Below are 60,948 nucleotides of genomic sequence, written 5' to 3' on the forward strand. Positions count from 1 at the left end.
AAGGTTGCCGTAAATAAAACAACAGAACTTTTCACTTTGTGGTGTGTTATATCAGCAACTCACACATTTTTGTAAGCATTCCCCAAAAGTCTCCTTGGCATAGACCATCCAAATGCAGAGAGCAGCAGACGGCACCCAGCAGGTGTCTGCATGAAATGCTGCTCCTGAAGAGATTTCCAAAAGCAATCGCGCTGCCTTTACCTTTGATCTTTTCCCTAACCAAACACATGTTATGTTTTGGTTTTATTTTATTCCATCTCTTACTGTCTCCTCCTCAGCCACAAATGCGTTTTACAGAATTTCTGCTCTTCGTGTTTTTCAGTTACCATGAGGTATTTGAAATCTGACTGGCAAGGTTAAATATCTTATTTCATTGCCTATGCACCAATTATTTACAGGAATCTTTCGTTCTTCAAGTCTTGTTGCATGGCTCTGAATATTAATACGAGACCACAAACACCTTGTCAACCTCCTGTTACTGAGTAGCATAGGTAATTTTAATTTAAGCCTTGAAAAATTAGGTAGCCACTTGGAATTTAGAAATTTTATCTCATGAATTGTTTTTTATGGATGCTGTGTCAGATCATCAGCTGACCAATATTCACGTAAATTATTACTAACAGAAATAAATACACATTCCCATGTACTGAAAATGTTCAAATACTTACATAAAAACATATGTCTTATGGTATGCTTTAGGTGTGCCATCTGTCCTGCTACCTTGTTAGCAAATACAAAGATGCAATATCTGCTGCAAAACATTTACCATCTGAAGTAAACAAAGAAATAATGGTAGTAATGTGGAAGGAAAGCTTGTCCACACAGAAGGAAAATCAAGTTGTGAGTACTGCAGAATGACAAAGTTTCTCCATCCCTTCCTTCCCACAGCAAGGGTGAACTGCCTGCCCGTGTTTCTATCATGAAGACTGAGAGAGAATAACAGGTAGGTAGAGCCAGGTCAGGGATCAGGCCTAGTATTTAGGTTTGTGTTTAAAATGAGGTGGTACAGAGGTTCTCAAAGTCTTGTTCTTGTTGATGGTGTTACTTAACTTTGGTTCTGTGTATTCATATTCATCATGGCAATGAAGAACCCATCTTTTTATTGAAACAACTGGATTGGGAGGTACCATTTTGGCTGCTTTTAAGCAGACGCTGTAATTGCCAGAGGGATTTCAATAGTATCTTCCCAAGAGAAAGCAAAAATGTAGTCCATGCAGGGATAAATAAAGAAATAAGCAGTCCATTAGAAGGTTTTCTAGTAAGAACTGAGCCATGGTATGAAAGATGTGGCAGCATCCAGGGTGGAAAGGATGGTAAAATGTTTCAGATGACAAGGCATGCAAATATGTCTCTCATGCTTTTAGGTACCCCAGTAATTCTCATTTTTTAATCCAAAAAGTAGTCATTCATATCATTTCCTTCCATGGCAAAGACTTGCTAGCACAAGCTTGCGCTACCGCTCAGGGTTACAAATCCACAGAGGCATTGCCACGCTCTCTGGTTCAGCCCTCATGCTTTGCCCTTTCCCCATCGGCAGGGAGTCCAGGTCACTTTCCAGGTCCCTCCACGTCTCCTGGAGCCTGCCCGGCCGGCTGCGGTCTGCTGCTCCTGCTTCACCCAATTAGTGCCTCTCCATGCAGCATCTCCTGTCAATCATTGTCATGCCAGTGGTGTTGCTCCCAGCAATGCCAGTTCAACAAAGAAAAGACAAACAGTCTAATGGTTGCCAGCAGGTGAAGTGAGGCTGAGGCAGAATAGCTGTTTCAAGTATTTTAGGCATTTCTGAAATATTCGCAGACACAAGAACAAATCGCTATACTTGCATACAAATGGCAAAGTGACATCTGAGTTTAGCTCCTCGGTACCAGCTGTAGTTTGTTCCTGTTGCCAGCAGCAGGGCTGTTCGCTAATTGAATGGGAAGCTTCAGGATTTGCCTGCCCATCCTCTCCTCCTTGGCAGCCAGAGTCGGTCAAACACAACGCTGCCATTGCACCGACTTTCAGTCGAGTGCTACATACCAGGAGGAGTCATACTGCTGCTCTGGCCCACAGAGACTGCAGACTCTGATATCTGCCATCACTCCATTAGAAAAGAGGAGCAACAGCTGTTTTACACTGAAGAGACAGAAATTAATCACAATTCTTGGAAGGAAAGAAAAATAAATGAGTCTCTGAACCCACCTGCAAACACTACTAAGTGCTTTGCACAGGTTCTTATTCCAAGCAGCCTCTGGGCTGCGTGATGTACCCTCCAAGATGTTCCTCTCCAGTCCTGCCTTTCTGCAGCTCTGCTGCACTACTCAACTTGTCAATTTACAGCTGCAGCACAAACTTTTGATTTCATTTTCTTAGAGTTGTCTGATGAGAAAAAAAGTGGTTTCTACCTTACGAAGGCTGATTTCGACTCACTACTTGATATTTAAGGGCTGGCACCTTCAGTTCTTCCTGCATTCTTTGGAATTTCCTGATCATAGACTCCCTAAATAGAACATAAATTCTGAAGATAGGGTGGTGGAGTCATATGTTACATGGTGTTTAACACTTACATGAAATCCTTCATCTTCAGGCAGTCTAATTTCCTGCAGATACGTAATGCAGTTTATGTGCGTGCACACTAAAAACACTGAAAATAATTGAGTCACTGTTTGCAAAAATCCATTCAAAGAGTTAAAAAAAAAAAAAAAAAAAATCCCCACTGCCAGTTTCCTGTTCTAACAATAATTTCTAATTCCTAACATTATTTAACCTGTGTTATAGTCCTGGCAGTATGAAGTACACTACCAATGAAAAAAAATATTTGCACTAAAGGACATCAAAAAGTTATCTTCGCTGTGGAATTCCACTTTTCCTGTAACGCATTTTCGGTGGCCTTGCAGACTGCAGGCAACTAACAGTGTGAGAATCTGTGCTCTAGTCCTTTCTCCTCTTCTGATGATCAGATATATTTTGACCATTCTTACCAGATGTGTTTTAAATTATTCAAGGATTATTATTCCACTGTATCCTTAAGCAATCTGTTCACATACTAACATTAGAAAACGGACCCATTTCATTTTCCTTTAATGAAAGTGAAATTATATACTTCTCATCCTCAGCTCCGCAGACAGTGAGAACAACTCAGTGGTAACATATCTGAAAAATGTTGCTGTCCAAGCTTGCTAAGGGGAGAAAATGGGTGTTTCTCTGCTGCACCTAACATCAAAGACTTTGAATTTGCATTCCAGACCTCTTAATAATTTCCTATTAGAATAATACTTAAAGAAAAAAAAAACTATTAAATGCTAATACGAAGTGTTACAACTGATTTGGTGGAATGTGACTCATTGACCTGGTTAGTTTTATATCAGTGTCAATACATGTGGCATTTTTAAGCATCATTATGTACTATACTCCTGTTGATGCTTCTCCATTTATTGTTGTGGTAATACATTTGGCACAAGGGACACATATAATGCTAACATTTCTATGATATACATATCAAATAAAAGCTTTTTCAATTTCATTATTTTGACAGGCAGATGCCATTAATACATCCGCAACAATGATGTTCCTTTTCTTCAGAATCTAAGAGAAGAGGGTTATTAAAAGTTACAGACACTACCCTTATACACTTAATCTCTCCAAATTCACTTTACAATTGCTGTCAGCATCAACAATATCAGACAGTATAATCAGGTTTGTATGAAATGTCAGAACTTGGATATTCTCCAAAGGGGATTTCTTTCCCCACATAACAAGGCAACCGTTGTTGGTCGTTGTTTGTTTGGGGTTTTTTTCAGTCAGAAAAAGATGCTCCCAAATGCCTGTGGAGAAGGTATGTGCTGTGTGACAGTCAGGCTGCAGCTCCTTCATCTCATCCCATTCTCCACACTGTACTTTTGGTCCACCTTTCCATTTCAAAACCCTTGTCATAAATAATGAGAGGAACAGGTCTTCCAAACCACAGCAGCTTTTCTTTAGGAGAGGCAAGAGCTCAGAGAATCCATCTCACTTCTTCTGTTTTTCCAACAACTACGTGAGTTGTCAGGCAAAGATTACTAATACACAGAGGTATTCATATCTTAAAAGTTGCTCAAACTGGGAAGGGACTTACAGATTGCTAAAAGTTTTCTGTGCAGGTTTCCGACAGTGTTTTGTTAAGGGATGATTGTTTAACAGCACCCACTCTATATTGAACAAAGGGCTTTTATCCTTTTATATTCTGGTGTTGCCTAAATTTATTGCAAGTATCTCTGATAGGAGAGACATATAACAGAGAAAGACTCTAATGTTTGAGCAATAATATAGCATCAAAAGCATATATGTTTAATAAGTTTAGCATGAATGATGACCCGTAATGACAGCACAGTCAGAGCTTCAGTCGAATAATCTGATTCCTCTTTTCTTAATGCCCAGTTTGTAAACTGTAAGACAGATACGTCAGATACATGCATATGGATATAGATCAAAAGGGTGACTGCACACGTTGACAGGACACTAATTAAATTGATCCACAGTTAGTGATTACCTATTCTGAGCTGTTAATTTTGCAAGTGATAAAATAGGCTGCCTTCTTTTTTCTAATTAAGAGACGCTGATACTGTCTATCTCCTCAATACAGTGAGTGCCACCTACTGCACACTCACTGCCTTGGAACGGCCGAGAATTCATAACATGAGTACACCTGAACAAAGAGAATACTCAGCATAATAAAAAAGTGCTTCACCAAGAGTGTCAATGGCTTAGTTCTGACTTGCATTACGTAAACATCTCATAGAATAAATAGAAAATAGACTGAAATTTCTGTGCAAGTGTATGGAAATGTGACAAGTAATGTTTCTTCCATCAGCTATCCCAGAGGGTCACGCAAGTGTTTTAATAAACAGAGGTGAAGAGCTTCAGGGAATCTAAAAGGTGTGACCATCACACCTCCCAGTACAAAGGCACTGATTTGTTTGGGGTTTTTTTTGCTAAAGGCTCCATAGATATCCTGTGGTCAAACCTTGATTAAGATCAGAAAGTAAAAGTACTGAAGCAATTGACAGTGTTGATATTTAGAAAAATAAAACATGGCTATATTTCTGATACTCGTGCCAGTGAACCAAAGCAGGAAAAAGAGATTATAAGGCACCTGTCAAAAATTCCTTAACAAGAGAAACTTCATGGGTAATTCTCAGAAAATGTGCTTTGTGAGGGTTCAGCAAGCCCTTAAATGACTCTGCAAAGACAAATACTAAAAGAATACTGTTAGGAGAAGCTGGATTTAGTAACTTATTTAAAATTCTATAATATGCCAGGCAGAGCTATCATTTCACATCCTTAGAAACAGCACTGTTGTCTCAGGAAACAATTCTGAGAGGGTTTCTTGACAAACTGTTACCAAAGAGGTTACGCAAATGCACGGTGGTTTGTGCGCAGGTTTTTTTTTTTCACAGCAAAATGGCATCTCCTCACCTAAAGGAGATAGCCATGACTTCTCTGACAGATGGGGCAGGGCAAACTGATTGTAATGAAAAGGTAAAAATGCTGAAGTTTGACTAAAATAAAAACAAATTCAAGAAAGGAATTTCTAGTCAGTGCATTGTCCTTTGAATTTCACTCCAGTGGGAGATTAGAAGCTGAAAATGTACTTGAAATGACTACACAGAAAACTTTGCAACTGTTCTACAAGAAGGATTTGCCTGTAAGCAAAAAGATACAGGTTTACCTACTTTGCTTAGATTCTGAGCCAATGACCATAAAACTAACAATATTATTTTTCTTATTTCAGAGAACTTTGATTCCAATATTTGGCAATAAAAAATCAAAAAAACTGAAATTAAGAAGTAAAAACACTTCAAGGTCAAAAGATTTTACAAGTGATGAGCTAATACAGTAGAGCTCTGTATATTTAATACATATTGATCAGCATCTCATGAACAAAGGATTTAGGATGGATCCATACTTTATTGCAAACCTTTCTTTCAATCTAATAGATTTTTGTGTTTATAGGCCAGATTTGTAATTTAAGGGAAGGATTTACAAGAGGAGCCTAAAGGATGTAAGCATTCAGCTGCTTATGAAGTTCAATGGCATTTGAGTGTCTGACTCCCCCAGGCTCTATTATGAATTCTAACCGTAACTTATTGACAATAGTCTTTCAGTTCAGAAAGCACAAAATGGTTACCCTTTACAACAACAGAATATTTGTTTTGTAGCTATAACAATAATCTAGTCTGCCTTCCAGGGACTATTTTGTGGTCGAATTCAGGATAATTGACACAGTTTACCTCAGTGGAAAATTCAGCTTTGTGTATGAGGAAGAGCTGTCTTTACTATAGATTTACAATCACAAGTTCGTGCCTAAAAGATGTTATCGCCTGCTCCAGCTTCTCCATCCAGAAGACGTTTCCCTCTCGTCTGCCCCCTGCTCATGTCTGTTCAGCAGACCTTCAGCCCAGCCCAGAAATGCTTCCTCAGTATCTCTAACCTGGGCCTGATCCAAGGCCTCACAGACTTTATTCCCAGCTCCCTTTCCCCAGGAATTAGTCTGATTCCAGAAAACACCCCAGTCCATCATCTCACTGCTGCTGTCCGGCTCTAAGAGTCTAAAAGACACGCTAGGATATAAACCCAAGTGATGAACATGGATCTGGAGTGTTGGGTAAAGCTCCAGTTTGTCTTGTGGTCTCTATAGTTCGATTTTGCAGGAGCAAATTCTAATAAATATCTGCACGTGCACGAAAGGGACTCTCCCTCTGCAGCTGAGCTACACTCGGCATGAGGTCTGAAGGAAGGAGCAAACAGGGCTTAGAGACACATTCTGCTGTCCAGATAGTTGGGCTGGCCAAAGGCAGGGACAAATGCCTGCTTTACAATTCTTCATGTGAGATAAAGGGTATTCAATATAGCAGTCATTGCATACCATTCCTTGACTACTCAAATATCTGCTAATAAGTGCAAAGAGACAGAGAGGAAACTGAATGGCTTTGCAATGGGGCCAAAATCAGGATGGTGGTTCCTATTATGGGAATACTTAGTAAGGTCTCCAAGTTGCTCTTGCAGCTCAGTGTATCCTGACACAAGGCTTATAAACAGTCATTACTGCTTGACTGCGGGTATGAGGAGGGAAATTCTAAGACAAAGTTAATTTACATCTTAAAAGAGTTTCCTCTTAAAAAACACACCATGGTAACAAAATTTCAGTATTGTAATGATTAATGTCACCACACTGTACTGACTCTACTGCCTCATAATTAAATAGGAGACATTCAGTTGTACAGCACTTGAATATGATAATGGTTTCTGTATTAACTCATTCACCTTGCAATTTCTTGACCTATTTTTCATTTTTAGAGGCACATAATGATGGAATGTATACAATAGCATCGACTCTGAGAGCAGTCTCTGAGTAGTCATGGGGAAATGAGAGACACTGTTGCTACTGGCTTTACATAAGGCTTTCTGATAAACTGAAATAAAAAGCTGGAAGTACATTTTCTGAGGACTTTCTAAGTATTCTACTCTAAGTAAGGGACTATATACTTAATTCCCAGCACATGGTTCTAAAAATTTTCCATGAACCAAATGACAGCTGAAGAGGAAAACTGGGAACTCTGCTGGTCCTTTTGTTGTGAATCACCACTCGTTGATTGTAGGGATTGCCTTCATCTAGTAAAACAGAGGAAACACTTAAACTCCTGTTCAAAGATACCCTCCCTTCTCCCAGTAATCCACAAAGTGCAAAGAAAGTAGTCTACACTTTAAGCATTAGACAAATTCCCAATAATGATGTTTCTCTGCCATGTTAAAACCACCTACATTGAAAGATGTTGGGATTTTAAATCAGCAGATCTGTTTGTTTGAGATTTTTTGCCTGTTTCTGTCAATGTCTCACTCTGCGATGTTTGCCAAGTATCTTACATGAACTATTTGAATGCCTAAAGTTAGCCATTGAAGTTCAACAAGACAGTGAAATAAAGCTCAGTTTTTCAGAGGTGTTGAACTCCCACACTTTCCATTCAAGTCAAGCACGTGATTGTTTCACCCTCATCATGGTCTTGTTAGTAAATATTCAGCAACTTCATAGCAGGGTGTCAGTTTTCCTCCTCATTTCTGATATAACTAGCTTCTCTACATGAAAGCGCAGACTATAAATAATATTGGATCTTTAGCTTAAAAAATGCATATCCTGATGAATATTTATTCAGCACATTAAAATATCATCCATGCTTTGCTTTCATTTGGCTCATAAACCTGAATATTGCAAAAAACCTAAAGACAATATTTATTCAGCACATCAGCACAGCATCAGTTTAGGAAAACTTCATATTTCTGTTTAGGATACTTATGCGCTTCCTATTGCTGTCCTGTCAAAACACTTCATAACCTTTGGAAGTATTTGAGACAGGAAGGACCGTTCCCATTTCACAGCTGGAGAGATGAAGTAGACAGATTTATGATGTCTCATTTCCACTAATTCCAGTGGAGGTAGATGCTGAATAATTCGTTAAAATCTGACAGCAAGTAACTGACCCAAGGTCACAGAGGAATCTCATGAAGCATGATTTTCAGAGTTGCAGATCAGCACTCAGCCTGTTGGGACACCTGGTTTCCCAATTTTCCTCTCATACTGAGGGTCCTTTATTTAGAATATTGTGACTAGGTGCATACAGCAGTATTAGCTTAGGTTTTCAGCTCAAACTTGAGCCAAAACTTGCCATTGTCTACCCATAGTGGTATCTTGCTCTCTGGCTCTGTTTTGGACTAAGCCACCTGGATTTTCAAGCAAGAAAACTTGGATTATGTCTCAATTGTTGGCCTTGGCAGTGCTTCCCAGCTCCTATGATGGATGCATGCTCCACTTGCTTTTTACTGTTCTGCTGGAACAAGATGCAAACACAAACTGTCTCCTCCACCGGAGGTCCTGATTTTCTTGGGCAGAGGCACTGCTATGTCTGGAGAGGGATTTTGCAGTTTGAGTACTCTTCCATGTATGCAGTTGCTCCAGACACAGCACCTCTCTAGCATAATTATGTCCAGGTTTGCATTACACTCTTCCCAGCACAGTGTTTTGCCAACAGACAATATTAAGCCTTTTTAGCTTCAGTGTCGAGTCACTCCAGAATCCTTTATTCTTGTTCATTCCAGTTTGGATTTGAAGAGATCCCGTTTTATACTGCGATTTCTAGGAATGTCGGAATAAGAAGGTGCCCAGATTCCACAGTCCAACATTTCTCAGCTTCTGACATCATTGGGAAAGGTTAGCTTGTTTTTCCAGTTTCCATAAGTGTATCTCCTTTTGAATATATACTCTCCAAAACGCCCTCTCTTCAACAAGGCAGGTGGTTCCTCTGTGTAATGCTGGCATGTGTAAGCAGAATGTCCCGGTCACAGTCATGGACACTCTGACCAAGACATGCACAGGGCTCCATCTTCTCCATTTGCTTCATTTGATCGCACCAGTTTTACTAGAATCATTCTGGATTTGCCCTGGCATAATGGAAAGAAAGAACAGGCACTGAAGTGAGAAATTGTTTCTGCCATAGGTAGAAATAGGAACTCACATGTCACTGCTGCTTTCAAATGTATTTCTAAATGAAAATACCTTTTATACTGTCAGTAATATAACACGGAGATGACAGGTTCTGTTGGTTTTCCATCAGTTACAGCCTGTGTCAGCAGCTTTTCAGGATCCAGAACACACTCCAGTTTCCACACTAAAAGCCATTTCTTTATTTTGCCTTTTTGCTAGGAACAACGGTGAGTGCTAGTGCCTTGTAGTGCATTTGTTATTCTTTTTTTCATAGAAGAATCTGTAACGTATTCTTTGGAAGATTTGTTGCCACAGCTTCCACAATCATCTCCTATTTTTTCCATATCCTTTCTAAATACAATTCAGTTAAACAGGTTGATGGTGTTTGCATTAATCTAAGCAGCATTCTTGGCAACATGACAAGCTGAACTGGGCTGAGTTTTTGTGGTTTTATGATAGTCCTGGCCGTAGCTGATGTTTCTTAAATTAAATGTCTGAAAACAAAAACATGGGTTTTCTTAAATGTGAGGTTCCTATCTCTGGTTATGTAGAAGCTATTTTGGGCAGGAAGCAAATATTGCAGAAAGAAAAATACCCTTTCACAGATATCCTGCAAAATACGTGGAAAAAATTTCCAAAGCACAAATAATAGTTCTGTGTCTGACTGTTAGTACTTTATTGCGGAAGAATCTTGCAGCCCTAATTAGGGACTAAAATCTCTTATTTCAGGCTCTGCCAAGGAATAAAAGATGATGCCTGCCCATACAGTATGTAGACTGAGATTCATCGATGTTTGATGGAGATCAGGAAGGATGGTGAAGCGATAGTCTACCCTTCTGAAAGAAGCAGGTAAGTTTAATATTTTTTCTTCTCTTTTATATTAGTATATTCATGTCTTCTAATCCTAGACATTTTACCTTTATCAGTTCCTGGGAATTCATTCAGAACTTAACAATGTGACACTTGCCTTGCCAGCTGTTTACAAATCTCCCTACATAACCCAACTATTGCATCTCAGAGCTGATTTGCAACAATTCCACTAACTCAGCTCTTGGTCTTACATAAGGAGAGGATTCAACTATGACATTCTGTGGCACTTTGCAAATGCCTAGAAAAAAAATATATGAATGCAGAGTCTATCAAGATCACTTTCAGCAGCTGTGTAATCAGGGTTTGCCCCAAGGTCCAAGAAGTGTTGCTTGTTTAATTGCATTTCTCTGTGGTTTCACTTCTGGACAATAACCTTAGTGTGACAGACAACAGATTTCAAGTTAAGAAATTTAATACTCATCCCAAATACACTTTTATCATCAAGAACTACAGTTTGACGCTATCAGATGTCTCCCTGAGCCATGATTTAGGCATTTAAAAACACTGAATGAAGAGAGGGAAATTGATCTCCCCTAATTTTTGTTTCTTCTTTGAAGATCAATCACCATTGTGTGCAGAACATCTTTTCTGTTTATGGGATTGATAAGTTTGAATGATGAAAATGTATATTGGAATATGTAAATTGCTCATGTGGAAAGTTACATATTAAAGGCCAGTTTCAAGCGTAAGTCCCCTTTTTGTGTCGGAAGTGTTCATTTGCTGGTGTAAATGGATTCTCCCATATGCCTCATACTTTTAGAAATTAATTGAATCAAACCCTTTAGAAAAGTAAAGAGAAAGAAATGAACTAGACAGAGTACACTACAGATACAAAAATACACAGATATCTTTCTTGTCAGTCATTATTGCTGTCTCTTCATTGAAAGAAATAGAGGGCAAATAAAGATTTCTATATAATGGACATAGTCTAATAAAAAAAAAAAATCATGTATTTCTGCTGAAGATTTTCACATCAGCCTCCTCACATTCCTTTTTCTCAGTACGGTTGTATAGCTATGAAGTGGTACTTTCCTTGCATGGTGCTGATGAGGAAAGGGCTATGTCGTAAGAAAAAAAAACCTCTCCACTGACCATATCAAAAATGCATTTTTATAAGCAGATTTATTTTGAAATAGGGTATTAGGAAGCCTGCCTTAGTTTTCCTTCTTGGTACTGGAGGGTTGATAACTGGCCTACTTATGCCATCTTCTGGATACTTACAGAACTGTCTTTTATCACAGGAAAAGCCTCCATCAAGAAGCATTAATAATTATCATTGCCTTGAAATAATTTGCTAATTGAATCCCTGAAGTAATTTTCTTTCTTATTTCACAGAATTTCGAGCAAGCCAAAAATTACGGAATTATTAATAACGTATCATATTCAGCTATTATGAATAATCAGAAGATTGTACAAAAAAGGCCTTTGTAAGCGTGGTCCCAACAATAATGATATATTTAGTGAAGTTATGTTTTATAAAAAACTGCTTTTTATGCTGGTACTTTACTAATGAGAGCCTCATTTTCTCAAAGACTGGGTTTTCGTCTCTTGGGGATAATCGGGAAGAAGGAACAGATGTTAATCATGTTGCATAATATGTGTGCTGTGTGACACTCCGTTACCATTCTGATGCAAGTGGTAGAAGAACCTGCAAAGAGCAGATGATGTTGCATGAGCTTCCGGAAATTTTAGCTTTGCTATTCTGTTTATTCATTTAATGACTCTCGACAAATCTCACATCAGGTAATTACATTTGTCTAGAGGACAGAAAAAGGCCGAAGGGCCTCCGCTGTCTTCTGTAGCCTCATTATGTTTCATTTTCCATAGTATAGAATGGTTATCTTGCAAACTGGGTTTTACTGCAGCTTTCAAAGCAGTAGAGATGTGGCACAGGCAGAGCAGAAGAAATGTAGAGATTTATCCTTCTGAGTGAAAAATGTTTTGTGAGTTTGAGTTTCGGTTCACACCTCATAGTACAACTGGAAATAGTAGACTCCTACCACAAGTGTTAAGCGAAACGAAGTGGGCATCTGAAATATTAAATATTCAGGTTTTTGAAGTGCCTTCTGTTTCTTGAGAAATATATCAGTTCGTAAGAAATGTGCATGCCGGATTGAATTGATTAATTAAAGTAGACATGGCGAATTATGTTATTGTAGACATCAGGAAAGTGTCCTAGTCAGATCCAGGTCGATGTGCTGTGTTTCACTAACAGGGTTAGCACAGGAGAGTAGAGGTTTCCATTTTGAAAACTTCTCATCACTTTTGAAGAGCGCGAAGAGCAGGGACGGCACAGAGAAGCGCTGGCCCAAGGAAGCGCTGGCCCAAGGAAGCGCTGGCCCAAGGAAATGCTGGCCCAAGGAAACGCTGGCCCAAGGAAACCCTGGCCCAGGGAAGCACTGGCCCAAGGAAGCGCTGGCCCAAGGAAACACTGGCCCAGGGAAACACTGGCCCAAGGAAACGCTGGCCCAGGGAAGCGCTGGCCCAGGGAAATGCTGGCCCAAGGAAACACTGGCCCAGGGAAGTGCTGGCCCAAGGAAACGCTGGCCCAGGGAAACACTGGCCCAAGGAAACGCTGGCCCAGGGAAGCGCTGGCCCAGGGAAGCGCTGGCCCAAGGAAACGCTGGCCCAAGGAAACGCTGGCCCAAGGAAACGCTGGCCCAGGGAAGCGCTGGCCCAGGGAAGCGCTGGCTTTGCGTGTCTCTTCCCTCGCTTTTCCCCAATCGCCAGCTTTCCCATCCAAGTGCAATGACAGGCTAAAATGGAAAGCCACATTGGAACAACCTGATTCTCTCATTATTCTCAGTCTTCAGTATCAGCATGTGTTAAGAAAAAAAAGCCCATTTTCAGTTTCTTTGAGGGTGATGGTGGCTTTTGAACTGAGTTGAGAAACTTTGCCACCACCACAAGGGCTACAACATCTGTTCCCTACTCTCAGAAAATTCGAGAGAAGTCCCCAGCTTGGCCAATGGGATTTTTTAAAACACTAATCCAACACTTTGTTACTAAGTGTTTAATTATTAGGACTGTGAAATACAACACCTAAAGCATTAACAGAAGGAACTAATTATAGCACACTCAGCACATGCTTTACCCTTCACTTATAGAATCTCTTGTCATTTATTTGTCCTTTAAATGACTTCTTGTAATACCTTAATCAGGACAAATGGATCCTTCAGAAGAGAGAAAACAACCCCAAACTGGCACAGAAAGATCTGATTAAAACTTATCCTCCTTCTGTGGCAGCCTGAAGATCCCGGGGGATCTGCCATTTCTCAACAGAGTAGAGGGAAGAGCAGACAGGGAAAATGCTTTCTGTCTGAGACCAAAAGATTTTATTGCTAACATGCTGACATCCCCTCTCTGTAGGACCATCCTGTGATCAGCCTCTTTTGTACGCTTTAAAACTCAGTGTCAGAAGTTTGGTTCCACTGTGATTAATTTCCCCTGTACTGATTGTGTGCCATTTACTTTTACATAAGATTTTTACAAACGAGGCAAAACAAAGACAGAGATGAAGCTTGTGCGGAGATAAACATTTGTGCTGCTGGGACTCCCACTGACTTGGGCACAGCGGGGGCCAGAAGTAATGGGGATTCACAGGCATCGTGATTAGACCTCTCACTGTGAACAGGTAATTGAAACACTACAGCCCATCACCAGCATTTACCGGTGTCACCCCAAGACCCCCTCGATGTCCCCCTGGGGTACCCCCGGAATCATCGATAAAGGTAATTAGTTTAAAGCAGACCCTGAACAAACCAGAGGCTTCACACGCTCCCTCTGCCATTATGCACAAGCAAAGCAGAAGCTGAGGCCATCGATCATCCACGCTTGTATCTGCACAGACAGCACTCCTGACACCAGCCCTGGCGTTGTCCCCTCAGCAATGGCTATTTCTGTGTAGTGTTTTGGTGATTGTCAGCATGATGTGTTGTAGACCCAACACAAGCTTACACAAACAATAAACACACAGAATACTTTCATTACTATTTTTAATCTTGCATAGTTTTCAGAAAAGATGGCAAAACACAGCATAATTCTAATCTGACCATTATGGTTATAGCTGGCAATAAAAAAGTCATCTTGGTTATTAGGAGTGCTGCTAAATCACTGACCTGATTTGAAATCTTCCATCTGGAATTATAAATAAAGGACAGATTATCAGAGTAGTGATTTATTGTGTAAATAGATCCTGCTGATGGCATTCAGGAAAACTTATCTGCCTGCCACTCAGCCAAATTCTTTTATCACAATTGAATGAGGTTTCCAGCCTTGAATTATTAGTTAATAACATCAGAGCAAAAGCAAAATTTATAGTTTAAGTAAACTTCGAAACAGAAGAACAGTGCCTTAGATACCGGACTTAGTGCTTGCCTTAGGCAAAGCATTTTTCTTTTAGCACAGAATTGTAATAAAACAGGAGTAAGATTTGTGACTAATTCCACATTTTATTGCCTGTATAACTTACTTGATGGCAGAATACTATCTTCTGAGCTATTCTTTCCTCATTTGTGTATTTTAACACCAATAGCCATCGTGCTATAACTGAGCATGGGCCAACTGCACGCATTCAGATATGTACAAACTACAAAATTTGAAAGTAACACATCTGTGGTTTCCATATAGGGAAATTTCATACAATTCCTGCTTTATCATTTCACCTGGTTTATCAATTGTGCTTGAGGAAAACCATGGATTTCTTCATCACAGTCACTGGTAGCTAATTTAGAGAAGGTAGTTACTTGAATGAAAAGAATAACCACACCTTGTCCTCTGTCAACAATTTCTTAGCATTTACAGTATCATTTACAATTGTGTAATAATACGAACAGCCACCAGATGCCAGCATGAGCACACAGGCACTAAATAAGTGCCTGTTTTATGCTAAAAGGCAGGGATGGTGCAGACCTCTCAGGTCATTATGCAGTCAGAGTCATGCTAAGAGTAGAAGTGCACTTTCTCTTAGATGTTTCAATGTCATATAGAAATAAAAAATCTGATCATCAAGTCAGATCCACATGGCGCTGTACTGAAGTTAATCTTGGATTTAAAGAGGCCACTTACTGGAGAAAGGGCTGTATCACTCGCCCAGCTGGTAACCACCTTCTCTGTTCAAAACTGGCTTTTTTCCATATGGAACTTTGACTGCAATTTCTAGCCTAATAGATCTGTTGTTTCAGGGGGGGGTTTTGTTGTTTGTTTGTTTTCCTTTGCATACTATATTGAGGATCATTAATACCAGATCTTCTATTCGTGTAAGTCTGCACAGAATATACCAAAATCACTCCATCATCTCTTCAGAGCAGAGTAGACCTTCCACACATGTCACATTCTCAGCCATGGGCATGTGAACAGTGTAGGCAGGAAGAGCAAAAGGCGAGTTACTCATGGTGCAAACATACTGCAATGCTTTCAAATGCACATTTTCCTCTTGATTAGTTTCAGCTGAACATATGAACATGCTGTGTGTGAAATTAAGTTACACCTACCTATCCACATACACTAGCAACATGACAATGTGGTTTTCTGCAAGCATCTACCCACATGTCTGTGCTGTTCTTTGGACCACGTTTTAAGTGTCCTGGAGATTATAAGAGAGAATATGAAACTCATTGATTAGTGTGTTTAAAAAAAAGGTATGAATATGATGAAGTAAGTTTTTCCTGGTTTTTTAATCTATTCTGATGCCTGAATGCAGCCATTACAGAAGTGACTGCCATTTGGAGTAGAAATAACCAAAAAGCTTTAACTACCTAGAGCTTGGCCAGCAGCAGCCAGATAGCCGAGATATTCTGCACTGCATAAAGAAATTCTCAAAAAGAAAAATCCAGAGGTGCCATCTTGTGGATGATGAAAAAAATACAAGTAACAAACAGGTAGTATCTCACTTTTATTATCATAAATATACAGTAACTTTGAATTACAAGATCACTTTCCAATGAAATTACTAGCAAAAATATCCACCAAAAAAGTTCAGATAAATAAAACACATGATCACCAATGTCAAAAGCTCGGCTGCAAATTCCCAGTTAATAAGAGTTCCAGTCTTTACAGACAGAGTGGTCTGTTTAATTATTTTTCAGAAGAAAACCCACTAATGCCAATGGGAGCAACAAAGGCTCAATACCTTTAAAATAAGGCAAAAACCAGAGTATTACAGGTAATTTCATACTGTAGAAATTTCAACTGTAATATCTGTCAAAATACTCTCATACTTCTGACAAGATCCTTTAAATAGCAAATACAAGATAAAAGTTACTTCAAAAATCAAATGAAACACAGAAAGGACACAAGCAATAATGGGATTATGGCATAATGAAGCATTGTGGGGTCAAACAAGACAGTTTGGTCCAATGAAATAAGAAAATAAGTATAACCATCCTAACTTCTGACCTGCTGTACATAACTGAAAGGTACCACGAGGTGTGAGGGGCTGCGGGGCAGGTAAAACTTTATCTGACCACAGTATTTCACTGCAGAGATACAAGTAATGAAGGAAAAAAAAAGGAACATGTCAAGAGAAAAACAACGTTGTTTTAAAATTCATGTTATGCATTAAAAATACAGTTTAGCATTACTAAGGAAAACAGTTGATACGTATTGGAATACAATTATGTTTCTTAACATCTTTATAACAGGGTAATTCCACTGAAAACAACAGAGTTGTTCAAAGCTTATACTAGTGTAACTGAAGTAGAATCTCGCTATTTATTTAAAATGCAACCTGAGTGTCTTTGTTCTGTAGGTAGTACTGCAGAACACTACATTTTCAAACTATCCAGAAAAAAATAAATCACTGTGTTTCAATATCTCACATCACAGTAAACTTGTTCTTGAAGAAGCATCCTCAGTGCTCGGCTTAGACACACGTATGATCATATTGCTAAACATGGCGGGAAAAATATAAATAGTCACACAAACACTGTGCTCTGGGAGTATTTTAATTTCAAACTGAAGGTGTCTGATGGAATAAACTTTTTCTGCTATACTCAGAAGTGCTTCTAAAGACAATATCCATCAATACAAAATGAAGGAAACATAAACCATAGTCCTCTTCATAAAAGGAGCTCTTTTTATCTATAGGCCCAGGCACAGTCAAGTTAAAATGGAAGCAAAAGTGCTGCAGGATAAACTCCAACCCTTGCAGGTCTGCTCATGCTAAGAGCTACTTTTTGAGGCAAATGTATATAATGTATATAATCTATTTCTGTACGTGAACAAAGAAGACTGTGTAAGAAGTATCAAATCAATGAACAAAAATGAGACTTGTGTGATTATCATGTGAGACAAACTTACTTGGCCAGATCACAGCCAAAGCTTAATGATGAACATGTACTCAGACTCATTTTAAGTGGCATCACCATCTCTGCCTGCTTAACTTTTTAGTCTCCAACAACAGACTATGTCCGTCAGATCGCAAGCACTACCTTAAAACAAACCTTTCCTAGGTCTGTGACAAAAAACTTTATTCAGTGCCAATCAAAGCTGACTGAAACACTATTTATTTATTCTTTAAGAAATCATGCAAAATGTGCCTGTATCTACACGCCCTCCTTATAACCTAGGAAAGCGTCAATATAGAGTAACGTTTCAGAGGAAAATTTAGCATACAGTAATATTCAGTGCTATAATAACATGCTAAATTAATTACTGCATCTAACAGAATTTGTTTAAAAAAATGCTATTCAGATTATTGACTCAATGCTGCTCACCTTGCGTTTGGTGCTTCTAACAGCGCACTAAAGAGAAGCACTAAAGTAGTGCACTAAAGTAGCGCTTATCGGCAAGAGCCGACCTACTAACTTGTGCTACTGTTAACGTGAATCAGGAAAAGTTGACTAATGAAGGTTTGCAGAGTTTGGCCAGAGCTTCAAGTTGTAGCACTGGATGCAAGAACCGTTTCATCTAAAAAAAGCGGAGATACCTGACGAGTCTGGAACAAAACAAAAGGATGAAATGGCAGGAATGGAATGTGCTGGTCCTCTGCGGTTGCTGGTGTTGAACGCCCTCCTCTAAGTTTCACCACACGTCTGACGCAGCCCATTTATTTGATCTTTGAGCAGGTCAGATTAAGTTTCACTTTAATTGCATAGAGCTGAATGTACATGCGACTACAATTCATTTTAATTGTAACTTCACAAATACTGAATATGGAAATATAATACTCTGTATTACATGTGTGTCCTTTGTCAATTTAAAATTTCACATTTGGTCTCCAGTAGACTAGGAAAAAAACCACTAAAAATATTTCGTAGACTATTCCTGAGCAATGTACTGTAAAATACTCTAGTTTATTACTACATTTATTAATATTCTCACATTTTAAACTATAGATAAATCCATGCTTTGAAATTTTACAAAGCTGTAGATCTGATAGACACAATGAAAGAACAGAAACAGCTAAGCATCTTAAAACCAAGATGAGATCAACAAGTGCAATTTAACTATATACATAATGTACTCTTTAGTATTTGCTGCTTTTTCATTTGCTATCACAATGTGAAGGATCCACTTGTAAAATCTGGTCCATCAGACCTCAGCTCACTTCTCATAAACAGTTCACTGTGGTGGCTGAGGATTAAGTTAATGCTGCTCAGTATTTAATTTTAAAATTAAAGTACAAAGCATCCTCTAGAATTTCATCTTTAATGAGATTGTGTCCCCAGCTGCTGTGATTGATTTGAAATTCTAACAGATGAACTGACATTCGAACACTCACTGAACCATCCTTCATATTCTCTTGTATCTCACAAACACATGAGAAAAGAGGGGGTCTGAGGACAGGGTTGTACCATTTCTTTCTGTCGGGTATTTCCCCACATCACTTCCCTAAACCTTGAAACAAGAAGCCAAACAAACTGAAGTAGACTGGACCATGGGATAACCAATAGTCATCTCGGGTGACTGAAGATAGGTATCTTTTATATCAAAATATATCTTTACTTGAACTTTAATACAGCCTTTAAATTCACCCCCTCGTTCTGCAGATTAGACCACAGAGTCTCTATTAATACCCTCATTTTGCATTAGTCATATATATCCATGTGCAATTTGAAATCTGGACATTTCCTCTAAATTACAAAAATTATCAAGGCTTACAAAATGAACTTCAAGGAAAGCTATCTGTAAACACAGCGAAGATTTCTGGGTATAAAAATACGCATTCCATTTTATTAATCTGTCACTATTGAAGCTGTCTGCTCCCCAATATTAATAATTTTTTGTCTTAAAAAGAATCCTTTCTGCATTAAAATATTTCAAAACATTTTCTCCATTCTTCTTATACAAAAAATCAAATTCATCAAAAGTAACCAGTTCATCATCTTCGTTTTCTGTGAAGGATTAGAGTTCAACTTTGCATAGATAAGGACGCTCCATTACTTCATAAAAACAGCTGAGCCCTTTTCCATCAGAAAACACCATCAACCTGTCCCACAAAACAGCACATCTGTTCACAAACAAGAGCATGGATCCTATTCTCTCAAATACACCAATTAAGCATGAGAAACACCACAGACTTCAGTGGATTTCACCTGGTGCAAACAAGAGGGCATGCTATCATTGTATATTTCTCTAAACGTTCATACTCTGCTATTGTTATCTTCATTGAGCAATTGTAAATATTTTTGAGGACAGACCAATGGAAGACAGTTGCCTGCAGGGAAAAGATTTCCTGCTGGCCTTGCTGGCTAAAGATCAAATGTACTGAAATGAACGGTGCTGATTTAGAACCATGCAGCAAGAACATATTTTCTCAGGATCTTCCTGTGAAGAAAACATGACCCTTCTGCACTGGCCAAATGCTTTCTAGCAGTCAAGAAGCATCAACGTTTACTAATGAATTTTTCTTCATTTAAATTTGCGTGATGTTTGCTTCGTGCCATTTGGTTTTATTTTCCTGTCCCCTGTTGGTTTTTTAGAAGGAACATAATCATTGGCATTGCCATTCTTCTTTGGATTTGTACATGCGAATGTTTTTAAGCTTTTGATGGGAGCAGCTGAACCATTAAATACTGGGGTTTGCTTAAGGGGTCTGACATTACCGACACTTTGAATTTTCAAACTGTTCTCGGAGGGCTGCACATTGAGAAGCTGCTGCTTTGCAGTTGTTTTCTTTTTCAGTTCACTCCTTACTTCACCAGACTGTCTCTGAGAAGACACTGCACATCCCATTCCCTCAGAAAGTTTCAAGTGACTGGGATGAGAATATAACTGGCGACTTTCTTCACGGTATGAATCTCCCCTGTGACCTGAGTAGCTTCTGGGCAGCTTTGTAACACTTTCTTGGGGAACCACTTGCTTTTTAGGCAAAGGGTTGAGCAACGCTTTGCCTTTGCCAGGGCTCTTCAGGGTGTGGATGGAGCCGGGAGCAGTCTGTGGCCTGGCTTTGGCCGCCTTGCCTTTCTCGTTCTGCACAGTCTGCATTTGCAGCCATTCCAGCTGCAAAAGGCGATCAATGTATTTCTCAAGAAATCCTGTTGGCTTTGGTCGAAGTTCAGTTTTACCCTCTACGTTAACAAAGATGGCCAGTTGCTTCAAGTCCCAGGAGTTGAAAGGGGGTGGGAGGAAGTCTGGATAGTAATATTCTGATTCTTTAAAACCCATATCAGGGACATGTTCCAAACAAACTGGATCAATTTCTTCAGCTCTGAGAATGAGTTCTGGTGGTGTGCATGGAGATGGGGGAAGGGGAATCCTTTCTGAATCAGAGAGATCACTGGCACTATCATCTTCAGCATCTTCTTTAATAATTTGCACCGATTGAAAATCAAGAAACATTTCATCTACAGATGCTTCTTGCCAGTTAGAAGAGCATGGACCAGCTTCAGCAACAAGTTCTTCATAATTCCTTTCCAACTGTTCTTTTTTACTGCAATAAAAATGTGGCACTGGGACATCTTTTACCCTACAGAAACTACCTTGTGTGCTACCCTTTATGCTAGGAGGGATCCTCTGCATAAGGGATTCATTTTGTCTTCTTTCTGGGAGACTCCTCTTTGGTCCTTGTACTCTGTGCAGTGATGTGCAAACACTCGCGATCCTAAATAAAAAGAATTATCAAATCCTGTTAGAATCATTAATGTCTTTGGAACAGCAGCTTACAAAGGTCTTGCTACCTCCTTCAGGGACATGGATCTACACAAACGAAGCTAAAATTGACAAGGAAACTTAGTAATGAGGTAAAATAAATATTTGCTGGCAGAGACAACACTGCCTACTACTCACTGAGTTTCCATATTGATAACTTAAACTTGTTGTCCTCATAAATGCTGAATTCTGGGACCAGCAAAGTCAAAGGCAAAGCAGAGAAGCCATGATTTCATCACAAGCATTTTATATACCAGTTTGAAATGTCTGCAAATTAAACAGAAAATATTAACATAAAATTACCTTTTTGACTGAATATTGTCTTCCATCTGGTTTCTTCCCGTCCTAAAAATACTTGGTTGGTTAACATCTTGAGTGTCATGGGAAGTCTGAAAAGATATGAAAGCATGTGATGTTATTAAGAAGCTGACATAAATTAAGTACTCTTTTTCTGTAAACAACGATGAAAAAGAATAATTTACCTTTTCAGTGGCACTTGATACATTTTTGCCTAATCTTCCAGGAGAAGATTTCACATGAGAAATTGATTTATTTAGTCCTTTGGTGCTCGGATGGCTTTTTCTGTTACTGTAACTAGCAAGAATTAAACAGAATATCACACATAAATAGCAACATATACAATCATCAGAACAGAAATACAATAAAAGTTTAGAATGCAATTCAGTTTAAAAAAGTGAGAGAGTTGATTACAACTATTCTTAGACTTGAAGTTCATCAGAACTACGCCATGGTCATTTTGTATTTTTAATACTACTAATGCAAAAGTGAATAATTCAATCAGATGAAATAATAATAGAACTTAGCCCTTATGCAAAGTTACTTTGGGGATAATAAATAGTAAATATTGGAGACTACATTTTTAACTGCTAATTTCTATAGTACCCGGTACATGGTCCTACTGCAATTTAACAAAATTAATTATAAAGTACAATATGAGGGCTACTGCAAGCCAAATCTTGCTTGCGTTTCTCATTTGCATACTCTCAACAAAATGTAAAGGATTGTTCCTGTGAAGTTAAGGAGTAGAAGCGAGCAGGGAGCATACAGTCTATTTTGATATCAAAACAAACTATTTCACAACAAAGGCACAAACAAAATTCATGATTTCATGTTATACTGGGCTTGTGGAAATATTAGCAGGAGAAAAACTAATATGCAAGCAAAAGGAATGGCATTACTGATCTGGACAGCCTAAAACTAAAATTCATATTTCCTCACTTAAATCCAATACATTTTTATCTAACCACACAGAATAATTAAATCACTGTATTCTGTAAGAATCAGAAAAGTGTTTGTTCTACAAACAAGAAATATTACTAGCTTTAAAAAGAAAAGCTTTAAAACATTATTTTAGAACAAGAACAAGCAAACTGTGCCCTCCCACTCTTATCTAGTTTGACTGCAGTTCAGCTAATTTGTCAGGCCATATATCTTGTTCAGTTTTTCTGTCAGTATAGTCAGATTTTGCTTTAAAAAAATGTGATTTCACCAATTCAAGAGCTTATAAAAGAAGGAAAATAAGTCTTGTGCCTCCAGCATTGATGCAGTCACTTATGTCACTTTGTGACCTGCAAAATCATACTGCACAATAATTTCAAAGGAAAGGGTAAAAATCTGAACAGTACAGCCATGCACTTATTAACTACTCTACAGTATTTAGGGATTTCTCTAACTAGAAAGAGGGAAAATAATTTCCTTACTTTACCATTCCTTTGTGGTTTTCATTGATTTGGCTTTCCTTTTTCTGTGTCTCTCTGTGCAGTAATAAGGGATATTCTTGAATGCCTGGTCCCATTATTAGTCTTTTTAAAGAGCATCTGCACCTTTATTTTTACATAATCTCCAGTTGGCTTCAGTCTTTTGCGTTCGTAAGACACAGGTATCAAATGCAGACATCACCACATCCTAGAGATGCCGTAAACAGACACCATGAGATTCTTCCCAACCTGATTTATTTTTAAAGCAGTATGATAAGAGCATAATCAGCAAACTGCACAGGAAAACACCGTCCCCTCCGCAAGAGCTCGTTTAATGGGAACCGGCATCACTGTCCTCACTATTGCGGATCCACGCCGGCTGTCACCGCGCAGGCACCGAGGGCAGAGCCGAGCAGCGAGGGTTGGTCACCAGAGGGGACAGGAACAGCCCCTTCGCCAGCCCCGGCACCGCAACCACCGGACTCTTGCCATGGGGTTTACTAGCCCGTCCCTGAAGGATGGTTGGTAAAACACAGGAAAAATATCAGTGTTAAAAGAGCGACTTTTCATTGCGTGACGTGCTCATCATCATTTTGTTCCTCCTGTGCAGCGTCACATGTGTTGACAGGAGCCAAGTATCACATTCAAGTGGTGGTGGGTGTTTCTGCTCTTAATTTATGAGAACAGATGATCAGCCACCCGTGTTCTGTGCATGTCGAGTTGTCCTTTTCGTGTCAGAAAATGCACTCTTCCTATATTCATATATGCAAATTTTGTATCAAATACTTAATTTTTTTTCTTTTTTTCCAAAACAGATCTCTCAGTACTCATAAGCTTCTACTAAAAATACTCCGAGCAGAATTTGTAACGTTCCTTTATTTTCCAGAAACTGTATTCCCATACCAGGGACGCACAGATTCGATTTGCAAAAGGTGACAGGTGACTAGCACCAAAATACCTCTCTTCACTCACCTCTAGCTTTGTCACAGGGCTATTTATGTATTTACAGCTATAGATCCGTATCTATTTACATTGGATCCTGTCCTGGTTTTAAACGCCTCTCCCCTCCCCGGCCGAGGAGGGGGGGCAGCGGGGTGTCTGTCCCCAGACCCCAGAGCGGTCACCTCGCCGCCTCGGGAGAGCCCGAGTGAGGGCCCGGCGGCCGCGGGCCGGTCCCGCCGCTCCGAGCCCGCCATGGCCGCCTCGGCCCGCGGCCGCCGGGCCCCGCTCCGCTCCCCCCCGGGATGCACCAGCGATCCCCGCTGGTCGCTGCCACCGCGCTCCGTGACAACAGCTCGTTGATTAACGGACCGCCTCCACGCGTCTTCTGCTTTTCCGCCCGCTCCAGCCCCGCCAGTCCCGGCTCCCTCACCGCCGCCTCCCAGCCCCGCCGGTCCCCTGGCCGGTACCTGCCTGAGCCTCAGCCGCCACCGGCAACTAAGGGCAGCCCGAGGGCAGCGGCGTCAGGCGGGCAGTGCGCAGGCGCGCGGCGGCGGCGCGCACGGGCCGCTCGGTTGGATTGGCGGAGGGCGGGGGGGCGGAGGGGGAGACAACCCGCGCATGCGCACTCCGGGAAGGGGGGAACTCGGCAGCGGTTCGTGCCGCGGGGCGGCCGGCCCGGGCCGGGGGCTGTTGCGGCAGCGCTGCTGCCGCGGGCGCGGGGGCGGGCCGGGCATCGCCTCGCCTTGCCGCGGGGCGGAGGGAGGGCCCTGCGGCTGATGTGGGCTGTAGAGTCGCCAGGCGCGGGTCCCTCCCCTTCCAGCCACAGGACCGAGCCTGCCCTCACAGCCCCGCCCGACAGCCTCCGCCGGGACAGCCCCCGCGCTCCCTCCAGCCTCTGCAGCAGCCCCGGGCTCGGCTCCGGTTCCCTCCCGCCCGACAGCCTGCAAGCCTTCCCCGGCCTCGGCAGCCCTCTCGAGTCGCCCAGCATCCAGTGTGACAGCCTGGAGTGTCCGTGCTGCTGCTGCAGGAGCGCGGGGTCGGGCCGCGGCTGCCCGGACAGCCTGCAGGCCCCTCTCGCCCTGGGTAGCGGCCGGGGCTGCAACCGCCAGACACACAGCGACCTCTCCGACAGCCTGGAGTCCTTTGGTGTCCAGCACGACAGCCTCCAGTCACTCTCCAGCCTGTGTGAGAGTTTCAGCTCCTCCAGCATCGAGGGTGACAGCCTTGAATCGCTTTCCAGCCTGAGCAGCGGGTCCACCAGCCAGCACAGCGGCCTCGAGTTTACCAGCCAGTGAGGCTGCCTTCATCTCCCACACAACGCTCTAGCCTCTGGTTCACTTCCAGCTACTGCGAGAGCATCCAGGCTTCTGCCCTTCGTTCAGCAGGCAACGTTGTTCCAGTTGATTCTTGCTGCATCCACTGCAATAGCCTCAAATACTCACTGTCCGTGGCTGCAATTCCCAAGTTACGTGCTTCAGAGAGGCAGCGCTCGTTATTACCCGCAGTGTTAACGCTGATTTTTTTGTCGTCAGTTAAGAATGGAGGTACGTGGTCCTCGGAGGAATCCCAGCTACCTATCCGATCTCTATCAGAACATGTTACGGGCTGGAGAAGCACCGGGACGAGGGCAGCAGCAGCCCCCAGCAGTCCGTACCAGCAGCTGCATGGCTCTTCGGAGCAGTTCCCCAGCCAAGGGGGGCCCCCAGCCAAATAACCTTCAGAGCAGCACATCCTCCAGCTGTGATCCAGCATTACGGCCTATCATACGCCGCCGAGCAAGATCTTTGCCTACATCGCCCGAAAGAAGGAAACGGGCAGCAGGGCAGTGTCAAGTTCCTGGATGCCGGAATCGCATGAACAGGGTGAGATTTGCTGATGCTTTGGGCTTGGACCTCACCGAAGTGAAAGTCTTCCAGACTGGGGAGGATCCATCGATCCCCTTGCATGTCCTTTCGAGGCTCTCCATAAACTCAGACCTCTGGTACAGCAGCTCAGACCTGGAGTTCACCATGCAGTGCTTGGTCCCTGACTTCCAGCAGCCTGCAGACTGTATGGATTTCTCCTCCCGACTTCAGGAGCAGCAGGTGTGTCTTGAACGAGTGACCAGCTCAGATCTGGGGCTCAGTGGCACCATCCAGGTTCGCAATGTTGCTTTTGAGAAGCAGGTATCTGTGCGATACACCTTCAACCAGTGGAAAAGCCTCCATGAAGTGTGTGCTCATTGGCACAGGAGCATTTCTGAGAAAAATGGGCAGGATCAGGTTGATGTTTTCACTTTCTTTCTCCCAGTGCCTCCTTTCCTCCTTCAGCTCTGTTCTGTAGTCCAGTTTGCAGCAAGGTACCAAGTCAATGGCCAGGAGTATTGGGATAACAACAAAGGCAAAAACTACAGCCTTACCTGCCGGACTCACCCCCTGAAGATGCCAAGAGAATGTGAGGAGAGCTGGATCCACTTCATCTGAGCAAGGAAGTGGATGCAGAGCAGCCCGTCTGTAGTCTGAGAGACACTCTTCCTTGGCATGGCTCTCTGCTCCTATGGCAACAGTCTCCTTTTTGAAACCTGGCAAAGTGTTCCAGGGCAGGGAAGTAGCCAATGACCCGTACAAACTGTTCTAAACCTCTCAAGAAAGTAAAAAGGGCCAAAATGTGTATTGAGTTACATTCGTTGGAAGCCCAAGTGATTTCTTGTAGTGTGTGAGTCAGTGCAGGATGGTTCTAGGGGATGCCGTCAGACTATCGGAGAGTGAAAAAATGCACTTCATGTTGCTAGTAATATTCTAGGTTGCACAGAACATTTCTATCTGACCTATTTTACCACTTTTTACTGTCTGTTTTCTAAATGGGCAGTGTGGCTTCTCTGGTTTTGGTTCTAATTTTGTTTATATTATCTCACCAAGTCTGGGCACTATTCCATTTATGCATAATTTGGATGGCAGACACTGTAGGGAAGTACTTGTATTTATTTATATGTATATTATTAAAACCCTAACCATGTGAAATATTTACATTAATATTTGTGTGGGAAATTTGGGACATTTTCTTCCATTGGCAAAAACACTGAATTTCTTCTCAGCACACCGTTAAAAACCCCTCTCTTATGAGACTGGTATTTGACACCAGTTTACAACGGATGTTGCTGGAGCCCAATGCAGTACTTGGCTTACAGGCAGAAAGATGCTGTTGCCATCTTCTAGGAGAGACTCTGGTGTGCCAGCAAATGTCAAATCTGAGTGTTAGTGCAGGCAGGGACACATGACATACAGCTGAGGCTGTCAGATTAAAGGTTAATGTCATGTATACTGTGGTACTGGAGAGAGCCGAGAAATGAATGTCTCAGCCTGTATTGTCTTCCTTCTGCAAACTCTCAGTATTTGCATGTGCAAAATCTTGAATACTAAAGTAGTATTCCAAGTTTGCCTTTTGCCTCTTTGCTTGTCTTGCACTGCTGGAGAAGAATTGACAGTAGCTCTTAGTAAACCAGTTGTCTGGCATTGGTGACTGTGAGTTGAGACCTGTAACAGAACCGAGAGGATCTCTGGAATAAGCTGTTAAACTTTCACACGATTACTGGCACCTGTCACATGAAAGATGAAATTTGCACTGATGTTTTCCTGTCACATTCAGTAGTGAACATGAAAAGGATTCTAGCTGACAAAAAAGGGATTATGCCATTAAGTAGTGGTAATACATACCTGTTGTGAAGGTAAATTTATGATCACCCTTACGAATTCTCAGGACAACTTGACTGCTTTGCACTATGTTGAGCACTTCCTTTCTAATGAGTATTTTGTAGAAATGAATTCTTCAAAAGGGTTACTGCCATATATTGCACTTTTAAAAACCTATATTTATTGTAATCGTACAATAAATTAATGTCTTGTAACACACCATTTCAAGGTTCTTTCAAGTGTGTCTTTTTAAAGAAACATATGGAATCCATGTAAATGCAAAGGAGTTGTCTTTCCTGGTTAAATGTCTTGTCCAGAATGAAGTATATTACACAGTGTATCAATAAAGCACTTATGCTAGACAAAAGCTCATTTTGTTTTAGTGGAGAGTTGTACAATTGCAAAGTGCTAAATTAATTTTAAAAACAATAATAAAAGTATGCCTATTGTAATACAAAATATTGTAATAAAAGCTTTTCACAATTTCATGTTGGTTTTGTCAATGGTGCACCTGTTAACAGCTAAGAAAAGTCATGAGGCAACTCAGTGCTGAGTTGTCACAGAGCAACACACTCAGGAAAGGTGGGGTTGAGATGCTAAAAAAATGAACAGCACTTGATAAAAATACAGTGATTAGTCTATATAGCTGTAAAAATCACCAGGCTGCTACTTTTTACATGGAATTTGCCGTCATTTCACCTCAGAGTTCTATGCAATGCAGCACCTGTGGGATTAAGATGTGATGCTGGAAAAGGGCGCACTGCCAGTTGGTTCTAATGTGGTTTCATGGAAGAGAAAAAGGGTTTTTCTTCTAACAGCACTTCCAGAAGCTGTGCCAGACTCTACTTAACACGTTAATTTCTGAGACTCCCAGTTGTGTTGTTCTTTCTTCCATTTGTTTCAGTTTTCATTGCTGCTAGACATTATGCTAGAAGACATAATTAAAAAAGACATTTTACCAGTTACTTTTTAATCGGTGTTAATAACTTCAACACTGCATTGTCAAAGTTGCTTGGAGGAAAGATGATTATTGCAAATCATGGTTTAAATACATAGGAATGTCTATATTATGCTAAATTGTGTAAGAATGTCAATGTCACTTTTTATTACAAAGTATACAGATTATATGTTATATGCATGTACATGCATTAATGAGGGTGCTTTTAGAAAGCATGGTATCATAGTATCTCATCTTTATGACTCTTGGTTTTCCATTTTCTCATACTACTGATCTGAATCAGAACTAGCAGTACCACCATAATTGTCATAACTTTACCCACTAAAATAGAGCATTAAGTATCACCTGGAAATAAATATGGCAAACATGGTGTAGACTAAGCAGGAAAGCAGCAAAGGATAATGATAATGGTCTTTGATTTTAACAAATCACTTGAAAACAATGTGTATTTGTTTTAGCCTAGAGAGTAGGGGGGTGTTTGGGGTGGTGTGTAAGGGTATTTAAGAGAAGAACTGGCTTTTGCTGTGAACATCCAACCATCAGCTCCATTGTACAGGTAGGTAGTTTTATTTCTAATACAGGTTTTATTTTTACATTTCATTTCAAATTAATCTCTTTTTTTTGTATTTACCTTACAAAGAAAAATATTAAATTCCAGCTTGTAGTGTTAGTAACATGCTAACAGCCAATTGTAACTACACTTAATTTAGTGTATCAGTAGTGCTCAATACATTGTTATACGTACTTTTACAACATTGCTGGGTAAAGACACAGAATGGCAAGTCTAAATGATTAGTCATTTGTCAACATGAGTCTAATGTTAGTACTGACTTCTGTCCTGATTTGGCTTTCTCCTTGTGATCTCAGATCTGCAACTATTTCAGCTGACATTTGATATTAAAACTGTTGGCATCAACGCTTCTGACCCTTCTCAGTTCTACATACAACCGCAGCTGTGCCAAAGACTGATTATATTGACCAGCACAATGTTTTCCAGCACTTGAAATGAAGGTAAATATTTCTGCTACTGTAGTGAAGAAAGGGTCCCTGTACATAGTGCTACCCTACCTTAAAGACAGTTTTGCTTCCATTTTCTCTGAAATTTTTCAGTGTAGTTGCCATATCTGTGGCCAAAAAAAAATTTCACTGCCTGTTCCAGACTGTTTATGCACAACTGGAGGAAAATTCTGCTTTCTGTTGACCTCCCTTCTGCTAAACCGAACAAAATAGACATTAGAGAATGAGAAATGAATACACAGTAGCCTCCCAGTCACGTTAGTGTACCAACTGCAGGAAGGAAAGTGTATGACCCACTTCTCCCGTACTTTATGGCTCACTTTTCTTTTGCTATAGAATAAGGCTGTTTTCCTTACAAGATTTGAAAATCTGCAGATAGTGTAAGCCTGCATGTATGCTAATGTGACTGGTAAGGGAACGCATCAAATGCAAACTAGCTTTTATTACTTCCATTTCATACGATGAAAGCAGAATTCAGTTGTTATACAAAACTTCTAAAGCTTCAAGTTCCTCACACCAAGTTTTGTCTCTAGTAGTTCCTCAGTGAAGCTGCACTTCTGCAGATCTGCTTCAGATCACCCACCGCCTTCTGACGAACGGGCGTGACAGCAGCTGGCGCTGCGGTGAGTGCGGGCAGCCGAACGTGGCTCCTGCACAATGCTCGGCGCTACTCGCCCCTTTGGCATCAACTCCTCCCTGGAAACAACTCCAATTCTCATGCCACGTGTCATTTTTCTTGAATTATAGTGACATCTGGTGGTATTTTAAATACTTTCTGCACAGCTTTTCCTTTTGTAGTATTGACTCGTTTTCTTATTTCAGAAAGTCATCGGTGTTATTTTATTCACAATTGCTGCAGGTGTATGTGAAAGGTGACTCTTCTCCTAGATGCTCTGCTATTGCTGTTTATTCCAGGTATGAACAGAGATGCTTCCTGATACTCCACTGGAATATGTGAGATTCACGATAAATTTTAATCACCTGTATTTGTGATACAAGTGATAAATACACAGTGGGGTAAACCCCACTTTGGAACTGTGGGATTTCTAAATGAAATGAATGAAATGAACATGTTACCCAGTTCCCCCTGTATATAAAGATCACAAATGTCTGCAGAAGCCCTTTATCAACAACGGGTTTGTATCCGAGTTTCTGCATCTGTTCTACCTACTTGGGCACTGGCTGGTAGCAAAACTGTTTCTGAATTACGCATACAAACGGACTACACTGGTTCGGCAGACTTACGCCCAGTAAGTCGTCTACACTATGCACTGAAATGTGTGCATCTCCTCCTGCTCCCACGTCCCCTTTGTGCCGTGACCGCAGCGCTTCCCGCCGGAGAAACACTCCGTAGCGGCTCCGTGCGCGCCAGCACGACGGACGAGGCGGGGCGGGAGCCGGCGGCGCCGGGCTAGCGAAGGGCGGGACCCCACCGCGGGGGGCGGCGGGGTTTTTTACAGCCGCTATGGCGGCTGCGGCCCCGTCCACACCCGCACGGGGTCAGAAGTCCCGCCCGCGGTCAGAAGTCCCGCCCGCGGTCAGAAGTCCCGCCCGCGGTAGGCGGCAGCGCTCCCCGCGCCAGCTGCCCCGAGAGCGCAGAAACCTCCACCCAGGCTCTCACGCCGAGACAAACTCATTGGCCCGCGTGCCGTCCTCGCGGGCAGTGATTGGCTAGAAGCTACCGGCGCTGGGAGTGGATTGGCCGGCGGGAAGTGGCGCTTGTTTCTGCTCGGGCGGTGAGGTGAGCGACGCCATGTTGTGGGGGCTTGTGTGCCGCCTGGCGGTGTGGTGCTCCCTCGGCGAGGTGCGTCCCGCTGCTGAGGGGGCAGCAGGCACTACGGGGCATTTTCCTGTCAGTAGCAAAGCTCTTGGGGGAGATGGCAGTGGTTCCGTGTGTTTGGAGGGCAGAGGTCTCAGTCCCTTGTTGATAAGGAGGCATCTGGAAGGGGTTGATACTTTCTTCTTTGGCTTGTCTGGCTAGGCAGGAGATGAGAGACCTGCGAGGTGATAGTGAAGGCTTCAAATTAGGCTGTTGCATCCTTATATTGGAAAAAAAACCCAACAACAACAACAACAAAACAACCAAAAACCACCCACGCCCTGTATTTGTTATTTAGGAGTACAGAGGTGACTCATGTGTGTTCCGGGTTGCTTGTTATACAGAGTCGTTCCCTATTTTCAATCATTATTTCCCTTTGCTTTGTTTAATTCTGGATAATTTCTGGCATGGGGAGACCAAAACTGCACATGGTGGATTGGTTGATGTAGATTGATTTATGCCAAGCATGCAAAAGTTTGCTGTTTGTTTACATGTAAACTCTCAAAGAAAAAGACTTGTGTCTGCTCTTGAGTATTAAGGCAATGTTTTCAGAAAACAATAACTTCTGAGATCTTGTGGTTTGGGGCTATTACTCATCTCAGCCCATCACTGTATGTATCATTAAGAAGGCTTTTCCCCCTGCATGTGTTTATCACATTCTTCTTGAACAATTTAATCTGCTTTTTTATAATAAGGCCCTTATTATACAACCCAGTGTTGACTATAACTGGCCGTCTTCATGGTCTTGGTGAGAAACACTGAGAGGCCACTGCAGGACTTGCTGTTCCTCCATTGCCAAACACGATAATTTCTTCCACTCCTAATTTAATCAATTGTTTGTCTGTTTAAGGAAATTGTATTATATTCCCAGTTAGTTTAATTTCTTAAATAGTATTTATACAACAGACAAACTTTGGAACTTGTATTGTACGTTGACTAATTACTGATGTGTTTGCAAAACCTATTTGAAGCCTATGTCAGTGGTTTGTGTTTTGGTCAAGTGATGATTGTTCTGTTCTTATGCAGCTGAATAGATGAATTGCAAAAATGGCAGCCAGGAATGAGATGCAGGTACGTGTTTATAGACCAGAGTATCAGTATTGATTGTTTTAATTACTAGCTTAAAACAGTTCTACTGATCCTTAATTAGAAGTAAGGTTTGCAGTGTGGCAAAGAATGTGGTAGGAAGACATTTTCCTTTGGCATAGGTTAGTACTAAGTAGCTGGGTAGAAAGCAAGTTGGAAGTTGTTATTGATGAAAATAAATCATATGCATTGTATTGTTGGGATAATACTTAAGATCAAAATGTTGAAATTTGGTTATAATTAATCTAGAAAGAATAAAGTGGCAAAACAGTTGAGGCAGTAGTCACCAGATATGTTAATATCTTTTAAATTCACTAATGGATAACTTAGAAACGCAAAATATTAAATGTACTGAAGGAGGGATATTAAGATAATAAGCACTTATGTAAGCATTTATTTGTAATATGAGGAAAGAAAAAACATCCAGCTAAGGAAAACTAGCAAATAATTTAAAATGCAGTGAATAAGTATTTGCGTGTTTAGTGTATTAGATGTGGTGTTCTGTACTTCAGGTTTTACATTTAATGATTTTGTGATTCAGAAGATTTGCTTAGAATGCAACAGATGATTGTGTAAAATCTATGTTAATTCTTGTTATATCACTATTGGTGTTAAGCATATGGTAATACAGTTGCTCTATTTTCTTGTCAACAGTTTGAAAAGTTAATTGATGAAGTTACAAGAAAAAAGGATTTCCAGTTGTTAGAACAATTTCTGGCAACAGAAGCCTGTGAAAATGTCTCTCACAAATGCAGCAAACAGTTTGTCAACAAATTAGACAAGCTTCTGTGTCGGGTAAGGTAATTATTACATCAAAATCATCTATACTGTCATTGTAGTAGTCTGAAAAAGTTGGGTTTTTTTCATTTGGCTTGGTTAATAGCAGCAGTTGATTTGAAAAACTGAAATAAAGTTTAAGAATGAAATCTCTACTTCAAGCTGCAATTAAGTGGCTTTCGAGAACAAAAAGACATCTGGTTAATTGAATACAGGTTCTTCTTGAACTGTACACTAATGCTTATGTTACTATTTCAATTTCAGGAATTAGACAAACAAGAAGTCAAAAGCATCTCCACTTTACTAAATTCTATTCAGAAATATGGGAAAAAAATCAGCATAGCAGGAGAAGATGGGCTCCCAGCAATGATGAAATACGGTCTTATTGGAAGGATAAGTAAAACTATAAAGCATATGTGAACTTCTTAAAAAAAAAAACAACTAGTAAAGCATGCATAAGTAATGCTTCAGTGCTGAACAGCTTAGTGTTCACTTTGTTCCTCGATTGTTTTTCAGTTAAGAATTTCTTACAACTTTGGAACAAACATCATTCAGATTTAAGTGTTCTTGCACAAGATTTTGCAAATTATGCAATATATAATTAATTTAGATAGGCTTACAGCAATTATAACAATATGATATCTCTTGATGTGAGCTTGCTATACTGCTTTTGACTCAGGAATTAGAATTTGCTCGTGCAATTAAATTATTTTTTGTTCATAGTCACAACAGCAATATTGTACCTGTTGTTTGAACAGACTATAGTGCTATTCTGATTATTTTGTGCTATTTCAACCTGGATGTTAAATGCATTAATCATTTATAACTCAACATAATAAATATGCTGAAAAATAGACACAACTTCCTTATTGCTTTGACCAGAGATTTCACTGAAGAAAATTAATGGGCTTGTGTTACTCAATTACCTTCTCAACAGCTTTAATAAAAAAAGTGTGGTAGTAACTTCATTGCTTATATTCACACTTGCAAACACATTTTTTCATTCAGCCATTATCAATTTGCAGCTCTTTTATCTGTGATGGCAGTTGTAAAAGTAGGTCCCTAATTTTAGTGTTAGAAAGTCAGCTGCAGAAATTACTTAGATTAGTTTGAAATTGCCTCCGTTTGTTCAGTATGAGTGAAAAATTTCAGGCTGGGGCTAAAGCACACAGCAGACTAGTAACTTTGCTGCTGCTGTTTTAATCTTTGTAAAGTTTGTATAATTTTAGTTAAGTATAGCACAAACTATAGTCCTTTTTCATGCTATTAAAATAGATTTTTTTTTTCCCTTTACATGGTTAGTTGGTTTGAAAAGGTAAAAGGAATTTTGATCCTCAGTGGAAGTGGAAAGAATGAAATGCTTACAAGTCTGGCTGAAGATTTCTTCAACATGTTGCTGGTAAAAATATACTGATAATAAAAAACATAGTGTGTATTTGTGAAAATAATTATTACTAGTCTAGCAACACACAAACTTTCAAATATGTTTCTATTTAATAACCTTATGAAGTTAATGTTACAATGATTTCTGAAATAGATTACAAGGTTTTTGGATAGTTTGCCTGTATTCATACTTGTTTTCTGTTCATGAAATGAAATTTTTTTAAAAAGGCAATGTAAGCATTCAGTTAACAAAAAAACTTCACCTTGGTCTAATTTTGCTTACATAAATTTTTGGTATTCCGATCCCAGGACCCCAAGTTTATAAGATCTGTGAGTTTTCTGTTAATCAAATTTGTTGTAATTGGGGAAATAATTTCCCTAAATTTAACTGAAATATAATTTTAGGAAACCACACCTGATATTAGAATAAACTCTGCATTAAGGATGAAATAATTTTAAAATGTTGAATGCATTTTGATTACTTGCTTTAGGTACATGTTACTTGATTTTTATGTTGTAATATTTAGTATCACTATTATGTGTTTTCTTTTGGTTTTTATTGTAGGCTGTATGTGATAGCAGACCAGAAGGTGAGCTTAAATAAAGTGTATGTTAAATATGATAGTTAAAGTGTTCTGAGAGATGCTGAAGTGTTAAAATGACTCTTACTACTTGTGGAACCATCTTGAGGCAATGTAGTTCTGGGAACATGTAATGAGGGCGATACAGAGTTTCTTGATCTAATGTAAATGTACCACCAGATCTACATGCTTCAGCTAATGAACTGGGACAGAAAAGGGTTTTATCCTCAAGAAGGCTGTTCTGCACACAAACAGCCGCATTTCTCATTCATGTGAAAAAGACTCGAATGTCAACTGTAACTTTGATTGTATAATTTGAGGTTTCCCTACTGACAGATTTCCGTGTAACTTGCTGATGTCAGTAGTAAAAAAGCAGAATGGCCTCAGAAATAGCAACTGAAACAAGGTTTTTCCTAAAAAGTGTGTTGTTTCTAAGCTACTGTCATAGCTCAGCATAGCACAGTAGTTCTTCTTTATTGACCTTGTTATCACGAATATCACGCTGCTCTTACTTTTCAGTATAGCACTAGGGAGAAATTCACTATGGACCATTACACGGTCACAATCAAAATGAGAGAGAGATTTCCTTGTTCCTGGGAAGATAAAATTCCAAGGTCTGAATTATATGTCAGGGAACTAAGTTATAGAATTGATCCAATTATATCTTAAAAATAATGATCTCATGCCCCGGGGATTCTGCAGTGATGCACAGGAATAGAAACATCATAAAGAGCCATATTTACTAGAAACTGAAGTAACTATTCTGTCTTGCATTTAACCATGAAGCTTAAGGTGTTAGTTGTTAAATATTTCCTATATGGAAAAGAAGGCATCCTGTGTTTTATTTTCAAATGAAAACGAATGTTTTTCCAAATGCCGATGACAGGGGACTCTTGATAACTCTTTAAATTCTTTTTTTTTCCTGTTCATTAGGTAAAATGCAAATACTAGAAAACTTTGTTTTGAGAACATGTACCCTCATCGCTGATGTAAGAATTAGTATTTATGTTCAGCAGGAGGTAAATGTGCTTCTTTTTAAGTAACAGTTTTCTGGTTAGTGTTTTAACAGACTTTATGAAGATAGTAACATTATTGTACAGATGCTACAAGAAAAGAGAATATTGTAGTGTTCTAGTATCAGAAGGATGATTTAATGTTTCTCTGGGAATGTTTGTTGTTTATATGGTGGGGTTGTTTGGGGTTTTTGTGTTTGTTTTTCAGTTTACTGACCTATAGTTTTGGTGAGAAAGCTGTATAGAAGCCTAGGAAATAATATGCTCTATTATGACTGCTATAAATTGGATTAAGATCGTTGGTTGTAAATTCTTTAGATACTTGCAGGAAATGTGTATACCTTCTAGTATACTGCAGATTTCTCAGATTTATTTTAGTGATCTCAGGTTGTCAGGTTTTTTTCCTTTCTAAAAAAAGGAAAAGTTACAAAAAATCTTCTGTAAAGGCTGCATCCCTTAACTTTGCTCTTAATGCAGGTTGAAGGCAGACTAGCTCAGCAATGAACTGCAACAGAACTCTAGCTTTGAAAGCTTTTTAAATATATTTAAATCTGCAAATAAGATACATAACCCTTTAAGAACTGATGTTCACATTAAAGCTAATGTAATTTATTGAAATTGAGGTGGTTATATTAAGAAATACTATTTAAGACCAGATTAGAACTCGTTGTCTTTTCTTGTTTTGCAGTTATTTAAGCATATTATTTTCTTCAGTGGTATGAGATGTATTACAAGGGCCCAAAAGAAGAATAACTTAACTTGTTTTATATTTAGTCTTACTTACTCCCTTTTTTCCACTCTTCTTAGGTAGTAAGAAAACTTAATTTAATGCTTGAAAACACACCTCGAGATGCCAGGAAAAAGCTATTTTCTACAAAGGAAATGTCTCTTGTCATGTAAGTAATCTTTAGTATAATTTTTGCATAGCTGGGAAGACAATTTTTACTAAGGCTGTTTATAATGCTTGCGGATTGCTCCCTCTTTAACTCATTTTTGCATTCGCCATTGTGTTGCCAGCGGTAGTGGCTGTGGGCGGCAGGTATTCTTGTGTGTTATTCTCCACTATGAGCCTAAATTTACCTCTTTCCCAATCTGGGTTAGGTGGCTTCTCATCCCAGTTGTCTTAAAATAATTAAACTCTTAATTATGTCTGTAAAGCACAGTGAATCAGTCACTGAAGTACAAGCTATTCACGTTGGGAAATTTTTTTTTTTACAGCATTTCAAGAGATAAATAGAAATATATCAGGTGATTCACTTCCCCAGTAGTACTTTCAGATGTCTGTCCTTAGCATAACAGGCTTAACCCTTTGGAGTCTTAATAGTTTAGTGCTATCAGGGTTTCGTCTCACACATTAAAAGCTTGTAATTTAAGAAACTTCTGTGCTTTGTGTTGCTGTTCTATTTTGATGAAACATTGCTTTGTTTGGCAGGAGTGACATGGGGAGGAGAATTTTGGATGCTGGAGGTGAGCATGGGACTTAATAAACAATTTAGTGCAGAGCTTCTTAAAAATTACATGCAGACCCATTAAAAATCCAGATAAGACATTTAGAAGCTGCAGAATCTTGCGATTACAGTTCTTTGAAGAATATAAATACTGCACGAAAGCAATCTGCAAACTGGAATGTTTCAGATGTGTGCAGTGTGTAGCTCACTCTTTGAAGTTTTAAGTCCTTTTCTTGTCTAGAATATAAGTTTTAAAATAGCAAAGGCTCATAAGGAAGTCAGTCTTTGAGGACAGTGAACTGCCAGCCACGCTTACTAGTGCTATAATGTTTCTCAGTTCAGACCAGTGAAAGTTGTAAACTTCTTATCTCTTGCTTGTGTGCCAAGTGTTGCTTTGGCATTCCTTGAAAGTTTGGTTGAAATTTCATTTTGAAACATAAGCTGTTTAGTCATCCTTAGTTCTTTATCTATGTATCCTTTATGGGTTTTGTATTTGGGTATAATGTGATAAATAATATGAAACACACACACTGCTTATACCGTTTCCTACGTAATAGGGTTTTTTTTCACATCAGTAGTATCTTTAAAACTACTACTCATGTAAAATGTCTTGTGCTGTAGACTATGACCTGCAAGTAGCCATTACGGAAGCTTTATGCAGAATGATATCAGAGAAACAGAGAAGAGAACTGGCATGCCAGTGGTTTTCCATGGAGTTTGTGTCCAATGCATTTAAGGAAATTAAAGATTCTGAGTTTGAAACAGTAAGTTGTGTGTTAAAAAGTATTTCCAGGGAGGTAAACTTTTGATTTACAATTCTTTAAGGAGTTTCTGTGTTTTAATAGGATTGCAGAAAATTTCTTAACCAGGTGAATGGCATGCTTGGAGACAAAAGAAGGTAAAACTGGGTTTGTTTGGGTTTTTGTGTGTGTGTATAGTGTTTTTTATTTTTTTTTTTTTTTAAAGCTCATATTATTAATTATTTTCCTTTTTGGATTTTATGGCCGTTCACTGGGATTAACCTTGGTATCACAAAAGCTGTTTGGGGGAAGCTCTGAATTAAAACAATACAAGCAAATAAGACTGAAATTGCTGTGGTGTAAAGTCAAGGAACTACACAGAGTTAAGATATTTTTTAAAAGTAGTAAAGAAATTGAATAATATGTCTTTTGTCACACTATCACTGATATTATCTTCTTCATCAAGATGTTAATTTCATGTAATTCCCGTATTTGGAAAAAAGACAACCTGAAACATACATTCTGTTTATTAGATAACAGCTTGAAGAAACTGTTCACTAAATAAAGAACATTCATTTGAAAAGATTCTCGAACAATATAAAGCATGTGCTACACTTTCTTTAATAAATGTTTATAAGGAACTAGTTTTTATATTCTATTTAGTGCTGTTGCAAAATCCTGTGATTCTCATTGATTCAATAAACACCATCTAACAACAGCCAGTAATCTGTTGGTATGTATTCCTTTATTTATTGATTTAGGATATTTACATTGAGATAGTGATCAATGAGAATATCTACTAGAGAAATGGGACACACAAAAGAAAAGAAAATACGAGCTTTTTTCTTATCAATACGGTCACATGCTCAGTGTATTACTTTTCTACATCATGACAGCAGAGAGATTGTCTGATGTGTCTATGTCAGATGTATTCAGTTTGAATACCATTCTTAAAATATCAGCAGATAAGCTAGAAGTATTGAACGTAGTAATAAGATCTGGGATCACTGCTTTAATTGTGAGGATATATGAAATTTCATGTTATCTGCTTTGGGGAAGAAGTGTAGTCAAGTGACTGCTCTGTTGATTGCTGTGATCTCTTTGTCTCTAAAGGAACCAAGTTTTGTGCTGAAAACAATCCAGTTGCTGTGTTCAGATTTGCAAAATTCGATTTAGGATACTTGACAAAATATCCTTTTATTACAGGGTTTTTACATATCCGTGTTTATCAGCAGCTCTTGATAAATATGAGGTAAGTTACAGAATTAATCATATATCCACAGATTTTCAGTCGTGCAGCTGAATAATTTCTTTGCCTTCTGGTTAAGAAAAAAATAAGGATGAAGTAAGACATTTTCTTTTTTCATGAGTATACAGCTGTGCATGTATTTCTAAGTTTGTCAGACTGTAACACAAAGCCTGTTAGATGGAATAAATCATTGCTTTCAGTTTTGGTTTTTTTGTGGGTTTTTTTTTTTAGCTACAGATACCATTGGATGAAAATCTTGAAGAATTTTGGATTGATTTCAATGTTGGTAGCAGAAGCATATCTTTCTATGTGGCAGCAGATGATGCAGTAAGCTAATTTTTGTCTGTCATACCAGATTGTCCTGAGGCAGTAGATACAAATTTCAAGTGTATCTGTGGAAGTTAAGTGTGCATCTATATAATGTGAAGGGGAAAAAATATAATCTAGATTTGCTGTACATATTTAGATCAAATAATTTAAATGTAACAACTTTCTAATACTGTGTGCAAGCAGTTTAGCATATGCACAGGTCAACAAGAAGCCATTTACAAAATTCCAGTTATAATTTTTGTAGATGCGACTCAACTGTTCAGATTAATCTCCCTACCAAAGCTCTTCTGAAATATCCTTTGTTGTTATAAATGAAGCACATGTCCGTTGTCACTCCTTGTAACAGAGGATTTAAAAGGTGAAAATTTTTCCTCACTGAATAATTTTCTGGTCACTGCACTTCATTTAATTGAGGTATAATGCTTTTCTATCTTTAAAAAAAATCTGTATTTTTTCATATAAGGATCATCAGTGGGAAACAGTCATTATACCAGAAGAAGAGGTAGAGTTGTACAACCTTGAAGGTATCGGCACTCAAAAATGTGACCTTTTGTTACACACTAACTTGGATTTTCAAATTGATTAATCCTGAAGTACTGACTCAGTTCTCAGCAAAGCAAAATTCCTACTTAAAGTATTGTAGGTACTGTTTTTATCAGGAATAAAATTGTACTGCAGTCACATGTGCATTTTAGGCATGCAGGTGTGATTTTATTAAAATAATTTAAAAATAATGTCTTATAGTTACTTCAATGCAAAATAAGGCATAAGGCAATGACATTTAATAATGTTCCTATTAAACTAGTTAGAATAGTTTCATAAATATCTGTGATTTGCATCTACAGTAAAGAACCTTCAAAGGAAATTCTACAGGCTAATATATAGAAGTATTTCTAAAAGGTGGAATCTTGAATTGTTTCACTAATAAAATTCATTGTAGGTTAGAGTGAATTAAAAAAAAATATGCATCTTAATAGCTGAACTGAAGAATACAAATAAGTTTCATATGTTTACGAACATTAAATGAGATGTTGTTAAATTGTAATGAAACTACTCTTCACATTTTGGTTTCGTCCAGAAAAAGATTCGAAGAAATTATTAACAATAGATCTAAAAAGCCCAATGAATGTGGGTACTCAAGAAGGAGAGAAATTTTTTTTCTATTTTGATTCTATCTTGGAAATCAAAGATATAACTGGAAAGATTTATGGATTAAGTAAATGTAAGGTAAGATTTAAACACATTTTCAAATAGTTTTTGTTTGATTCAAAATAATTGTCTCACTGCCTTATAAATGTAATAGCTGTAATTATTGGTATCTATTTATACCAAGAGTTTCTGATTAAGATCACTACAGAACAGCATTTCTTCCATAATATGTTAAGCTTTGGTAAAGATGCCTAAGAAGATTTAAAATTAATTACAACAAAAATTAACTGGCTGGAAAGGGTTCACCATAGTTTAATGTCAAGTTTTGCATATATAATTTTCCAGAAACAGAAGAGCTGGATGCTTACAATTATGAAGTCTTTCAGAATGATTCATTAGCTATCCCATTTTGCTGTACGTTGACCACTCTTATGAATTTACTCATTTAGTAAAAAATTTTTAGCAAGCCATAGTTTATTCCTTACTGCTTGTAACAAACTACTTTGCCCCAAACTCTGAATGACCGAGAAACTCATGAGGAGAGGAACTGGTACAAGCTTGTAGAATCTATTTTCCCCTATAACCTGATTTCAGGCACTTAGGATCTCTGACTTAAATATTTTCTCTCTGTTTCTTGTTTTAAAAAAATGAGCAAAGTGTATATTTCACATAGATGGTTACTCACTTTGTAGGGCTTTAGTAAGAAGCAGTCTTCATCAGTTGCCAAAACAACTGTACATGTCGTCTTCGATGAAAGCGGATCACAGGTATTTTACTTCAGTGTACTGAGGTGGTTGTTTTCTTTTTTTTAATGTATAATCTGATTATTATTTGTTTATGATCGTCCACCATAAAAACAAGTACGTTTAAAATGCCAATATGTAAAGATAACTCTAAAACCAGTTAAGTGATTTCTAGTAGAGTATGTATGTATTGTATACTTGGGTAGAAAATGATATTAATATCCAAATAATAGAATACTTCAGACAAATATACACAGGGGAAGTTCTTTTCTGTGAATCGTGATTTGGTAACCCATCCTTGTTAGTGAAAATAACAGGTAGAATGCTTTTCAAACTGAAAGTATATGAGCTCTGAAGTTTATAAGAATCTACAATGAGGAATGTGTTACTTAGGATAAAGAAGTTGCTCTGTGTGTATTTTATAAATGTTTCGATTTTATTATGTTTTATATTTCTCCATTTTAAAAAAAAAATCCAAAATATTATATAGGTTCTGGTACCAGAAAGTCAGTTGTCACCATGTTTGGAAGAAAAATCTGAAGAAGAGGAGAAACTCCGTAAGTACCAAACCCAACAACTTCCTGGAACTTTGAGGACTCTGAATAAAAATAACAATCAAGAAAAAAGCAGAGATGGCTCCTCCAAGGTTAGTAGGATTACCAAAACAGAAAAGAGCACATCTAAAAGACAATTCAGTTTAAATATTTATCATAATTTATAGTATAAAAACCCTGTTATTTTGCAGTTGGAATATAATTAATAATAATCTTGGGAATCATCTTGATTACTTTGGTTGTTAACAAGGGACAGAATTTGTGCTTTATTGACTAAATTTAGAAAACAACAGTCACTGATCTCCCTTTAAAAACAGTAGTTTTAAGTATAATGTAATTCAAGTATTTCAGTGAACTTTCTCTGAAAAGGAAGCTGCGTAAGAATCACAGTACGTTGATGTCTGCAGCAACAGCAATTGACGTTCCAATTATAGAACGTGTTAAAAGCATCTTGAACATCATTTTCTAAAATCTTGTGTTGTCATTCTTAAATCTGTGTGTGATGGTCAACTCTTTTCTGTTCATCAAGAAAACTAGATCTTGTAAAAGGAAAGTGTCTGAAGCATCTGTACTTATTCCTGGAACCACAAGATTTTCCACAAGGAGTCCACTGGAATTTATTAGCACGTGTAAGTGTACAAGTACTTTCAGGGTAAACATGTTATAAATCATCTTTTGAATACAAGCATGAACTGTGATCCTTTGCAGAAGTGGAAATGAAAAGTAGACTTTATAACATCTCCTTAGCAGGTGCTTTAAACATGAAATTTTTAATCTAGGCCTCTTGCTACTGGTCCGTAGACACAATGCAGGATAGTAGCTGCACATGCATTCCAAACAGGTGAAGGCCATGTATTGTTTTTACTGCTGCCGTCAGTCAGCTGGTTGTGCTGGAGCAAGCTGAGAAGTCAGCAATTGATTAGAAAACCTAAAACATACGCGTTTCATCATGTCCTTAAATGCTCTTGGTTTAAAGAATTCTCAGCACTTAGTGCTTTTATAGCAGTTGCAGTGGAAAATCAGCTTTCTCTGACGTGTACATCTGTCACTTGCGTTATACATCTAGAACCTGCATGTGTTTCTTCAAGGGGCAGTTGATGATGTGGCTGGTGAGCAAGGCGGGGTCCACTGCAAGTTTGAGTCACAGGTCCAGTGCTACTGATGCTTACATCAGAAGTGCTTCTTAGAGACTTTATTGCAAATAGCAGTCATCGCTTTTCTACTAATGGTCTTACCGTAACAGATATTTAATACTTTCTGCAAGGGAGAGATTTGTAAGACAATGACCAGTAGAGATTGGAGATACAACTAGTGGCAGAACAGCATGACTAACAAACTTAATTTTTTTACTTTAACTGTCCCAAGTGCATCAGTAGCCTTAGTTATGTATATCCATGTGTGGCATAGAAATCAGGAGTAATGGAGTCTAGAAAAGAAAGCATTTTCAAATTAGGATGGAACAAGACAGAAACTTTTCTAACTTTTTTTGTTTGGAACTTAATGACACAGTGTATTCCAGCAAAAATACATTACGGTAAAATCTTTAAATAGGTGACCAACTGTTTTCTCCAGAGCCAGGCTGTAAAAAGCATTGCTTGCCTCCAGATATCCAGTCTATGGGCTTGTTAACCTCCATGTCACTTAATTGAAGTCAATAGAATTATAGAACGTACATAATGAGTTGATATAAAGACTAGTCAGCTTTCCTAAAGTTTATGGAATAGGTGTGATCATAGGCAAGACTCCTCATATTTTTGTCACAGACAGTACAGTAATTGTAATAACAGAAATGGTAGAATTCTAACAGGTCTCTGGTTTGTTTTCAGCCACTCCATCTAAAGGGCGATTTAAATTACCATTGGAAATGATGAGCTCTGCTGAAAGGTCTAACAATAATGCAGTAAATGAGACCAGAACAAAGAATTTCTATCAAGAACCTACTGGAGTATGCATGTCATTTGTAGCTAAGTCTTTTATTTAAAATAACATTAATTTCTAATTTGTTCCTAATTCATATTTTAAAGAGCTAGGGTTTTGCAGTCAGCAACTCATTTTAGAAAATAGCGTGTTTTACTTTAATGCATAATGTAGTCTTGTCCTCTGGATTTCAGGGTTAATATGTCTAAGGTCAGACTGAACTGTTACAAAATAAGCCAAGATTTGCATTCAGTCATCAGTTCTGACCCTAGAGTTAACTCACTTTTACTAGAACCACTGTTCTTCCTTTGTGTATAATATGAGAACAGTATATGCAGAGAATCTCAAATTAATTATGCAGTGTTTGAAATACTCTTAAACACATTCAGCTATAGTTGTCCAATGTTAATGTCTTCAGGTTATAGCATTTATAGCATTGGGTTTAGTGTATTTGGGATTAGGCATTCACTACAATCAACCAAAACTACATACCTGTCACTGAACTGCAGTTTGAGTGTATGTATTTTTGCTTTTGTTCCAGTTGAACAAAGACTTCAAAGTAGCATTTTTATTTTATTCGTGGTACTAAATGTCTTTCTGCATCAGATTCAGGTCAAATCCCAGACTCTGGGATTCTGAAGCATCTTTTTGCTTTAGAAAAATGTTTTAATATATAGAATGTGTAGTTTAGAATATTACAAGCATTACTTTCTAGGAGAATTTTACTTATTTTGTCTTTATGGATTGTGATTGTCAGTGTTACTTCTTATGCTTTTTAGAGTGGCCGAAGATGTAAACTAGACAATGAAATCTGTGAAACAGAACAGAAGATCAGGAAGTCAAATAATAGAAAAGAGACAAAACTACCTGAAAAGGTACTGGAATCTCCTTCTATGAAATGAAAAAATAATTTCATATTTTATTAGGGAAAATACAAGTTTGAGGCTGCACTCTTAATAGTCCTGTGCTAATATCTTCTTTTGGGTGTTATCCCACTGTAGCAAATGTATGCCGAAGAAGTTTTTGAAATGATACAAGAGGCAGAAATTGAGACCATACAAAAGCAAACTTCAGGCAAGTAATTCTACAAGTGTCGATAGTGCTTACTTTTAAAATAATTTTATTTTTTCCATTTTTTTGCAATAATAATTGATACTAAATTAATGTCTCATTCAGATGAAATGTTAGATATTGTTCCCGATTCTCAGCCAGTAGGGAGAGCCAACAGACCTTTGTAAGTATTAAAAAAGAATACCAAGTCACTGTTGTCACTCACTGTGAAAGGAACATTTTCAAGTATTGCCAGAATTTAATTGTCTTTTCTTAGAATTGCATTAAGAACTGTTGGCTGTGTAAGTCAGGTCACTTTTGTTTTGTAATTTTATTTTTTTTTATTCTGAAATTCACGCCACCAGTCCGGCACTCTTACATGTACTTGCTAAGACTACTTCGTGAACAATAGTATTCGCCTGTCTTAACCAAAGACTTTGAATTGCTGAATCTGTTTGTGAAAACAGTACTCTTTAACAAGGTCAGAGTAGGACTTTAAGCTTTAGTAGTAACAAAGAGAGTAATTCTTTCAGATGACATCAGAAGGTAAAATACAAACGACATACGGGTTTACATAAATGAACTGTGCTGTAAAAAATAGATTTGACACACCACAGTTACCTGGGTTCAACCTTTAGTGATGCTCATAGGATACTGTTGACTTTTTGAAGTTGACTTAAAAATATATGATTTTTCTGAAGGTTTGCCATTTTACAATGTGTTGGTTAATTGAACAATGGTAGCAGATTTAGGTACCAATGTAAAATGGGTTGAGATCTACAAGACATCACTATTTTCCTGTTTTGTGATGCATATTTGTTGTAATTAAGACTCACCTTCTGCAATTCACTGGTAATAAGATTGCATTATCTTTGTTAGGCTGTGTGATCTTCTGGAGAGCTCTTTTGATAAAACCAAAACATGTAAAAAAAGAGCATGCTCCGTTCCTCAGAAGAATATAACAACTGGTGACAAGCAAAAGCTAAATCCACCACTGGCATGTACGTCCCATCCAGGTTATGTTCACACTTTGTTAACTGTTAGAGTTAAAAATGTTTCAGATGACTTTTTAACCTACAGCTGTGCTTTTTCCCCCCTCTTGTATTAGTTTCCATTGTTAAGGAAAGAGCTGTGAAACAAAAAGCTTTCTGTTCAATTTTTTGAAGTATCTCTTCAGATTAAAAAAACCAACCAACCAAACCCAAAACACACACCAAAAAAACCAAACCAAAACAAAAAAAACACCACAAAAAACCACCAGAAGAAACTCAGGAAAATTGAATTGATACCATGAGGGAAGAAAACTGCAGAATACTTAGTGGACAGTCAAAGTGTTAATCATTTGAAACAGAAACCATTAAGTACAGAAGGGAAAAATATTTGAACAACTACTGAAACACTGTTTAAAACATTTCTTTCAGCTAGAGTGTCTGAAACATCTTTCCATCCTGGTTTTGCAACAGAGGAAACTGATGTTCTCTTGAGAAAAGAGACCACAAATCCAAACCAGTCAAAGATGGTGAGTTTCTTACCTTTATTTCTTTGACTTGCAATTAAGAGAACTGTCAAATTTTCAGTCTTTCAGAATTTGTATTTGACTTTCATTTTGTCGCAAACTTTCACTTTTAGTGACTTTCCACTAATACAAAATAAATAAAATAATGTCAGCTTCACTGTTTACTTTTTCAGTATAACTTAAGATTAGTTTACACTGGATTTCTTTTAGAAAATAATATTTTTAAAAAAATAATTCTTAAATAAGCTCCAACTTGTGCTCTCATACACTTCTCATTCACTTTTAAATGTTACTTCACACAAAACCACAACATTTTAAAGAAAATGTCTGCTAAACTGATGTTTTATTGCTCACTGGGCAATGCAAGGGAAAATGGGGCTTCAAAGGGATGTGATTTAGTACATCCAGATGACATTAAATGAAGTTTAGGTAATTGTTGGGAACCTGTAGTTCTGTTTGCAGCTCTGCCCTTCTGTGTAGTCTGTCCAAAGTTGAGCCTTAAACTCTTTTTTTTTAATAGAAAACAAAGTTTAAAGAAATGACAGATGCAACAAAATCACTAATTAATAAAATCAGTGACAGATACAAAGTAAAGACTGATGACAAAAGCAAAGCCAGAGATTCCTTGGTTTTTAACAGGTATGATGTGAACTATTGTTTGCTTATTCTCTTTATGCACGTGGATTTGTTTGTGATCTGCTCCTTTGCCTACGGTTGTTTCATATGCTGCTTTCACCTGAATTGTTTGTTCACTACTGGTAAACTCTGTGGTACTGAAAAGTAGGAGACTAGTAGTTGGATAGTTCAGTAGTTGAATAGTTCAGTAGTTGAAATACCTACAAGAGCTGTTACAATTCTGTTTAGTGGTCTTTCACTAATTCATTGACAACATATTTTGGGGAGAGAATTTAACTGGAATAGTTCATGGGCACGTTGGGTGTCATCCTAGTTTGGGGTCCAAACCTCTATTCAGTCATCAATTTTTTGGTTATCTAAAGTTCCTAGTTTTATCTTCCTGAAATAATTGACTGTTAGAATTTGTTAAATTTAAACTCTTCAATAAGAAAATCAGTTGTACCTGGCTGGAACTGCTGCTTGGAGATATACTTGACATGTAATTACATGCTCTGCATGTTTGATTGTGACTGGACGACAAAGGACTGGAAGAGTTGGGCTACATCACCTTTTAAACCTTTTGGATGGGGACTTGGAAATGCAAGGGGCTGATCTTCACAAAAACGAAAGGGGCTGATCTTTTTTAATCCACATGGGTTTGTATGTAATCGCCTGAATAAACTTGTTGTGTTTGATAAGGCCTTTATTTATCTAAGCAGTATTCTAATGCATATTTTCTAATTAGCATTTAACAAAATGTATCCTTATTTTTTAGGCCACATTTAAATAAATCCTTTGTATCTAAGGTAACATTATTGCTTTTGTTGGATTTTTCTTCATATCAGATGTATGTACATATGTGGTGGTAGCTAGTAGATGTAAAAGCAAAGTTCACAAGTATCGCTGATTGTTAAATATCTGTAGATGTTAATGTTCGTTATGCATTGACTGTATATACTTAGAATATTTTTTGTGTATTTACTTATGTTGAATAATATTTTTACAGGCAACTATCAGGCAGTGAAACCCAAATTAATTTCTGTTTACATATTATGTAATTGAATCTTTTCCTTTTGAACAAGGCATTGGTAAATATTTAGAATAAAAATATCATAGTAAATATTATAGAGTCCTTAAATGAGATATAGCCAGGACACAGAAATTAGTATTAATGTTTGTGGGGAAAAAATGCTGAGGTTTTATTGATATCCTTAAAGGATAAATTCTAAAAGATTTAGTTTCTACTGGCTCTTGTCCCCATTTTGCCATACTGTAGTGTTGCTAATCAAGTGGAAGTCTGAGCAGCTGCCAGGTCTTTTCATATGTTTGTGATGAATAACTTGTATTTTGAGATGACAGTGTGTATGAATGCACAATCCCAATTTGACATGAATTAACTTTTTATTTACGTATAGGAAGAAACTAAGGATAGAAACACAAAACCCACTACTTTTCTTAATATAACTGCTGGTCATATTATGTAAGTAGTTAAAACCTTTTCAAACAAAATTTCTAATTATCCATACCTAACTTTGTGAAACATTCATTCATTCAGTCACAAAATTGATCTTTGTGTCTGTTTGACAGGGATGATGTCTACAACTTTAACATCAGTGGGTTTGATGAGCCTACAATAAAGCTTGGAGTAAGAATATAACTGAAACTGATATGTTATGAATAGAATATAAAGGAGCTCAGTCAAATTATGTCTACTGAAAGTATAGTTAACATCTAAAAATTGAAATTATATCACTGAACTAAGAGGGGAAAAAAGTTTGCCATGTAAATACCTCCATCACTTTCAAGTGTATAATGATAGATGCTGTCCTAGGGTTCTGGCCCCTTAAAGCTATTACTGTGTTTTCCTTAATTAAGAATAGAAGTTTGCTAGGAGTATCATTATCTTTAAATTTATCTTATTATCCTGAAAGCATTATTGCCTTCCTTCTAATCCTCATTGTAAAGACATCTTCGCCCATATGTTTAGAGTAAAAAGAAAGTCTAGCTAAGATAAAAGCAAAAGACAACAAAAGATAGTTTTGCTGCTTATGGCTCAGAGGAGCCCAGTGAATTGGTGAAGGCAGCGAAGCAAGTGGAGGAAAAGTAAGGTGTTAGTTTGAGATACTGACAGCTTCAGTCAGTTCTCGATGGTTTTAACTACCAGCTCTGTTGTTAAATAATTTCTAAGATAGAAATCAATCATCGTAAGTTAATTGATGAATGTAAAAACTGAGCAAAAAAGCCCTTAGATGTTAGTGTGGGGTGGCTTGCTTAATTTTGTTTAAATTGTATAACAAATGAAAATTTTCATTTGTTTCTTATTTATTTACATTTTTAGGTCCAAGAATTGCATGTTACCGAACTGAGTGTTCGTACAAATCCGAACGAAAAAGGGTAGGGATGTTATATTGTGTCCTACTCTTCTGATTATCATCAAGAATAGTACTGTGTGCATTCTCCACCGTTCTGTCATGAAAATCCAGGGAATGTATGCATGACAATATTTCTCGACTGTGTTGTTTTTTCAAGCAATAATCATAGCTGCTGTGATCTCCTCAGGCATTTCATGGTTTTCCTTTGAGGAAATAATGTGTTTCATGAAGAAAAAAAAAATTATTTCTCTTGTTGGAACACTACAGGGATATAAACTTCTGAATAGAGGGGGGTGGTTTTTTGTTGATGATCAGCCTGCAAAGGGATGTATTGTTACTGTGTGTTCTTACTGATCATTAGCAAATATGCGCATCCTTTAGGGTTTAAGATAAATGGGTATTTCCAAAATGGATGTGAAAACAAAAGTAAGGTACATTTGTTTGAATCCTTAATCCACATATCACATGAGTAGTAGAAATATTTAGAACAAGTATGTTTAATTGTATTGTTTAAAGATATTCTTTCTCTTTCTAATTAAGGAATGCAGGTGATAGTAAAACTACCACTGAAGTGAAAGGGAAAAAAAAAGTAAGGCTGATTTTTGTGGATCAGTATATCTTGTCTTCTTGCTTTTGAACACCAATAATGTAAGTGAAAGATACATTAAAATAAATCAATAACTTGATAACTTTTTTGTTTTTTGTAGACTAGAAACAATCAAAACAAGAAGCATCTCTTTAGTGACACAGACACAGAATACAGAGGTGATGACAGCAAGACAGACGTTAGTTGGCTACATGAATCAAATCGAAAACCTAAAGCCCAGTTAATTGATTACAGTAGAAATAAAAACTTAGGGAAACCAATAAGCACAGACAAAAGTAAGAATTTTTTAAAAAATTTCTTAAGATTGCTGCTGTAAGTTTGTCCGTAGATATTAACTGCGCAACACGTAATGTGCTGTGTTGCAGATACAATATGTTGTTGTTGTCTTATTTCCAAGCGTAACAAGTTTTCAGGTTAGTTCTAGTCATTTAGAAATGTTAATTTCCAAAAAGTCTGTATTTTAACGTGGAAAATCATTGGAGGATGGGACAGGCAAAGGTTGTCAACAAAAAAACCTTTGGCTTTTTAAAATAATGTGCTGAAGGCAGTTTACTGAATCAGTAAGTTTACAGGCATAAAAGTGATTTTATGATTGGACTGCTAAAACTCTAAAATGTCAAATACTTGTATATTTTGCTGATTTTTCTAACTTTATGTATTGTAGCGGCAGATAAATTCTCTGCACCTGCTTGCCACGTGGATAAACCTAAAGGCAAAAGTGCAAATAAGAAAAAGGTAAAGTAAATTTGTAACTAGGCTTGTCATACATACTTAAAATGTCTTAACTCACTAGAGAAACTGTTTTAAAATAATTTTTCATAAATATGTGCCATTTCTCCACGCTTATTTCAAGATCATTTGTTAAATACAGTTTGTTCTTTACAGGTTCTCTATCCTTTGTATATTGTCTTTAGTTAATATCTCAGGTATACCATGAGCTGTGAGTTAGAATGCTTATTACATATGCTTTGCTCTATTCCTGAACATGAACTGCTATGGAGAGAGAGTGGTGCAAGTTCTGATGCAGAAGGGGGACAGAGAGAAAAGCAGACGAATTCTGGTCTAGTTGTTAAGGTAGTCAAGTCAGAGTGATGATGAAGGAAACTGGTTCCTGATCTCTATGCAGGCTTTTGTTTTATTTCAAGCCATCTTGAGAGCACACTTTGGAAACCCACTTCAGCTTTGCTGTAGTTCAAAACTGGCATGTATTTTGCCCCTTCACCTTTTTGACCCTTACATTCCTGACTTCACTGTGCCTCATCTACAGTGAAAATTTTCTTCCCAAAATGCTTAGACTGGTGATTGGACGTGCTGAGCTTTGGTATAGATAAAATTTTTAGGCGTTTCGAAATAATGGAGGTCAAGTAATTAAATGAAGTTACCTGCCATTTATACTTACACATTTATTAATCATCCTGATATAAACTGAAGATGTTTTTTATTCTTTCAAAGATAAACAAAAGTAAAAAACAGAATACAATAACTGATGAAACAATAGAACAAACCACCAGACAAAAACGACCTCGAAGAGCAGCATTAGCAAAAAATTACAAAGAGCCTTCCAGTTCAGAGTCAGAGAGTGAAAGGCAATCTTCAGCATGCACTTCTAAAGAGGAGAAATCAAAACGACAGGTATCCAGTTGCACCTCAAAAGAGGACAAATCAAAAATGCAGGTATACAGTTGTGCTTTATTCTTAAAAACCCACTTCTGCTGTATTTTTTGAAATCAACTCTGGTCTACTTTGCACTTGGTACTGCTGAATTTTAAGTGCCTAGAATGAGCATCAGTTGAAATGAATTTTATTTATTATTTCTAGTAGTGCCCCTTTTTAAGATTCATTCATAAACTCTTTTTAGTAACTTAAGCAATGACATTGGGTGCTAAAATATTTTTATTGTTTTAGCATAACAATGTATATGGATAGGTCTGCGAGCTTCATTGATTAAATCCTGAAGCATTGGTAGTTGCCTCCAGTAGTTAAGAAGTTCATAAGAATAGAAATTTAGGTGTTGAATTAAACAAATCTAATGCTTATCGGTCTTAGAACACCTGATATGCTTCTGAATTTAAATACTTCTAATGATGTTCCTTTTTGGACCTTCTGCTCGTTCAATGGTATGTATGCTCTTTACGTGCATATGTATAGACTTCTGTATGTTTACAAATAATGTTTATATAAACTTTGTATTTTAATAGAAACATATTAATGGGAAAAACAAGGATGATTATCAGCAAAAGGAACTCCAGAATATTGTGTCTATGGAGCCTAGGGGAGCGGCTGAGTATGTATATAAAGCAAAATCAGAGATTTCTGCAGAACAAAAGGATATTGAAATTCCTTCATCTGAGAGCCCTGCATCTCTTGAGGCAATGAGATGTAGGTATTTTGACTTTTAATTTATAGCAATACTGTATCAAAAGTTGGAGGTTAAATGAGGATTATAACAGTAGTACAATTTTACATTTATTTCATGCTTTTACGATAAGAGATATCCCCCAATTCAGTGTGTACCACATAATTTAATGAAGCGTATTAATATGTCACTAACACTTTCATAGGTTGGTGCAGTTATTTGACAGCAGCAGAATATAGAAGTGCAATATGTAAGTGTTAGAATGAATCTGGTAACCACTAAAATAGTGTGGAGAGTGCAAAAAGGCAAGTGTGGCAAGTCATATACCAACACTTAAAAGTAAAATTCCACATATCTGAGACTTGCAAATACCTAGAGTTGGAACAATTAGCAGTATGGGGCTTTAACTTACCTTTTTAAACTTTCATGCCACGTGCTGACAGTTAAGTAACTGTTTTCTAGGTGCCGAAAGAATATCAGAAGGAGATGTTACTCAAGAACATGCTTACAGTGAAAGATCATTTACTCTTCAGGAGTCAACACCAGAAAAAGAGGAATTGTTAAACTTTGAGAAAGAAATATCTCCCAATAATTTCCATCCACAAAAAAAGAATATTCCAAGTATATGTCTAAATCAGTCCTCTGAGATGACTGTTAAAAAATTAACATTTGGAAATAAAAGTTTCTCACCAGTTTTAACTGAAGCATCTTTGGTAAGAATATTGAAGTTGCTCTATAATTAGTTGAACTGAAATTGTTCCATTCAGCTGCCAACTGTTCTATGCTTTTGTACATCTCCTTTCAATAATGATTTTTTTTTCTTTGTTAATGCATAGCTCAGCTTAACGGCATGCAAAACTGTCAGTGGAAAACATGCAAAGGGATCTGTATCTGAAACACACGATAATAATGAAGATTCAAGTTTCAGACATTGCTTTTCAGACACACTTTCTATTAAAGGAAAACTACAACATATCACTGAGCCTATCACCCGAAGTAAAGAAAAGGTATGTTACTAAATCCTTTGCTCTTCAGAAGAGAGCTGCAGCTTTTCATCTATTTTATCTGCCTTACAAATGGTGAGGTTTAAGGGAAATGTATCTTTCTTAACATTGAACACTACACGTAATGTTTTCTTGTGACCTGCTTGGAAAATATTTGAGATAATTTAGTGAATTGTTTATCATGTGGGTACAAGGTAAGAATTGTATCCCAAGAAGATCAGTTAGGGGGTTAGTGTGTTAAAAAATAACAGGGAGTAAATATTGTCTTCTTTACTTCCAATAAAAAATAAATGATTTTTCACAAATTAAAGTATCGTGATATCTGCATGGAAAAAGTCTAGAGGTGAAGAAGTGTTCTCATAGTTTTGGCATTAATGTACTTCTCAATATAACAACTATTGTAGCATTGGCAGACAAACCAAAGCTGCTGAATACCTTCAAATCACTTCTTGTAAGTGCTTTTTCTGGTGAAAAAACACTAATGACTCATTTAAGAAATAATTTTGTTTGTGTTCTGTTGCAAGAAACAGTTGGACTGTATCAGTCATTTGACTTATTGCTATCATTAATTATTGATGTAGTGAATAATTTGTTTATTCTTTCATCTAGTGAGACCTAGTAGCAATTCATGGAGTAATATTTTTTTTCATACTGTAGTTGTGTTTATGTCCCTAATATAACGAAAAGCAATATAAGTGTGGATTTCTGACGAAGACTTCTAAAAGTGCTTCAATTTGGAAACTAATAAATGAATGACTTGACATTTTAGGATTGTGTACCACCACCTCCATCGTCTGTTTCCAGTGGAAGTAAAGCGCAGTCTTGGAGTGAAGCACCTTGTGGCCCCATACATGAGTCAGGTACAAACATTTAATTTAAAACAAAAGACTTTCTGTGTCTTTCTGTGAAGGTTAAGAAAACTGTTTATTTGGCATAAAAATATAGCGGAAGTTTTTTAATCTTGTTTTCTTTTATATATTTTCAGTATTCCGTTTTTACTTTTTCCCATTTGCCCTGCAGTTTTAACTACCACCCCCCCCCCCCCGCCCCCCCCAAAAAAGAAGGCTCCAGAATGCAGTTAGTTTAAAGAGTTAGTTGCACCCTTGAAAAACAGTTAGAAACATTCCTACTGATACTGGGAAAAAGTGGGGATAATGATATTATCAGGAAAAGACGGCTTAGGATGAATCTCTTTAATGAGCGAGTTCTGTGTTCCAGTGAAATCCTGTTCATTTACATCAAGTTCTCATATCTACTGAACATGCCTTCCATAAATTCAGTGCTTCTTAATGTTCATATAGTCCTCAAGCTTTAAAGCCAAGACACATACTCCTAGAATTTGGATCCAAAGGGTCAATAAACTCTTCTTTATCCTCCTATGTCATTGTTGTAAATAATCTTAAAATTAAACATTGTTTTCATCTTTATTAAAGGACCAACTATAGAGACATTTCTCAAACGAAGGTACCACAGTGATACAGAAAGCAATTCTGATGAAGCAGAAACAAGGAAAGAGGAGAAAAAGAAAAGAAACAGAAGAATGACTTTACAGCCTAGAAAATTATTTAAAACGGAAGATGCTGTCACTTACAGAGGTTAGTAATGGAGTGGAAGGTGACTATAGCTGTGCCAAAGTTTAAAATATCATAACATTAAATTCTTAGCAAAAAAAGATACTATCCCTAAAGCATTTTACATGGTTGGGTTTTTTAAAAGAAACAGAAAGAAATGCTAAGTATTTAGAGACTATATTCATCGAAAAAGTCAGAAAATTGGTATGATAATAGAAACTGGTCTCATCTAATTGGTGAAATGAATACATATATAACAAAATCTGTTCTAGGCCCTGTTGTAACTTCAGATAGGATACTTTTGCAAACTAAATTGTGATGTTACCTCTTTTTACTTCTCTTCAGTGTCTGAAAGCATATCTACCGTATCTGTAAATGATATCTCTGTTTTGGATGGTGAAATCTGGGAACCTGGTTGTTCAACTATAAGTGTATGTGAGAAGCTCCAAAAAGAATTCACAAAGAGAATTGAGGCAAGTCATTTCATATACGATATTAGTTGTGTGCGTGGGTACATGTGCATATGAATGATTATCTTACACCACAGAATTTGCTTACAAGGACATAAAAATAGCTATATGCATAGAACTTCAAGAAACTACAGAATTCAGGTTTCCTTTTATGCCTTTTTCAATGACTTTCCAATGATTTTCTTTCCCGGGTCTGTTTTATTTTTTTATCCTGTCTGTTGTTTCAAAATAAGTTTATGTATCTAAAGTAATGATTGTACTGCATTTTGATTTTTTCAAATTATTGAACCTATGAATGAATTTTATTTGCCAAAAGGAAAACATGAGCCTGAATAATGCATTTATTCATTTAAGACAGCTGTAAGCACACATGATTTATTTCATGTGTACTTTCTCTATATTGAGGAAATATATTTTTCATATTCTAATATTTTCATATTCCAAGTAAGCTAGGTAGAATTTTAACAAAACCAGAAACCAGTGTTTATTTATGCTTCGTTAACAGAAAGCTTTTCCTTGAAGGATAAAGAGATATAAAAATTTTTTTCTTTTTGCTCAGTACAATCTATGATACTATGCAATTACAGTACTAAACATAATAGAGGGGGGTTTTTCCCAAAGTGAAAATAACCTGAATTTATTGTTAAAACATCTTCACAGAGCCGCTCACGGAAAGTGGATCATTTTACTAAGCAATCGTTAAGAGTTGCCCATGAGCATTTGACAACAATGAGTTACCAGGTTCATGAATGCAGGTCTGTAAAGAAAGATTTCTTTTAGAATACCCTTAAAATGCAATCAATACCTTCTAAAAGTAACTCATTTTGTTTTGGTAGGATCAGGCAGCTGGACAAATTTCATTTTGCACTCCTTGAGGAACTTGAGAGTTTTGAAAAAGATTCTCAGTCCCTGAAAAACATGGAAAAAGAATTCTCGGTTTGTATTTTAATTGCTTGATGATGGAGAAAAGCAAATTCTTATGGAATCTATGGATTATTAATATAATCTTTAACTTTAGATTATTAATTCTGATTTTAAAAGCATTTATCATTTTGCTTAAAGTTGCATCAAATTTCAAATAGTGAATTTGAGTTGTTGGGATTGACTAGTGCTATGCTCTTAGAATTTCTAGATTACCACTTTCTTTTTCTTCCTAAACTACTACTGCTACTTTTAAGGGGCTGTTTACCCACCTCATGAGCCTTTTTTTCAGCTGGCCTGTCTTCCAGGAACAGCGTGTAGGCATTTGAACCTGATTTGCTGTGTGTTCTGCGACAAGTCAGTCAACATTATGGGTCTGCTACTTGCTGTAATGTAAAAATCAACATTCAAATATTCATATAGACACAAGACTATATTTTTTTTCCTTTTATTCCTAAGGCATGACTTAAATCATATGCGAAGTCTGATTAAAATGCTATGCATAGTCTTTTTCATTGTTTTGAAACTGTTACGCAGAATAGATTTTTGCTCAAACTGGTTCCATGAAAATAGAATTGCTGAAGTGCCTCATGCTGCCAGCTCAGCTTATCATTTTTCACGCTTCTGTGGTGACTGTGTAACTCCTACCCATTCTGTGCTACATCTGTGGTTGTATTTTATTCATATATTAATCAGTTTTAGTTCAGAAAATATTGGTTCCTACTGATCATAATCTCTTAATGTTTTTCTTTCCAGACCTTTTGGAAAAAACATACACATACTTTTAGTACATACATGAAAAATGAGCAACAGAGGTTAGTTGGCTTCATTAATCCTGGGATGAGATTTGTGTTCTGTTCATTTGAGGTATAAATTAGGCCAACTACCATTCTCTGCGCAATTTCACTCTTCCATAAAACAGAGATAGTAGACGAGATCAGAAAATAAGATTTAAGTGTTATTTTACAGAAAAAATGTAATTATTCTCCATCTAAGTTTCTCCACGTGTCTGAGGAACTATTCAAGTAGTAACAATGATGGTAAAATTTATCCATCCTTTTACATACCACTGGATTACAAATAATGGGGTTTATTCATGGTATGTGTGGAATTTTCATTTGTAGCAAAGCTGTTTGAACTGCCTTTTATTTCTCTAGAATTCAGATTCTTAAAACTTCATTTGAAAAGAACATCTACCATACTGTTGACTATGAAGAGCGTATTTTTACTTCAGAGGTATGATGAAATTTTGTTTTTCTTGTTTTCTGTAATTCTTCAGTTTTGCCAACAGATACTAGTATTGACTTTTTTCCAAAGAAAGTCTTAAACCTCAGCAATGTATTAATGCCACGTAAGTATTTTTGTAGTTTTTCCTTGTCATAAAATATCCTTGAATGTAACAATATTCAGTGTTGCAGTCTTGTCTTTTTATAGATGCATCTGATGAAAGAAGACATAAAAAGCCTCCAAGAGAAACTTCTTAAGGAAATGGTAAATGAAGTTATCTTGTCTTCATTTTTATTTATTAAGTATAGCTGATTGTATATTAAATTACTAGAAATTGTAATTTCTATTCCCTTGTAAAAAATAAAAATAAGTCAGGGTCCAAGTATCACTGACATTCTACTTTAAACCTTATCTGGATGAAAAAGCAGCGGGTAGATATGGAAATACTGGTTTACTTCTGAGTCTTAATATGTTGAATATTGACGTGGAAAAGTATCATATTTGTTATGTTAAGAGCGGCATGTACTATGCACCAGAATTACAATACTTACTTTCCATAAAATCTTCCTTTTTTATGTGATAAATGTCATGCTTTTTGCGCAGCAAGAAGAGGAGCTGTGTAATGTTCGCAGAGGATTGCAGACATTGTTTCAATCAGAAGACAGAATTCTGAAGTAACATTTCCAGATACCTTCCTGAAATTCAAAGTGAACGTAAACACTCTTTTGTAATGTAAAATTTGACTTTTTTTTTTAAACTCAAGAAAACTATTGTAATGAAAGCATATTTTACCTAATAGTATTAAAATCTTTGTGGATAACACTTCTCCTTTTATATGCGAGATTTGGAATTATTTTACCGAATATGCTAAAATGCAATATGTAAATGTTTGGATTTTTAGCACGTGCTGTTTTTTAAGAAGTCTTTAACAATTTTTATAGGTTATTTAACTGACTTTCAGAGGAATAGCTTTGAGTTTCACTTAGAATCTATGTTTTGGGCCTTTGCATACAGAGGATACTTCTGTCTGATCCAGAATATGGTCAGAAAATATCTAGGGATCAAATTGCCGGTTTTGATTTCAGTCCTATTTGTCTGTGGTGTTAGACTTCAATAGGAGTTTCTAAGAGAAAACAAAACTCTAAACACTTGTGGTTGAACTATGTTGCAAATAGTTGCATTAAATATTTCAAGAAAAATACATATTGTTTGTCTTTTTTACAACGTCATTACTATTTTGCTTTTAATCAATAACATGTATTAGTATGTCAAATAAAATTTACTGCTGTGCAAATATTTCATGTAAGACAACATGTAGCAAGAGGGCCTGCTGTCTGTAGCTCAGAAATATATCCTACATGTTAATAGTCTATCCCATGTACTTAGATTTCAGATTTCATAAGAAAACGACCAGTGCATCATAATTTACACTTCTCCTTTGTTGCTGGGTATCAACTAGAAGGTTTCTTCTGAATATTTATGATGTGTGATTTCTGAGCTACAACTTCTCATAATTTGCTTTTAAATTAATCATAAAACTACCTTGCATTTTTAATTCCTTAGCAACCTCTTAATTTTTTTGAACTTCCAATCCTGCGTGTGTACTATAAACTTTTCAGGCTCGGAACAATACCTCTATTTTCCATTTAGTTTCTTTTTAAAAATGGGGATTGAAAACTGACATCACTTGCAGAGCTGCCTCTTTACCATGGAACCGGCTCAGATGAACAGGGGCCGCGTCTCGCAGCCCATGCCCGCTCAGCACCGCACTAACAGCCTCACAGCTCTGCAGCGAGGCTGGAGCTGCTGATATTGCCACAGGTCTCACAGGAAGGTTAGCCAATTTGGGTGGAACAGCCCTTCACAACTTAATTGCTTTATATCCCTTATTTTACATTCCATTTTACCTCTTAGTTTGTCCTTTAATTGTCTTTGACATCATACACACTTTGTCATTCCTTCCATTTTCCCCTCTACCCTCTGAACTCTTTTTTTTTTTTTTTGGGTCTCAGTTTCCTTTCTGCGTTCCTAATAATAATGATAGATTTCTATCCAATGTGCACTGAGAGTAGAATGCAGAGTAATTGGTGTTCTTAGACTTCATTGATGTGACATGGTTTTTGTAAACAGAAATAGTTGTAAATGAAACATATTTCTTAAGAATTAATTTTAAAAACACAACGCTATGTTGTCTCTGGAAATTATTTTCTTGAAATTGCCAGTAAATAATTTGGTCTACTCATGCCATCTGTGTAACTGTACTTAATGCTTTTCTAATTTTTCTGAGCCTCTGATTTTTGTGGTGTTTGTTTTTTTTTTTTTTGGAGACTGTGTTCCCTATCATCTCCACTAGATGGACCTCATGAAATGTTAAACTTTTTTTTTTACTAGTCTAATTGAATTTATCTGTCAATGAAACAGTATTTTTCTCTTAAATGTATGAGGTTTTACAAAGTGCACTGCAAGGCCCAAATTCTTTTCTTACACCCAGTGCATATTGGAGAAATAATACAACTGCTCTTTTTAGTGAGGTCTCATGATAAAATTTTACTGTCCTTCTGTCAGATTCCCAAAATAATAGCATTTAACACTGTTGCTCACAAATTTTTTGGCTTGCAAGTTTCTGTGCCATTTAGTTGCTTTCTTGTCAGGTACGCTTCCCAGCTATCAGTGTATTTTTTTTTTTCTAAGTT

At 37.6% G+C, this 60,948-nt stretch overlaps 3 protein-coding genes across 5 annotated transcripts; 2 read left to right on the forward strand and 1 right to left on the reverse strand.

Moving 5' to 3' along the window:
• Nucleotides 1-16,278: 16,278 nt before the first annotated feature.
• Nucleotides 16,279-24,669, reverse strand: FAM217B (family with sequence similarity 217 member B). Of its 3 annotated transcripts, none has more exons than XM_065645920.1 (5): nucleotides 24,582-24,669; nucleotides 23,176-23,380; nucleotides 21,937-22,042; nucleotides 21,758-21,843; nucleotides 16,279-21,407 (listed from the first exon to the last, which is right to left on the reverse strand). In XM_065645920.1, exons 2-5 carry the CDS (start codon nucleotides 23,268-23,270, stop codon nucleotides 20,216-20,218), a joined length of 1,479 nt encoding a protein of 492 aa, XP_065501992.1. In that variant the 5' UTR covers nucleotides 23,271-23,380; nucleotides 24,582-24,669; the 3' UTR covers nucleotides 16,279-20,215. The 3 variants fall into 3 exon arrangements, with proteins under 3 accessions (XP_065501992.1, XP_065501993.1, XP_065501991.1); XM_065645921.1 differs by having other exon boundaries at nucleotides 21,937-22,048; nucleotides 23,181-23,380; nucleotides 24,582-24,668; XM_065645919.1 differs by having other exon boundaries at nucleotides 21,937-22,048; nucleotides 24,582-24,667.
• A 92-nt stretch (nucleotides 24,670-24,761) lies between these two features.
• Nucleotides 24,762-28,249, forward strand: PPP1R3D (protein phosphatase 1 regulatory subunit 3D). The gene has a single exon (XM_065645943.1). The coding sequence runs from the start codon at nucleotides 25,653-25,655 to the stop codon at nucleotides 26,574-26,576; it is 924 nt and encodes a 307-aa protein (XP_065502015.1). The 5' UTR covers nucleotides 24,762-25,652; the 3' UTR covers nucleotides 26,577-28,249.
• A 4,374-nt stretch (nucleotides 28,250-32,623) lies between these two features.
• SYCP2 (synaptonemal complex protein 2) lies at nucleotides 32,624-58,933 on the forward strand. Its single transcript, XM_065645419.1, has 44 exons — nucleotides 32,624-32,647; nucleotides 33,317-33,457; nucleotides 33,704-33,832; nucleotides 34,734-34,838; nucleotides 35,388-35,412; nucleotides 36,337-36,422; nucleotides 37,224-37,312; nucleotides 37,849-37,883; nucleotides 38,486-38,628; nucleotides 38,710-38,762; nucleotides 39,811-39,856; nucleotides 40,085-40,180; nucleotides 40,647-40,707; nucleotides 41,262-41,410; nucleotides 42,025-42,099; nucleotides 42,566-42,721; nucleotides 43,159-43,258; nucleotides 44,456-44,574; nucleotides 45,326-45,421; nucleotides 45,548-45,620; nucleotides 45,723-45,780; nucleotides 46,476-46,612; nucleotides 47,018-47,115; nucleotides 47,633-47,751; nucleotides 48,503-48,533; nucleotides 49,143-49,207; nucleotides 49,315-49,372; nucleotides 50,066-50,121; nucleotides 50,640-50,688; nucleotides 50,807-50,981; nucleotides 51,371-51,441; nucleotides 52,159-52,338; nucleotides 52,905-53,085; nucleotides 53,525-53,775; nucleotides 53,899-54,069; nucleotides 54,836-54,926; nucleotides 55,500-55,661; nucleotides 55,983-56,110; nucleotides 56,768-56,862; nucleotides 56,944-57,043; nucleotides 57,785-57,843; nucleotides 58,186-58,264; nucleotides 58,463-58,519; nucleotides 58,859-58,933. The coding sequence occupies exons 1-44, from the start codon at nucleotides 32,624-32,626 to the stop codon at nucleotides 58,931-58,933; spliced, it is 4,347 nt and encodes a 1,448-aa protein (XP_065501491.1).
• Nucleotides 58,934-60,948: the final 2,015 nt, after the last annotated feature.

Source organism: Caloenas nicobarica, chromosome 15 (assembly GCF_036013445.1).
Source record: "Caloenas nicobarica isolate bCalNic1 chromosome 15, bCalNic1.hap1, whole genome shotgun sequence".
NCBI classification, from domain to species: Eukaryota; Metazoa; Chordata; class Aves; order Columbiformes; family Columbidae; genus Caloenas; species Caloenas nicobarica.

Bases quoted from the DNA above. Each gene is read 5' to 3' on its own strand.
- FAM217B (XM_065645919.1), bottom strand. From the start codon at position 23,270: ATGGGACCAGGCATTCAAGAATATCCCTTATTACTGCACAGAGAGACA. The intron at 22,049-23,175 runs GTAAGGAAATTA...AATTCTTGCTAG, and splicing joins AACCACAAAGGAATGGTAAA to TTACAGTAACAGAAAAAGCC. The intron at 21,844-21,936 runs GTAAATTATTCT...ATATCTTTTCAG, and splicing joins TATCAAGTGCCACTGAAAAG to ACTTCCCATGACACTCAAGA.
- PPP1R3D (XM_065645943.1), top strand. From the start codon at position 25,653: ATGGAGGTACGTGGTCCTCGGAGGAATCCCAGCTACCTATCCGATCTC.
- SYCP2 (XM_065645419.1), top strand. From the start codon at position 32,624: ATGGCAGCCAGGAATGAGATGCAG. The intron at 43,259-44,455 runs GTAAGTGTACAA...GTTTGTTTTCAG, and splicing joins ACTGGAATTTATTAGCACGT to CCACTCCATCTAAAGGGCGA. The intron at 50,689-50,806 runs GTAAGGCTGATT...TGTTTTTTGTAG, and splicing joins AAGTGAAAGGGAAAAAAAAA to ACTAGAAACAATCAAAACAA.